The 72,089-nt window shown below is 37.6% G+C and overlaps 1 protein-coding gene and 2 non-coding genes across 6 annotated transcripts; all 3 read right to left on the reverse strand.

Moving 5' to 3' along the window:
- Window positions 1-22,390: 22,390 nt before the first annotated feature.
- Window positions 22,391-50,318, reverse strand: TMPO (thymopoietin). 4 transcript variants are annotated; one of them, XM_021687339.2, is made up of 9 exons: window positions 49,762-50,318; window positions 42,894-43,020; window positions 39,925-40,083; window positions 34,289-34,386; window positions 27,237-27,356; window positions 27,042-27,137; window positions 26,507-26,617; window positions 25,388-25,476; window positions 22,391-24,631 (listed from the first exon to the last, which is right to left on the reverse strand). In XM_021687339.2, the coding sequence occupies exons 1-9, from the start codon at window positions 50,038-50,040 to the stop codon at window positions 24,346-24,348; spliced, it is 1,365 nt and encodes a 454-aa protein (XP_021543014.2). In that variant the 5' UTR covers window positions 50,041-50,318; the 3' UTR covers window positions 22,391-24,345. The 4 variants fall into 4 exon arrangements, with proteins under 4 accessions (XP_021543014.2, XP_044771287.1, XP_044771288.1 ...); XM_044915352.1 differs by lacking the exon at window positions 27,237-27,356; XM_044915353.1 differs by lacking the exons at window positions 26,507-26,617; window positions 27,042-27,137; window positions 27,237-27,356.
- Window positions 50,319-58,370: 8,052 nt separating this feature from the next.
- TRNAW-CCA lies at window positions 58,371-58,442 on the reverse strand. The gene has a single exon. It is a non-coding gene; the product is annotated as a tRNA-Trp (tRNA).
- Window positions 58,443-59,082: 640 nt separating this feature from the next.
- TRNAD-GUC lies at window positions 59,083-59,154 on the reverse strand. Its single transcript has one exon. It is a non-coding gene; the product is annotated as a tRNA-Asp (tRNA).
- Between the last annotated feature and the right edge of the window lie 12,935 nt (window positions 59,155-72,089).

Raw genomic sequence — 72,089 nt, forward strand, 5'->3', positions numbered from 1 at the left:
TATATAATATGCTTATATGTATAGATATAGATTATGAATATGCACATAAATACACATGCATACCTATATGTACATGCAAAGACATATTTTTCCTGAACCAATTGAGAGTTAAGTTAAATACATGATTCCTCATTACTCCTAAATACTTCAGTGTGTATTTCCTAAAAGACAAAGCACAGCCATCAAAATCAGGATATGAGCATTGGTATAATACTACCATCCAACCCATAGGTCCTATTTCCAAATTTCCCAATAATATCATTTATAGCTTATAAAAAAGAAATCAAAACAAACCAAAAATATTTTTTCTTCTAGTCCAGTATCCACTCCAAGAGCACATTCCATGTAATTTCCATGCCTCTTTAAGCTTCTTCCGTCCGGAATAAGCCTTCTACCTTCCTTTGTCATTCATGACCTGGGCATTTTTTAAGAGTACAAGACACTTATTTTGAAGTACAAGACAATTTGGATTTCTCTGGTGTTTTCTAATGATTAGATCTATAGTATGCATTTAGGGCAGGAATATCATGGAAGTGATCCTTTGTTTTTTTCAGAGTATCATACCAGAAGGCACATAATGTTGATTTGTCCTATTACTGGTAAGATGAATTTTTTTTTAATATTTTATTCTGGGGCACCTGGATGGCTGTCAGTTAAGCGTCCAACTCTTGATTTCAGCTCAGGTCATGGTCTTGGGGTTGTGGGATCAAGTCGTGCCTCAGGCTCTGCATTCAGCAGGAAGTCAGCTGGAGATTCTCCCTCCACCCTCTGCCCCTCCCCCCACTCACACTTTCTCTCTCTGTCTCTCAAATAAGTAAATCTTTATTTTTTTTAAATATTTATTTGAGAGAGAGAGAATGAGAGAGAGAGCACAAGAGGGGGTAGTGTCAGAGGGAGAAGCAGACTCCCTGCTGAGCAGAGAGCCCAGCGCAGGACTGGATTCTGGGACTCCGGGATCATGACCTGAGCTGCAGGCAGTTGCTTAACCAATTGAGATGACCAGGTGCCCCAAATAAATTAATCTTTGGGGAAAAAAATATTTTATCCCTTAAGTAATCTCTACACCCAACGTGGGGCTTGAACTCACAACCCTGAGATTAAGAGTTGCATGCTTCACTGACTGAGCCAGTCAGGTGCCCCTGGTGAGATGAATTTTGATCACTTGGTCAAGGTGGTGTTTGTCAAGTTTTTTCATTTTAAAGTTACTATTTTTATCTGTAACTAATAAGTAATTTGCATCTATCATTGATTGTTGCCTGAATTAATTATTATTGGGATAATTGCCAAATGGTGATTTTCTAACTCTATTGGTCCTACATTTATTATTCTACAGTAAGGAGGGGCTTTACTTTCTCTTCATTTATTTAGTTCATTCTTCATTTATTTATATCAGTATGGACTTAATGGATTCCTATTTTATTCAATGAGTTATAATCTAATACAAACATTCTATATTAACACAGATTTGGCCAGTAGAAACCTCTTTAAACTGATCCTGTGTTCTTTTGATAAGTCCCCACCAGTTTTTGAGCACTTTGTTACTTTCTGGTACAGTAAATGTTCCAGACTTATTTATCTATCTATCTATTTATTTACGTATTTATAATTTTTTATTATAAATTACTTTTAAGTTATGTATTTAAATAAATTTGAGTATTTATTTAAACAAATTACTTTTATTTATTACTTTTAAGTTTTTATTTAAATTCCAGTTAGTTGAAATACAGTGTAATATTAGTTTCAGGTGTACAATAGTGATTCAACATTTCCATACAACACCTGGTGCTCATCACAAGCACACACCTTAATCCCCATCACCTATTTCACCCATTCCCCCCACCCAGCTTCCCCCAGACTCATCTACTTTTTCTCCCCTAGCTTTGGAATCAGCCATTTCTCCAAAGAGCTCTAGTTCTCTTTAGGGGAGAATAGCATTTGATCTGCAAGTAAAATGTGCTTATTGCTCCAGCTTATTGCTTCTAGGCTCTACATAGACACACATACACATTTTTCTCTCTCTCCTTTTAAAACCATGAGTTCAACTAATACCTCCAGTTCCAAATTAGAATACCACAGGACTCATTCTAGCTTTTTTTCCTTTCCACATTTGTAACTCCTTTCTCTGACAGAGATAAAATTGGTTTTCATTATCTTCAATATATTGCCCTTTATTTGCTCATCCCCCCTGTATGTAACCAACTTCCCAGTCCTGCTGGCTCCCTACTTGGCATCCACTTTACAGATCCTACTGGCCCTAGCTACGGGAAGTGAAGAAAAGAAACCAATAAACCAGAGAAGAGAAACCAATCAATATTTTTTGTAGAAGAGAAAGAGGAATCGAAAGCAGCTCAGGCTATTTCAATTTAGCAGATTAGCGTCTTATCAGTACAAGTTTGCCCCTTGCTCCTATAAAGTTTAGTGCTGATCAGGTGGTTCTCCAGAGAGTTCTCCCAGGGGTGACTCACGGATCCAGGCTGCTTTCATCTTATGGTTCTACCATCTCAACACATGACCATCTAGGTTTGGCGAAAGGGGAAGAGCTAGAACAGCGGAAGGCACGCCCCCATTCACCTGCCTCAGCGCGAAAGTGACACATCCCTTCTGCTCATGTTCCTTGAGTGAGAATGAATCTCATGACACCACCCAGATGCATAGGACTGAGAAAGGGAGAGGCGCATATGGATATTGAGGGACCAGTGACCGTCTCGTTCTTAACCACTGTAGACACATTTGAATAGATTCTGTTTATATCTAGACGACAGTGTAGCTTCCTGATGAACAGTCTTGGAAGGTAACAAAGAGGTTGACTGGGAAACAATGAGTAAACTATTATGAACAGCCCTTAGACATACACTAGTAAAATGCAGTAGTCATCTATAAAAAATGATTAGGTGTTGGGTTAGTCTATTTAAAGCCACTATTTTCCAGGTGCCTGGGTGGCTCAGTGGGTTAAGCATCTGCCTTCGGCTCAGGTGATGGTCTCAGGGTCCTGGGATTGAGCCCCACATCCAGCTCCCTGCTCAGCGGGGAGTCTGTTTTGCCCCTGCTCATGCTCTCTTGCTGTCTCTCAAATGAATAAATAAAATCTTAAAAAAAAAAAGTAAAGCCACTTTTTTCTAGCAAGAGTTAGTAGTTAGCAGGATCATGTTCCTATAAGAGCCTCTTTAGTCCAAAGGTCAATATATTCTTTCCTAGAGTGGCCCTTGTAAACATCTGGGTTATTAGGAAGTGTTCATTAAAAAAGTGTAGTACAGGGGTGCCTGGGTGGCTTAGTCGGTTAAGTGTCTGCCTTTAACTCAGGTTATGATCCCTCGGTCCTGGGATCGAGTCCCACATGGGGATCCTTGCTTGGCCGGGAGCCTGCATCTCCCTCTGCCTGCCGCTCCCCCTACTTGTGTGCGCTCTCTCTCTCTCAAAGTAAAATAAATAAAATCTTTAAAAAAAATTATGTTGTCAGTGGAGGGTAAATTAACCTAAGCTGATTTAAAAACCTTGATAATCAAGTTATATTATATTGGAAATTTTAAGTCAAAATTAAGGTTGCTTATTTCCTATTTACTGACTTCCTATTACTCTGCCTTTATGACCATTTTAGTGTAATGACGTGAACATAATGATTATAGTCTAATAGCTTTTTTCTTTTTTTTTAAGTAGACTCCATGCCCAGCATGGAGCCCAATTTGGGGCTCGAATTTACAACCCTGAGATCAAGACCTGAGCTGAGATCAAGGGCTGGACACCCAACCAACTGAGCCACCCAGGCACTCCCGGAGTCTAGTAGCTTAAAAAAAAAAAAAATTAAGTAAACTCCATGCCAAATGTGGGGCTTGAACTCACGACCCTAAGATCAAGACTTGCACACTCTACCAACTGAGCCAGCCAGTTATCCTCTAATAGCATTTTTGATCCAGCATACAATAATAGCAACTCAACCTTTTTTTTTTTTTAAGATCTTATTTCTCTATACCCAAAGTGGGGCTCCAAGTTACAACCCAGAAACTAAGAGTTGCGTGCTCTACCAACTTAGCTGGCCAAGAACCCCTAGCGACTCAACATTTTAAGTGTTATTTACAAGTGACAGACTCTACTTAGGAAAGTTATCCAATAGTAAGAAATACAGGTTTTCCCCTCTACCTGAAAGTTTGCTTTAGGCCACTTCACTTATAAAAGTCCTACATTAGTACCTGTTTTTCACTAACCAAAAGAAATCCAAAGAGGATTTTTGTTTTTACAAAATGCTGAGGGCTTCTTCATTTTATGCCATATTGGCTTATGAAAGGTTTCATAGGAATACTCTACTTTTGGATGGGGTGGCTGTCTAGGGGGGTGGGGGGGCGGGGGGCCTATATTACAAACTACGAGTCCTGCAGCGACATCTAGTGTTCCCTTTTTGTAAGGTTGCTTAGACTCTGATATTTCTGAGATAGTATCTTGTGGCCATATGACTAGTCACTATTTTTAAAATCCTTAAGTAAATAGCCTAACCAAAGTCTGCTTATTAATCCTTAGATTACAGTATAAAATGTGGTATTCTTTGGGGTTCTCACGGTACATCTCTATTTAGTATGATAAAAAGATCCAAATAGCTTCAAAATGACTCATTTACAAAAACAAAACAATCCATAAAGTGACTATTTACTGATAATGCCATATAACTTTTTCCTGTTATATTGATTTGGAATGGTCTTAAGAAAAGTGTCAATATTACTATGATACCCTAGAAACAAATACTTTAGTGTTACATCGCCAAGTTAATTTAACTGAACAAACCTCAATTGAAGCCCTTCTGGCCCCTTCACCAAAGAAAAAATTGGATTTACTCTGTTATCTGATTATGATAGCCCTCATTTTATTAATCAGAGCTATCCACCAAATCCTCACTTAACAAAGGAGTTGAGTCTGAATGTTTGGAGTTACTTGGTTGTGCCTGGTTTGACATTCCTTTGTTGCTCTCACAAGTAAAAATATAAACCCTTTGGTCAGCTTTGGGCTCAAAACTTCAGTCTTGGGGCACCTGGGTGGCTCAGTCGTTAAGCATCTGCCTTCGGCTCAGGTCACGATCCCGGGGTTCTGGGATCCAGCCCCGCATCGGGCTCCCTGCTGGGCAGGAAGCCTGCTTCTTCCTCTCCCACTCCCCCTGCTTGTGTTCCTGCTCTCACTGTCTCTCTCTCTCTCAAATAAATAAAAATCTTTTAAAAACAACAACAACAACAAAAAAAAACACTTCAGTCTTGATTAGTAGCTGTGTGGCCTCTTGAAAATTACTTAATCCATTTGCACTTTAGTTTTCTCAGTGGCAAAATGAGGATTTAGTCTGCTTCCTAGAGATGAGCAAGTAGTGATGATAGTAAGCATTCTTATTTAGTTCCTAAAATAACTATTTAGCAACTATTTTTAAATTCCTATTGTTTTGGGCGCCTGGGTGGCTCAGTAGGTTAAGCAACTGCCTTCGGTTCAGGTCATGATCCTGGAGTCCAGGGATCAAGTCCCGCATCGGGCTCCCTGCTCAGCGAGGAGCCTGCTTCTTCCTCTGACCCTCCCCCCTCTCATGTACTCTGTCTCATTCTCGCTCTCTCAAATAAATAAATAAATCTTTAAAAAAAAAAATTCCTATTGTTTTATTGTTAAGTGTAATATATCACTGTAGGTTTTTGATAGTTAACCTTTATCAATTAAGGACCTTCCCTTCTATTGTTAGATTGCAAAGTTTTTGTTTTTATTTTAATAATGAGTGGGCACTGAATCTTTTTAATTTAAATTCAATTAATTAACATATAATGTATTATTGGTGAGTGGGCACTGAATTTTATTGAATGGTTGTCCTGCATCTTTTGAGATGATTACATAGTTGAAATTAGAAGAAGCAACATGTTTAAAAAGACACAGGATTGTGAGTCCATGATTTTTGGACCATAATAAAAATAACTCACAAAACCAGATGAAGCTTGAAAACATAGTATATTATTTGTAATTAAAACAAAAACTGCACGATTAGCACAAAATAACTATGAGAATATTTAAATAACATCCTCTATGTTTGCCCCACTCATTTTACTTAGGACACAATTTCGAAATTCATAGATTCAGACACAACTGACTTAATTTTTTTTTCTAATTCTTAACTGTGGTTAAAAATGAACATGGGGCACCTGGGTGGCTCAGTCGTTAAGCATCTGCCTTCGGCTCAGCTCATGACCCAGGGTCCTGGGATCGAGCCCCGCATTGGGCTTCCTGCTCAGCGGGAATCCTGCTTATGTTCCCTCTCTCACTATGTCCCTCTCTGTCAAATAAATAAATAAAATCTTTAAAAAAATAAAAAATAAATAAAAATGAACATAATATTTGCTGTCTTAACCATTTTTAAGTATACAGTTCATTAGTATTAAGTATATTCACATTGTTGTGCAATACATCTTCAAAACTGTTTTATCTTGCAAAGCTCTATTCCTCATTACCCCCTCCCCCAAACATCCACTGTCTATTTCTATGAATTTGACTACTTCAGATACCTCATATAAGTGGAATCATACAGTATTTGTCTTTTTGTGACAGGCTTACTTCACTTTGCACAATATCCTCAGGTTTCATCCATGTAGCATGTGGATTGGCAACAGGATTTCTGGACTTTTCAAGGCGAAATAATATTCCATTGTGTGAACATTACATTTTGCTTATCTATTCATCTGTCAGTGGACATTTGGGTTGCTTCTTCCTCAAGGCTATTTGTGAATAATGCTGTTATGAACATGGGTGTGCAGATAGATATATTTTCAAGATCCAGCTTTCAATCCTTTTCAATATATACTGAAAGGTGGCTAGATCATACGCTTAATTCTACTTTTAATTTTATGAGGAATATCCATACTGTTCCATAGTGGCTGTACTATTTACATTCCTATCAATAGTATACTAGGCTTCCAACTTCTCCAAATCCTTATTACATACTGTTTTGTTTTAAAATTATTAAGTTCTTGGGGCGCCTGGGTGGCTCAGTCGTTAAGCGTCTGCTTCGGCTCAGGTCATGATCCCAGGGTCCTGGGATCAAGCCCCGCATCGGGGTCCCTACTCCACGGGAGGCCTGCTTCTCCCTCTCCCACTCCCCCTGCTTGTGTTCCCTCTCTCGCTGTCTCTCTCTCTGTCAAATAAATAAATAAAATCTTTAAAAAATAAAAAAATAAAAAACAAAATAAAATAAAATTATTAAGTTCTTAACTTTAATTCCAGTATAGTTAACATACAGTGTTATATTAGTTTCAGGTGTACAATATAGTGATTCAACAGTTCTAAACATTACTCAGTGTTCATCATAAGTGTACTCTTTAATCCCATCCCTGTTCCCACCTCCCCTCCTGTAACCATCAGTTTGTTCTCTATAGGTAAGAGTCTGTTTCTTGGTTTGTCTTTTTCCCGTTTTGTTTCTTAAATTCCACATGAGTGAAATCATATGTTGTCTTTCTCTTACTGATTATTTCACTTAGCATTATACTCTCTAGCTCCATCCATGTTGCTGCAAATGGCAAGATTTCAGTCTTTTTTATGGCTGAATAATATTCCATTATGTATATACACCACATCTTCTTTATCCGTTCATTAATCAATGGACACTTGGGCTGCTTCCATATCTTGGCTATTGTAAATAATACTGCTATAAACATAGTATGTGTGCATGTATCCTTTCAAATTAGTGTTTTTGTATTTTTTTTTTAAAGATTTTATTTATTTATTTGACACAGAGAGAGAAAGCACAAGTAGGCAGAGAGGCAGGCAGAGAGAGAGGGAGAAGCAGGCTCTCCACTGAGCAGGGAGGCGGACATGGGGCTCGATCCCAGGACCCAGGGATCACGACCCGAGCCGAAGGCAGCCGCCCAACCGACTGAGCCACCCAGGCACCCCGTGTTTTTGTATTCTTTAGGTAAATACTCAGTAGTGTCATATGGGATCATACGGTAGTTCTATTTTAAAATTTTGAGGAACCTCCATACTGTCCTCCACAGTGGCTGCACCAGTTTGCATTCCCACCAACAGTGCATGAGGGTTCCTTTTTCTCCACATCTGCCCAACACTTGTTTTGCATAGTGTTTTTTTTTTGATAGTGGTCATTCTGATGGGTATGAGCTATTATCTCATTAGATTTGCATTTCTGTAATGAGTAGTGATATTGAGCATCTTTTCATATGCTTCCTGGCCATTTGTATATCTTCTTTGGAGAACTATCTATTCAAGCCTTTTGCTCATTTTTAAAAAAATTTTATTTATTTCTTTGAGAGAGAGAGAGAGCACAAGTAAGGGGAGCAGGGGCAGAGGGAGATGGAGAAGCAGGCTCCCTGCTAAGCAGGGAGCCCGATGCGGGGCTGGATCCCAGGACCCTGGATCCCGAGATGAAGGCAGGTGCTTAACCAGCTGAGCCACCAAGGCACCCCTGCTCATTTTTTAATTGGGCTACTTGGGGTTTTTTTGTTGCTGTCGAGTTGCAGGAGTTTTAAAAATATATATTTTGGATACCAACTTATGAGATGTATGATTTGCAAGTATTTTCTCCCATTCTCTAGGTTGCATTTTTATTCTGTTGATTGTATCCTTTGATGCGTGGATGTTTTAAAGTTTGGTTTAGTCCCATTTGCATATTTTTGCCTTTGTTGCCTGTGGTTTTGGTGTCATTTCCAAGAAATCATTGCCAAATCCAGTGTCATGAAGGCTTTCTCCTATGTTCTTTTATAGGATTTTTAGTTTAGTTTTTTTTTTTTTTAAGATTTTATTTATTCATTCGAGACACAGAGAGAGAGAGAGAGAGAGCGCATGAGCAGGGGGAGAGGCAGAGGGAGAGGGAAAAGCAGGCTCTCTGCTGAGCCAGGAGCCAGACATGGGGCTCGATCCCAGGACCCTGGGGATCATGACCTGAGCCAAAGGCAGACGCTTAACCATCGGAGTCACCCAGGCGTCCCTAGGACTTTTAGTTTTAAATCTTAAATATTTAAGTCTTTATTTTTTTTTTTAAAGATTTTATTTATTTATTTGACAGAGAGAGAGACACAGCAAGAGATGGAACACAAGCAGGGGGAGTGGGAGAGGGAGAAGGAGGCTTCCCGCGGAGCAGGGAGCCCGATGCGGGGAATCATGGGGGACCTGGAATCATGACCTGAGCCGAAGGCAGACACCCAACGACTGAGCCACCCAGGCGCCCCTAAGTCTTTATTTTGAGTTAATTTTCATATATAGTGTAAGGGAAGGGTCCAACTTCATTCTTTTGCATATGGATATCCAGTTTTCCGAACTCTATTGAAGAGATTTTCACCTTGAGGGGTCTTAGCAACCTTGTTGATGATCATTTAACCATGTGTGAGGATTCATTTCTGGAATCTATCCCGTTCCATTGGTCCATATATCTGTCTTACGTGAGTACCACACTGTTTTAATTATTGTAGTTTTGTAATACATTTTGAAACCAGAAAGTGTGAGACCTCCAACTTTGTTCTTTTCAAGATTTTATTGGCAATTCAGGTTCTGACTTTTGAAAAACAAAAGTATATAACATTTATAATTCCAAAAATCACTTTCTCACATTTATGATCTCAACCACTTTTTGCCGACTTTGGAAACGTTTTTGGATTTAAAAGAATATAAGCCATATCATAAAGAAGGTACATACAATAAATATACAATTTCATGACCATAAAACCACCACCCTGGTCAAGAAATACAACACTACCCTCCACTTATTTCCCTACGCCTGTATTCTTTCTGGATCACAATCCCCTCCTTCCACAGGTTACCAGTATTCAGCCTTTGCTGAAAATTATTTTCCTCTCCTTATAGTTTTAATACTTAAGTATACATCCTTAAACAATGTAATTTTACCTGTTTTGGAACTTTAATTAGTATTATATTATGTATTATTTTAAGTTGCATTTTTTGCTCAACATCATGAAATTCTTTCATGCTGTCTAGCTGTAGTTCATACATTGTAATATTCCATTGTATAAATATACCACAATTTATCCATCTGTTTTACTACTGAAGGACAGCTTATTAAGTTTCTTTTGGTATTACTTTTAGTAATTACTACCAGTACTGTAAATAAACCTTTACATGCATCTTTTTTTAAGTAATCTCTGTGCCTACCGTGGGGCTCGAACTCACAACCCTGAGATCAACAGTTGCATGCTCTACTGACTGAGCCAGCCAGGCACCCTCATATGCATCTTGATGCTCAAGTGTAAGAGTTTATCCAGGGTATATATTTGAGTAGTATTGCTCATTCTTAGGGTACACTTATATTCAACATATATGTCAGCTTGTTTTTCAAAGTTGTAGCAATTTACAGTCTCACCAGTAGCTCATGGATATCCCCATTATACTCCACATGCTTTTTTGATGTTAACACTAATTTTTGGCAGGTGGGTGAATGTGTAATAATATCTGTGGTTTTGCTTTACACGAGCCTACTTACTTACCAATGATGCCAAACACCTTTTTATGTTTATTCACGATGTGTGCACTCCCTGTTAAAGACTTTAGCTCATTTTTAGCAAAAGATTGTCTTCATTTATTTGTAGGAATCTTTATGTTCTGGATTGTCTTTTGTCACCTATATATGTTGTAAATATTTTCTCTCATGTTCTGTGTTTTCTTTTTATGAGGTCTTTTGATGAAATGGTCTTGATTTTAATGTAGTCAGAATTGTCTTCTTGTTTATGCATAAAGTCCACATATATATAGGAAATTTGGGCATATTGCTTTGTGAAATGCCTGTCTTTTGCCCGTTTTTCTACTGGTTGCTTTCATTTTTTTTGTTTTTGAGAGAGAGAGAGAGAGAGAATCTTTTTTTTTTTTTTTTTTTTTTAAAGATTTTATTTATTTATTTGAGACAGAGAGAATGAGAGAGAGAGAGCACATGAGAGGGGGGAGGGTCAGAGGCAGAAGCAGGCTCCCTGCCGAGCAGGGAGTCCGATGCGGGACTCGATCCAGGGACTCCAGGATCATGACCTGAGCCGAAGGCAGTCGCTTAACCAACTGAGCCACCCAGGCGCCCCGAGAGAGAGAGAATCTTAAGCAAGCTCCATGCCCAGCACGGAGTCCGACAGGGGCTCAGTCTCATGACCCTGAGATCATGACCTGAGCCGAAATCTTGAGTCAGCCGCTTAACTCACTGAGTCACCCATGTGCCCCTGGTTGCTTTTTTTTTTAATATAGATTTTTAGAAATTCTTCACATATTCCAAATATGAGCCCTTCGTCAGACACACATATATAGCAAATATCTTTTCCCACTTTTTGACTTCCCTTTGCACTCTCTTTAAATGATGTCTTTTGGTGAACAAAGTTTTTAATTTTACTAGAGTTCAATTTATCAATTAGTTTATGGTTGGTGCTTTTTGTGTCTTACTTAAGAAAGCTTTATCTACTCAGAGTTCATAAAGATATTATTTTCCTGATTTTATTTATTTCCTATATTTAAAAAAATCTTTATTGCTTTATCTTTCCAATTTTAAGGATAATCCATCTGGAATTTTTGTATGATTGTGAAGCAGGGATTAAGTTTAATGCTTTTTTTTTTTTTTAAGATTTTATTTATTTATTTGACAGACACAGTGAGAGAGGGAACACAGCAGGGTGAGGGGCAGAGGGAGAAGCAGGCTTCCCGCCGAGCAGGGAGCCCGATGCGGGGCTCGATCCCAGGACGCTGGGATCATGACCTGAGCCAAAGGCAGTCGCTTAACCGACTGAGCCACCCAGGCGCCCTGTTTAATGCTTTTTTCATATGATATTCTATTGACCCATACTAAGACCATCCTTTCTGCACTACACAGCAAAATAGTCTTTGTCATCTATCAGGTGACTCTATTCAACCTGTGAACTCTCTGTGCTGTTCCAGTGGCTTATTTGCCCATTGTTGGAACAAAACCACAGTGTCTAAATTTCCACAGCTTTAGGGCGCCTGGGTGGCTCATTCATTAAGCGTCTGCCTTCAGCTCAAGTCATGATCCCAGGGTCCTGGGATCGAGTCCCACATTGGGCTCCCTGCTCCGCGGGAAGCCTGCTTCTCCCTCTCCCACTCCCCCTGCTTGTGTTCCCTCTCTCGCTGTGTCTCTCTGTCAAATAAATAAAATCTTAAAAAAAAAAAAAATTCCACAGCTTTATAATAGGTCATGTTATTTAGCAGTATTACTGTTTAGCTTTGTTCTTCTTTAAAATTGCCATAGCTATTTTTAACTCTTTGCATTGCCATCTAAATATTGGAGTCAGCTAAATCAAAATTTTGTGTTAATTTTTGAATCAAAAATCTGGGATTTTGATTGGGATTATACTCAATCTGTTTGTTGGGGGAGAATTAAGATCTTTATGTTAATTAACATGGTATTTACTTGGATTTCCTTTCTCTTAAAATTAGTAGTTTCCAGTGAAAGGTCTTTCACATTGTTAGATTTACTTCCATGTGTTTGATGCTTTTTGTATTATTATAAGTGGCATTTTTTCAAAATTTCATTTTCTATTTTTTTTTTATTGTTGTTGATATACAGCAACACAACTGATCTCAATGCAATAACCCTATATTCGGAGGCCTTGCTAATTAAATAAACCTATTAATTCTAATTCTTTATCTGTAGGTTCTTTTGTTTTTTCTGCATATACAATCATGTCATCTGTGAATAATGATAATTTTATTTATTCCTTTCCGAAAGCTTTTCCTTTTTATTTATTCTGTCTTCTTGTTAAGAACTCCAGTACAATGTTGAGTAAAAATGCTGATGGTGGACATTGTCTTACTCTTGATTTATTTAAAATTTTTTAAAGATTTTATTTATTTATTTGACAGAGAGAGACACAGCGAGAGAGGGAACACAAGCAGGGGGAGTAGGAGAGGGAGAAGCAGGCTTCCCGCCGAGCAGGCAGCCTGATGCGGGGCTGGATCCCAGGACCCTGGGATCATGACCTGAGCCAAAGGCAGACGCTTGATGACTGAGCCACCCAGGCGCCCCAGTCTTTTTTTTTTTTTTTTAAGATTTTATTTATTTATTTGACAGAGAGAGCGAGAGAGCACAAGCAGGGGAACAGTAGAGGGAGAGGGAGAAGCAGGCTCCCTGCCAAGCAGGGAGCCTGACGTGGGGCCCGATCCCAGGACCCCGGGATCATGACCCGAGCCGAAGGCAGACGCCTAACCATCTGAGCCACCCAGGCACCCTGCCCCAGTCTTACTCTTGATTTTAAATGGAAAGCTTTTAGAATTTTACCAAGGTATGATGTTTGCTCTAATCACGGATTATACCTCACGAATTTTCATAGTTGTATCTTTAGTATCATTCAGGTCAAAATATTTTCTAATTTCTATTGTATTCTTCTTTGATTCATGAGTTATTTTTAAGTGTGGTGTTTAATTCCCAATAACAGGTTTTCTTAATATTGTTCTTTATTGATTTCTAGCTCAAATGCACTGTAGTCAGAGAATATGCTATAAAATATTTCAGTCTTTTAATATCTGGAGGTTTTGGGGCGCCTGGGTTGACACACAATGTTACATTAGTTTCAGGTGTCCAACCCAAGTCTACATGTACGCTATGCTAGCTCAAGTGTAGCTACCATCTACCTTCAGCTCTACCTTCAATCTGCCTTCAGCTCAGGTCACAATCTCAGGGTCCTGGGATCAAGCACGTTGGGCTCCTTGCTCAGCAGGGAGTCTGCTTCCCCTCTTCCTCTGCCCCTCTCCACTCCTCATGCTGTCTCAAATAAATAATCTTTTTAAAAAAATATTTGGGGGCGCCTGGGTGGCTCAGTTTGTTAAGCGACTGCCTTTGGCTCAGGTCATGATCCCGGAGTCCTGGGATCGAGTCCCACATCGGGTTCCCGGCTCAGCGGGGAGCCTGCTTCTCCCTCTGACCCTATCCCCTCTCATGCTGTTTCTCTCTCTCTGTCAAATAAATAAAAATAAACAAAATCTTAAAAAAACATTAAAAAAAATATTTGGAGGTCTTGCTTTATGGCCCAACATATGGTCAATTTTGATTAATGTTCCAGTTCCAGTTGAACATGTGGTAGGCAAATTTTGACTACAAACACCTTCCCCTTCCTGGTGTTGATTTGTGCTTATGTTACATTATATGACAAAGGGACTTTGAAGATGTAATTATTAAAATAGGGAGATTATTCTGAATTATCCAAATGGGCCTACTGTCATCACATGAGCCCTTAAAAGCAGAACAAGGCAGAGAGTCAAAACGTGAGGACTCATCAACCTTTGCTGGCTTGAAGATAGAGAGGGGCCAGGTGCAAAGCATAAGAAATTGAATTCTGCCACAATCTTGAAAGCATTTGGATGTGGATTCTTCTCCAGAGCCTCTCCTACTGAATCTTTGGTTTTGGTGTTCTGAGACCCTAAGCAGAGAACTCAGGTGTACCCAGACTACTGACTCATGGAAACTGTGAAATAATAAATGGCTATTTTTTTCAAAGTAATCTCTACATCCAGGGGCGCCTGGGTGGCTTAGTCGGTTAAGCATCTGCCTTCAGCGCAGGTCACGGTCTCAGGGTCCTGGGATCAAGCCCCACATCAAGCTCCCTCCTTGCTCAGTGGGGAGTCTGCTTGTCCCTCTCCTTCTGCCCCCCAGCCTCTCATGCTTTCTCTCAAATTAATAAAATCTTAAAAAAAAAAAGATTTCTATTTTCTTCTAGAAGCTTGATTTAGCTTTCACTTTTAGGTCAATGATCCACCTCAAATTAATTTTTGTGCATACTAGGAGTTAAGGGTTAATTTTTTCCTATGTAGAGATCTTCTTTCTCTGGCACTATTTTTTTTTTTTTAACTTGGCAGTGCTTAGTTTGTTTTTACTGAAAGAGCATAATGGGGGTGTAGGATCAGCCAACTGAAGTTCAGAAACAAAAATACACTGCATATCTGGGTCTGTATTTGTGAATATTTACAACTGCTCTAACAGAAGTGTTAAAAGGTTTTGTGATGTGCTGAACACAATACCATGTGGTTCTATTGATGCTTGGGTGACAAAATTTTTTTCTGTATCTCAAATTCCACTGGGGAACTTTCTTCTAGGGTTTTTTTTTTTTGTAGTTGACACACAATGTTACATTAGTTTCAGGTGTCCAACCCAAGTCTACATGTACGCTATGCTAGCTCAAGTGTAGCTACCATCTGTCATCATACAACACTATTACAATATCACTGACTATATTCTCTATATTTATTTTTTAAAAATCATCCTTTCATGGGCAGAACTGCATGAACAAATTATGAAGTGACTCATATTTCTGCTTCATTTGTTATATTCATATTACAGAATAATTCTGTTACTCAGAATTCTCATGTTACTCTTTCAGTTACCTAGTTAATAACTTTGGTTAATAATTCTTTTTATTTTAAGTAATCTCTATCCCCAACATGGAGCTCAAACTCACAACCCCAAGAACAAGGGTCACATGCTCTACCAAATGAGCCAGCCAGGCACCCGATTATTAATTCTTTAAATTATTTCTGTTCAAATAACTGGTGTCATTTCTGCCTCCTGATTAGAATCTGGTAGACTGACAAAGGGCTAATATCCAGAACATTTAAGAAATACGAATCAATATGAAAGTTGTCACTGGTACATAAGCAGATCCTATAACCCAACAGACAGAAATACATATATGCCCACCAAAAGACACGAAGAAATGTTCATAGCATTTTTTGTTAATAGCCAAAACCTTGGAACAACCAAATGCCCGTTAAAAGTTAAAAGGAGGGGCGCCTGGGTGGCTCAGTCGGTTAAGCATCTGACTTCAGCTCAGGTCATGACCCCAGGGTCGTGGGATCAAGTCCTGCATGGGGCTCCTTACTCAGCAGGGAGTCTGCTTCTTCCTCTCCCTCTACCCCTCCCCCTCCCCCCTGCTCGTGCTCTCTTTCAAATGAATAAAATCTCTCTATAAAAAAACATACACTATACTAAAAATACAACGTAGCAATGACAATAAACAATCTACTACTACGTATAATTATATGGATTAATCTCACAATGTTAAGTGAAAGCCACTCAAAGGAGTATATAATATGTATGACTATTTACGAAGCAACAAAAGAAAAAAAACCATGTGTTGTTAGTGCAGTGGTTACTACAGGTGGGGAGTTGGGGAGGGGTAGAAACTAGAAGGGAGAGGAGTCTGGGGGACTGGTAATATTTTCTTGAACTGTGTGGGGCTGTAAAGTCTCATTTTAGGTACAAACCAAAATGCTTCCTTAACATATTGCCAACTCTCAAACCACTGCCCTATTTTTAGAGCTCTCTGCACTTCTGTCCCTGCCATAACACTGGAATTCTCACCAAAGTCATCTGATGGTAAATTTAGTAGACATAATTTCTCTGCCTACATTTATGCAGCATAACTATGGACCACTCTTCTTAAAATGCTCTCTCCAGGGACACTGCATTCTCCTGGTCTTCCTACATCATCCATTAATCCTTAAATACGGATATTCACCCTTAGCTCTTTCCCACTTCCAAATCTGTGGATGATATTATATATTCCCGTCACTTGAACTATACAGATTTCTTATAGACACCCAACTATTCCCAGTTTCTCTCCTAAGCTTCAGATCCTAACTGCCAACAGATGATCTCCATTTGGATTTATTCACATAAATTCAATGTACTCAAACCCAAAGTCTATCTTCTTTCTCCCATATTTAGTCTTCCTTTAGAATTCTTTCAGTGACTGGCACCACCTTCCAGTAGGCCAACCAAGTAAAAGACTTTTAGGTAATTTTTTAATCATCCCTCTCTGACCATCTGATTAATCAAGTCTGTTGGACTTAACCTCTGAAAGATAAACCTACTTATCTGCCTAGTCTCATTGCTGTTCATTCACATTTAATTTTATAATCCATTTTTGAAATGAACAGATGAAAGCAAGTAAATGTCCATATGAATTCCAAAGCAGTATTATACATTGTTTCCAAGTGGTATAGCATGGCCAAATTAAATATTCATATAACCTGTCAGTTCGAGACAGTTGTGGTAGCCAAACTACACAAGACGAACCCCAATCGTCCCTGACTCTTGGTACCCAAACTTTTGTAGTACCTTCTCCATTTTAAAAGTCATCTGTATTTGTAAGACCAATACAAAGTGATGGTGTGTCATTTCCAAGATTAGGTTATGTAAATGACGTCGTCAATCATGGGTGCACTTTCTCTCTTGGATTGCTCTGGGAGAAGCCAGCTGCCACGTCATAAGGGGACTCAGGTAACCTATGATGTCTCTCCCCAACAGTTGGAGGAACTCAGTAAGGAACCTCAAAGGCCTACCAACTATACTGTGAGCTTGAGTAAGATTCTACCCTAGTCAAGCTTTAGACGATACTGCAGCCCTGGCTGACAGTTCAACTACAAAGTCACGAGACCTTGAATTACAACCACACACACAGCCAAGTCACTCCCTGATTTTTGACCCATAGAAATGGCAATAATTGAGTTGCTGAGTTTTGATTACATACTAACAGGTAACTTATTTCTTCTAATTAAACCATAGCTGTGATAAACTGTAATTTCTGTTACTAAGACAAAACAGGTATACTTTACACTGCCTCACAATTTCAAATTATGCACTATCACGAGATCAATGTGTTAAATTCTCAACTATAAAGTCCATAGTGGTCTAAATTATTAGTGTTTGATTAGAATTGTATTTTCATAATTTATCCCCAACAAGATCTGACAAATTTTTGGTTCTTTGACTTATAAGAGTTAAACATTATTAATTTGTCTCAATAAGGTAAAGAAAATTGGCAACAATATTTAAACTGCTGAAAAACCTGTATTGCTATTAGTTAATGGAACAATTAAAAAAATTTTTTTTTAAATTACTTCTCATAAGAATGGCCAAGATAAGTTCAAAGATATTTCTAAAACTGTATCCTGCACTGCAAAAAATGATACCCAGCACAGACGTATCAAATAAATATTTGTTCAAGTGGGTGGTAAAATTTTACAAGCAATCAATTTCAATACACTGTGAATATAGCATAAACACCATCAAATGTCAGCTAAACTAATGATTCTATACCAGAACACGGTGGAATCAATCTGTTGGAGTCGCCCTGCACTCAAGTCTCGGGGTCTCCTCTACTTCCTTCCCAATCTTTGGTGGGAAGATGCTATCTGAATTCTGAAAAGCAGTCACTGACTGCTAATTCAAGGTGACAGCCTGACCATACAGCCTTTTCCTGTTGAGACTCTATTACTGAAAAGGGAAATGAAAAATGTTTACCACAATGACAGAATGGGAGAGAAGTGAGATGTCAAAGACAATGTATTTCGGGGCACCCGGCTGGCTCAGTCGTTAAGCGTCTGCCTTCAGCTCAGGTCATGATCCCAGGGTCCTGGGATCGAGCCCCGCATCGGGCTCCCTGCTCAGTGGGAAGCCTGCTTCTCCCTCTCCTACTCCCCCTGCTTGTGTTCCTGCTCTCGCTCTTTCTCTCTCTGTCAAATAAATAAATAAAATCTTAAAAAAAAAAATGTATTTCAAAAAACAGTATGAAGATGGAAAACAGATTAAGAAACAAAATCCTCAACAAAAAAGGTAAGCATATGCAATGGGAAAAAGACAGTCTCTTCAACAAATGGTGCTGGGAAAACTGGACAGTAACACAGAAAAGAATAAAAGTGGAACACCTTCTTGCACTATACACAAAATAAACTCAAAATGGATTAAGGACCTAAATGTGAGACCTGAAACCATAAAAATCGTAGAAGAGAGCACAGGCAGTAATTTCTCTGACATTAGCCATAGCAACAATTTTTTCTAGAATTATCTCCTGAGGCAGGGGAAACAAAAGCAAAAATAAACTATTGGGAGTACATTAAAAAAAAAAAAAAAAGCTTCTGCACAGCAAAGGAAACAATCAACAGAAGACAACCTACTGAATGGGAGAAGATATCTGCAAATGACATATCCAATAAAGGGTTAGTATCCAAAATATATAAAGAACTTATGCCAACTATACACCAAAATAAATAAATAGATAAAAAAATAAATAATAAAAATGGGCAGAAGACATGAACAGACATCTCTCCACAGGAGACCCACAGATAGCCAACAGATGCATGAAGATGCTCAACATCACTCATCATCAGGGGAATACAAATCAAAACCACAATGAGGTATCACCCTACACCTGCCAGAATGGCTATAATAAAAAACTCAAGAAGTCAGTATTGGCAAGGATTTGGAGAAAAAGGAACCCTCCTGCACTGTTGGTCGGAATGCAACTAGTATATGCACGGAGAACAGGATGGAAATTCCTCCAAAAATTAAAAATAGAACTACACTATGATCCAGTAATTCCACTACTGGGTATTTACCCAAAGAATATGAAAACACTAATTTGAAAGGATATATGAACCCCTGTGTTTATTTTTTTATTTTATTTTTTTTTTAAAGATTTTTTATTGATTTATTTGACAGAGAGAGACACAGCGAGAGAGGGAACACAAGCAGGGGGAGTGGGAGAGGGAGAAGGAGAAGCAGGCTTCCCACCGAACAGGGAGCCCGATGTGGGGCTCGATCCCAGGACCTTGGGATCATGACCTGAGCCGAAGGCAGACGCTTAACCGACTGAGCCACCCAGGCGCCCCTCCCTGTGTTTATTGAAGCGTTCCTTACAACAGTCAAATTATGGAAACAATCCAAGTGTCTGTCGATAGATGAATGGATAAAAGATGTGGTATATACATATACACAATGGAGTATTATTCAGTTATAGGAAAGAATGAAATCTTGCCATTTGCAACAAAATGGATGGATCTAGAGAGTATAACGCTAGGTGAAATAAGTCAATCAGTGGGGCACCCAAGTGGCTCAGTCAGTTAAGTGTCTGCCTATGGCTTGGGTACTGATCCCAGGGTACTGGGATGGAGCCGCGCACTGGGCTCTCTGCTCAGGAGGGAGCCTGCTCCTCCCACTCCTCTGCCTACTTGTACTCTCTCTGTGTGTCAAATGAATAAATAAAAATCTTAAAAAAAGTCAAAGACAAATACTACATGTGGGTGCCTGGGTGGCTCAGCTGGTTAGATGTCTGACTCTTGATCCTGGCTCAGGTCTGGATCTCATGATTGTGAATTTGAGACCTGCATAGGGCTCCATGCTGGGTGTGGAGCCTATTTAAAAAAAAAAAAAAAAGATAAACACCATATGATTTCATTTATATGTGGAATTTAAGAAAAAGAAACAAGTGAACAAAAAAAACCCAGACTGTTAACTATGGAGAACAGATGGTTCCCAGAGGGGAGGTGGGTGGGGGATGGGTGAAACAGATAAAAGGGATTTACAGTACACTTATCTTAATGAACAATGACTAAAGTATAGAATTGTTGAATCACTATATTGTACACCTGAAACTAATGTAACAGTGTATGTTAACTATACTGGAATTAAAAAAAAAATGAAACTTAAAGAGGAAAAAATAGGATGCGCAAGATATAAATCAGAAAATAACATTTAAGGAAATTAATATAATCACAAGTTATTTTGAAATGTTTCATTTATTTTTTTAAGGTTTATTTATTTATAGTAATCTCTACACCCAATGTGGGGCTCTAATTCACAGCCCCAGTATCAAGAGTCACATGTTCCACCGAGTGAACCAGCAAGGCACCCCTGAAATCATCGTTTTAAATTTAAGGACGGGGCGCCTGGGTGGCTCAGTCGGTTAAGTATCTGCCTTCAGCTCAGGTCATGATCCCAGGATCCTGGGATCGAGTCCTGCATCGAGCTCCTTGCGCAGCAGGGAGCCTGCTTCTCCCTCTCCTGCTCCCCCTGGTTCTGTGCTCTCTCTGACAAATAAATAAAATCTTAAAAAAATTTTTTGTTTAAAAAAATAAATTTAGGGAGAAAAAGTGACAGTATTTATGCATTTAAAGCTGGTATGTAATTCATGATAGGATAGGGTGATACTGATCACTGTATTTTAATGTACTATGATTATGATGCCAAACTAAAAATAACTTCCAGCAAAATTTGGACTTTGAACAGAAATCCCACTATTTATGAAGAATGCTTGGTCTTTAGTGTAAATAACAATATTACATCATAATTATATAATGTGATTAAATCGCTACAACAGCAATCATATCACAATAAATAAATGTATCAAAGTAACATGTACACATTAAATTTATACAATGTATTATGTCAAATTTATTTAAAAAAAGTATTTAAAAATTTATTAAATTTGTCAAATTTATTAAAAAAAAAAGAAACTTAAATGGCTACAGAGAAAGACTAAAACTAGATCTGGATCTTAAAGATCTAAAACTAGAAATGGATCTTAAAGAACCCCTAATGAAATTTGGAACTTAGAGGAACCAAAATTGTGGAAGGAGCAAGGCTGAACAAGAAAATGGGTACAGAGTATATTTGTGGGATGTTGGTCTTTTTTTTTTTTTTAAAGATTTTATTTATTTGACAGAGACATAGTGAGAGAGGGAACACAAGCAGAGGGAGAGGGAGAGGGAGAAGCAGGCTTCCCGCTGAGCAGGGAGCCCGATGCGGGGCTCGATCCCAGGACCCTGGGACCATGACCTGAGCCGAAGGCAGACACTTAATGACTGAGCCACCCAGGCGCCCCATGATGTTGGTCTTTCATGTCCCTTCAGCCATATCATACATATGTAACCAGACCCATCATTTCCCAGCTGTGGGAACAAGTTTCTTAACCCCTCTGAGCATTAATTTCCTCATTTGTAATGAGACAGTAAGAAAATACCTACTTCATAGGATTATCACAAGGATTAAGTAAGTCAATACATGTCAAGGGTATAAAGCAGTATCTAGCACATGGGAAGCATGCAATAAGCATGGTAAGTCTTTGATGCTATATGCTTTCTAATTAATTATAGGATATATATTACTTTAAGAATCACTAATTTAAATAAACTCACCTTTGGGGAACACATGAATGATGGAGAGAGAAAAGCACTTTCATCTTATATGAACACAGCCCCATGATAATATACCTTGGCAACATCTTTGCTTAATATCACAGCAATATCACAGCATTGTTAATTATAACAACGAGTGTCAGAGATAAATACTCAGACAGTACAAATGGGAGAAAAAAAGGAAAGGGAGACTGAAAACAGTATATTATATTGTACTATATTACTGTATTGTAGAGTGGGAGAGGTGCCTTTGAAAGCTTCCCTCTAAGATTGTGAGCATAATGGCCATATACTGCTTATCCATGAACAAATAAGGAGCTGATCATGAAATGATTAGAAGCAAAACATAAAGGAGTAGACTGAAATGAGAACTAAAGCTCAACTATCCATAAAAATCACCTAAGAAACGTTATCAGGTATTTTATAGTTTGTGCTATCTGAAAAGCATTTATTACAATGACAAAACTAGAGGTTAATTACATTTTTATTATTGAATTATATTGTAAAGTCTACATCTACAATTTAATCAGGAAGAAATGCTTTGCATTTACATCAAGGACACATTTATTCTAGTGGAATAAAACAAACACAGACAAAAGACCAAGTACACATTAAAAGAAAAAAAAAAAAACAAAAAAACTACATGTTTTACCTGGTCCTTCTTTTACTATTTTGGACCATACCTTTCTATTAGAAAAACTGATCTTACATACATATAAGTTCAATTTATTTTCCCATATTTTTAAACATTAAATGCAGCTTCTCACAATTTCTAATCAAAAAGAAAAGACTGAAAACTATATAGGAAGCAAAGTTTAGAAACAAGGAAAAAGTAGACTGCTATTACTGTACTGCAGAAAAGAGTAAAATGTGCCCCCTCTGTGGCTCATCTCAAAGAAACACTTTTACTCAGAGAGGCAAGCATTTCTGATCTAGGAGTAAGTTTCCCACTCCCCCATGGGACCAGACCTACAAAAGTTTCTGATCAATTGCAAAGTAAGTGAAAAAAGTCTACAAAATATTTCAAAGCTAAACATCAGAATACAGCTAATGAAATCAAAATTGTGTGCTGGTCTAAATATACATATTAAGCTTTTTGCTTTTTAAAAAGTATCTTTTTATTTCAGATGATATTTAAAATAACTTATATTTTTAGTGTGCTTTATGGTCAATGACTGTAAAGTTGAAATTCAAATGAATAAGTTTAAATTTGTTTTACTTGATTCTACTAAAATTTCAATTACCTACTACTTTACTTAACCAAGTTATACATGAGGTAAGTTTTAGCTAAAAAATAAGATAAATCAACCACAAAGATAAGTTACCCATTTCAAGAGTACAAAAATCATAATGCCCACTCCATATTCAGAGTTTATAAATTTATGTATTAACTACTTTGTATCTAAGAAAAGTTTACTATGTAATTTTAAAGTAAACACTTTTTGTACTTTTAAATCAAATTCTGTTGGAAAATGTAGGGAAAAAAAAAAACCTGGCAAATTTTGTTTTTGGTAACAGAAGACAATGCAAAAATGAATCCAAATGGAACCTCAGACCGGTGTTTAAAGTTTCTAACTTCTAAACAGACACACACTTATTTATCTAAAAAATATTTTGGTAGCAAATTGGATTGACAGAATAAATGTTTTGCTGTAAATAAAAAGTACAAGTTTCCAATTACAGCCTTATAGCTAGCTAAACAGTTTCTAAAAACATGTACAGCCAGCTAACAATTCTCTAAAACATGTATATGCTGCACTAAAGATCCCTGCTAAAATATCAACAGCATTTAAATGGGTCTTACTGAAGCAGGACATTCATGATACTAGAAATCTTTTAAAAAGTGAGTACAATAGGACTACAATAATATTACTATTAATAAAAGTTACAGAAGAGATTATTGCTGTATGTTCCTCCATAAAGACATCAAACCTGTGGCAGTTACAAAAAGTACAACCCAAGTCACCTTTTTCTTACCAAATTTCATGTTTCACATATCTCTAAAGTTTTTATACAGCAGAGAAGAATTCTTAAAATCTTTTCTGTAAGAATTCAAAGTATTTAATGTGTAGCTTCACATTATACTACCATGTTTTGCCCTTCTTGTTTCCCAAATACACAAAAACAATATACATTTTTCTCAAAAGTGAAATAAGATGTCCACATTAAAAAAATAAAGCCTACAAAAAAGTTCCAGAGCTAAAAAAGATTATTCATATGGCACGAAGTGATCTCCTACTAGTCCAAAGTCCAAAACATTTAAATGAAGTCCATTTATATATCCTTTTTGCTTTTCAATGGAATACTACATTTATTGAGGTGAAATCACATTATTTTTAGTTCTCGAGTCAACAAGTGTACACAAATGTTTATACAGTTATTAGAAAAAATAGGAGATCAAACCGAGTGTGCCAAAAGAGATATCATTCAGATGGATTTTTCAGAGTCATTAGAAAAAAATTGAGTGAACGGATTTCCTTGGTTGGTTTCCATAGCTTGATAGACCAAAAACAAAAAAATGGCCACAACAACAAACAGCAAAATTTTTATCCACGTGGGAATAGAGCGTCCCTTTTTTGTCTTTTCTGACTTGACATCTGCCAAGGGAACATACTTAGGAATATATTTAGATGAAAAAGATTCCTCCATCCTGAAATCACTGAGTTCTAATGGCCGGCCTGCAGCCCCTTTGATTGGTCTGCGGCAACTAGCACTGTTGGGAGTGAAAACAGGAAGAAAAAAATAAATTTAGATAAAAGTCATGATTTTGATATATAATATAAAATATAAAATGTCATTACCACTCTTAATTTCAAACACATTCCTTGAGATAATAGTAGAAAATTGTCACATGTAAATAGCCTATTTAAAATCTCTATGCATTTTTTCATTTAAAATGTTGGATGCTCATTCTATTAGAAAATAATATTCAGAACACTGATAAATATTCACTAAACTTGTCTTCTTTTCAGGGCCAGTATATTTAGGAGATAGAAGGAAAAAAATAAGGTAGTTTGGTTGTGATTCTTTCAGTCAGGAAACAATTCAGCTCTTACCTAAACAGTCTTTTCGATTAGAAAAGGGAAACCTTCAGGGAAAACAAGTATTTCCTTCTTACTATGTTTTTGTTTAGAGAAAAGAATTCGATGGTAAGCAAATTATTTATTATACTTCAGTTTATCAAAGTTAACTTTGAATCTGACTCAACTTTTAAGAATATGAACTAGTGACTTAGAAGAATTAAACTGCTCTCAAAAGAACAGTTTAATTCTGAGAACACAGGTACAATAACCGTGTGAAGAATTAAAAATTAAAATTCCTATATATGCATATTAAATAATCATGTTATACATCCTAAATATATACAACTTTTATGTGTCAATTACACCTTAATAAAAGTGAGAATAAGTAAATAAGTAAAAACACACTAGTAGAATACACTAATTCTTGTTTTAATGTATCTGAATACCTAATTCCTGTTGGTGTAGATGCTTCAAAAGGAAACATTTCCTTAAGAATATCCCTTTCTATTCTTCTTTCCTCTGTTTTTTCTCCCACCTAATAAGAAACAAACAACCACAAGTTAACATTTAGTATAAATGTGTAATTAAAACATAATTTATTTGTTTTATTTTTATTTTTTTTTTAAAAAAAGCTTTCAGAGAACAGAGTGCATTCAAGTCTGCCCCAGCTTTTACCACTGCCCTTCCTGAATTCATTACCTAAGTACCCATATACTTCCAAAGCTCTCTTCAAATTTCTTCAATATGGAGATATGTTAATATGGTAATGGGGGATTGCCACACATTCAAGCAAGTTAAAAAAAAAAAAAAAAAAACCCGCAAAACTAAAATTCAGCACAGCTAATATGGCAGCATTAAGTTTCCCCACTGGATTTTCCCATGCTTTTCATTAAGAGTACACTGTTTCTTCTGTTGAGAATTTTGTGGTAAAATAAATGATGAAATGTGGAAGAAATCAAATTAACATGGATCTTTAACACATTTTAGTGTATCTTTTAACTACAGAGTCAATTCAATCTTCCTAACTTAAAAAACCATAAAATGATTTTTTAAACAACCTGATTGTTTTGCTGTTTATTGTTATGCCCAGATCAAAACCATCTTTGGTGAAAATTCATTAAATGTATCATGCAGTTAGTATTTTAAAGCTTAATTATACAGGAGTTAATCAATTCAAGCATCACACAAAGTCCCATTAAAGTCCCATTATTTGACCTTTCGGTGAAAGACAGTATAGCCTTCCCAACAGCCCAGTAACACTTTCAACCCACATCAATAACAAAGAGAACATATTAGAAGCAGCATACAAATGAATACTCCCTTGAAAAGTGGAACTTAAGAGGCACACAGTAGCAAGCAGATAGTATTAGCATATCATACTGTATTACTTTCGATTGTCACTAATAAAAGTATGTCTTTAAAATTATACACACACACACACACACACACAAACACACCCCACCCAGTTAAGAAAGCTCTGCTCCCTCCCACTGCAAAAAACAAATATAAAAAATTTCCTCTTTAAAAGATCAATGATAGCATCGATCTAAATTTTATGCATTTACTTCAGCTCTTGTCAATGGTTTCTTTGGTGTTCTTCTGGGTATGTCTGAGAATTCAGTGATTGGCAGAATAGGAGCTGCATGCTTGAAATTTCCAGTCACCCTATTGACAACCTGCCAAGATTCAAATTATTCAGACTCAGAATTATCCAAACATAGCAAAGACATGTAAAAAGAAAAAAAGATACTCTATTTCTGTAATATTTGAAAACTTCCCTTAATAAAAATTTAGGCAAAAGAACCTAGAAATGAACATATTCAGTACTTCTCATGTGAAGCCTTAGCACTCTAAATATTTTAGCAAAAAAGTTTCCTTACAATACTTAGAGGTAGGATTCTTGTACAAATTTATATATATATATATAACTTGGCTATACTGAAAAATTCTAAAATTCAGAATTATATGGGGAAAATGAGTTTAAAATATAATTGTTTAAAACACAAGTTTGAGATTTGCCAAAATTTACCACCTCCCCAATTCTAATTAAAGGGTAATTTACAAAGAATACCACTTGCATAGTTTATGAAACATATTTACTAAGGTTTCGTTGCTTGAAGCCATTATAGTTTCAGCTATGGGAGTACTCTCTGAAATTATTGCACCATCTATACGAAAATGTTCTGAAGTTTCCACCTGTTAGTTTGAAAACAAAACAAAAACAATAAATATAAAATAATCACTAAAACCCTACCAATCTGAAAACCCAATTCTAAGCAATAAGCCTTGCATCACCCTTTTCCTTGGAGTTCTTCTTGACCCTCTTGTGGATTCCCTAGTTAATGCCTGCAGAGGTCCGCCTTTTGAAGATCCACTTGTCCATTCAGTCTCAGTTACTCCAGCTTGAGAATAGCTCTATTCAAGCATCGACACATTAAAAAAGTCATATTCTAATATCAAACACCTTAATGATGGCCATTAGCTAGCACACTGAGAAGTCATGAAAAATCTCCAAATGCTAGCATTTACAAACAATGCCATGCCCTCAAAGTATTTCTAAATGTATTGACTGAACCAATATGTAGTTATCGGAAAACACTTAAACTATGGTAAAATACACAGGAGCTCACAAATTGTAATAAAAGCAAGAAGAAAAAAAGCACATAATTTATCACCAGCTCCTTCTGTGACTTGCTGTTTGCTATTTGACTCTCGTATCACAACTGCATCTCTTTGGCTTTCTAAACAAAAAGCAGGCTGATCATGACTTATAAGAAAGTCATTTATTATAACAAGGCAGTTTCCTTTAAAAACAAAATAAAATTTTGTAATTGTTAGCACAAATTAAATGTTATCTTTTTCAAGTAGTTAGGATTATTTAAATAGCTTCAGTTTAAATTATAATCTACACGCAGCTATCTGAACTTAAAAGTTCCCAGGTGTCAAACCTTTTCTTAGAAACAGATATTAATATTGAGCAACAAAAACCTGGTGGTCACCTCTTTCACAAACTGGCAAGCCTATAACGTCAATGCCAAACCCAATGCTTACCCACTCCTCACTACAGAAAGATACCAATAGTGATGGGTCACTGGTATCTTCTAGTCTCAGATTTCTATCTCCCTGAAAAGGCAACTGATTTTTCCTCATTTAAAAAATAATTCAGTAGTCCTTACATAATAGTTTGAAAACAACTAGACTAGTACTTCTCAAACCACAATATGCGTATCAATCACCTGGAGCTTTTGTTAAAGTGCAGATTATGATTCAGCAGCTCTGGGGTAGGGCCTGAGATTCTGCATTCCAAGAAGCAAGTTATTCAACTTTGAAGCTACTATTACCAGATAAATTAACCAGAGAACATCCATCAGTGATTAGTATTATACTAGAGTGTGCTTATATTGTCACTTCTGCTTTCAAGCTAATAATTTATCTAAATAACTGTTGTTTTTATATTCAAGTGAGTGCCTATTAATTTTAAAGACCGATGTATTTTACTCTTATCCTGGGACAAGAGCGCTTATCCAGTAAGAATGTTTATTTCACTGGAAACATTACTACAAGAATCCCACAAGGTACAAACATAGTCTCATAACTAATTTCATATCTATCTATATTTGGGATTAACATTATAAGAGTTTCTCTTTAACTCGCAATTGGAAACTCTGGGTTCCTTTTCCTGCTGTCAGTTAGGAAATATTTGCTGAATGCAAATTTAAGGTCTGTCAAATCTGTTAAGTTACATACAAATATGATAAATGCTCATTAATAGTTAAATTCCTGATTATTTGAATAGAAAGGAACAATAGTTTTAACCTGAGGTTCTCAATCCTGGCAGCACAATATCAACTGGGGTGCTTCCGAGAAGTATCAAATGCTCCCAACCCTACCTTGGTCCAATTAAGTCAGACTCTCTTCTAGAAGGGCCTTGGGCATAGTTAATTTTTACAACTCCTGAGGGGATTCTAATGTGCAGCCAGCGTTGAGAACACATGGTTTAAGATATTGTAACTGAACTGTGATGCATCTCAAAGTCAAGTATTTTCTTATAATTACTTTCAATTCTGCTTCCTTTTTCATAGTCAATTGTTGCTCAGTGCCAGTAAATTAGAAGCAGTATTTTAAAAATATTCTGGTTTGACAGTCTATCTGGTATTATCAGTGTATACTAAGTATTTTAAAACTCTTCGAAGAATTAAAAACTTCATTTCTTTTTTTAAAAAAGATTTTATTTGAAAAAAAAAAAAAAAGATTTTATTTGAGAGAGAGAAAGTGTGCGCGGGCGTGCTTGCCCAAGTGGGGGGGAGGGGCAGAGGGAGAGGTAGATGCAGACTCCCCGCTGAGGAAGACCCTGGTATCATGACCTGAGCTGAAGACAGACACCCAACCAACTGAGCCACCCAGGTGCCCCTAAAACACTACATCTTTTTTTTTTTTTTAAGATTTTATTTGAGAGAACGACAACAAGAGATAGAGCACAAGTAGGGGGAGTGGCAGAGGGAGAGGAAGGGGGGAAGCAGGCTCCCCACTAAGCAGGGAGCCCAATGAGGGGCTTGATCCCAGGACCCTGGGATCATGACCTGACCTGAAGGCAGATGCTTAACTGCCTGAGCCACCTAGGCACCCCTATATTTCTTAAAAGGGCTAATAAAACTGATAAAATATAAAGACCAGATATTTTATCTTTGTCCATGAAGGTGGGGGTGAGGGGAAATATCGCTCTTCCTTATCTACCAAATTCCAGGATTTTCCATGTTATATTTTGAACTGAAATAATCTCATCAAAAATTTTACCAACATCTACTGAAACTATTATAGTTAATAAAAAAAAAAAACATGTTTACATTTCTTTTAGTCATTGTTGACATTAAGGTCAAGTTCCATTTAAAGATTCTTTTATTTTTTTCTATGGAAGGAAACACAAGAAACACATTGGTTGCCTGTGAGAACAGCTGGGAAGGGGCGGGAAAGAAACTTTTCACTATAAATCATTTATACTTCCTTTTGTCCAGGTTTATTAAATTCTTTGGTTGAGGACTGTCAACTAGTTTTATTAGTTCTTTCACTATTATTATCTAATTCAGAATTAATCACCTTCACAGAAAATTGACAACTCTTCACACACCAGAAAAGATATTCTGTAGTTTTTCTTTTTTTCTTTTTAAAGATTTTATTTATTTATTTGACAGAGAGAGAGAGAGCGAGAGCAGGAACACAAGCAGGGGGAGTGGGAGAGGGAGAAGCAGGCTTCCCACAGAGCAGGGAGCCCGATGTGGGACTCGATCCCAGGACCCTGGGATCATGACCTGAGCCGAAGGCAGACGCTTAACGACTGAGCCACCCAGGCGCCCTATTCTGTAGTTTTTCTACCAGAGTCCACTATAAACAAGTGAAAATTACTGATTGAAAAGAAATTCATTGCTATGTAAAATTAGTAGTTAATGTGATTGCTATATACTCTGTGTCCAAATACTAATTGCAGCGTCATCTACTTTCAACAAAGATGTTCTGCAACAACTCCTCTTAATTTATCAGGAAGCCAACAGGAGAAAGAAACAGAAACCTTCTCACATTGCCTTTCAATAAGCTATCAGGCAAAAAAGACAGTAGGCAGTTGAGGCACAAGAGAATGCAGGAGCTGGGCTATTAAAGGAGGCTATAGATCTCTCAGTAAAAATACAAGCTCTAAACAAAAAGTTTACATAAAACTAAGTTATAAAAAGAAATAGTATAATTAAAAGCCACTTTACTCCGAAGAACTATCAATTTAGTAATCTGGTTAACTCATATTAACTTTTTCAAAACAGTGTCCTATCTCATACATTGCTGGTGGGAATGCAAAATGCTTCAGCTCTTATGCAGGGGATTTGATAACATCTAGCAAAATTACCCAGTAATTTCAATTCTTGATTTCCCCAAGATAAATTGGCTAAAATATGAAATGATACATGTAAAAGGCTGTTCATCAGCTCATCTTTGCATTACCTAAACAGTATAACTGAAAATAATCCAAATATCCACCAAAGGAAAGTGGCTGAATAAAATACAGTATATCCATAAAATGCAATGACATGCAGTGGTACAGAGCAATGAGGAAGATGGCTATACTGTATTCTGATACGGAGTGACCTCCATGTTTAGATTACCAGAAACGTAGAAATGTGCAAGTTCACTGCCTTGTATGTAAAGGAAGGGAGCAAAAATAAGTGTATAAATCTATGTATTTACTTACTGTTTTCAAAAAGAAAATATTAACCCAAACTTAATAGAAACAGTTACCTATAAATGGAAGGAACAAAGATAAAAGCCAGATTTCAGACTCCATCTTATTTTGCCTAAACAAAACTATATACATATTCTCAATAATTAAAAAATAGTTAGGAAAGAAAAAAAATTCATTCAAGTAATTTTATGCACAGTATTTTGATTTTATGCTCAAAAGACAAGAAAAACTGCAAAAAAACCCCCAAAACTGCCATTTAGCAGCATTATGATCAGGAGTACTGTCATTATTTAGAAACATCTATATAGTGATAACTACATGTCACATTTTAAGAACCAAGATACTCAGCATAAAAGAGATATAGGTAGAACACCCAGAAGTTAGATAGTTTGCATTCATAATTTTGATGAACTCATGATTTATTTTCTCTTTCTAAAAAATAAGTACTCCTAGCTCTACCTAGTAAAAAGGCCTAGAAGCAATGACAACCCAGCAGAAATGAACAACCTAACACCCCAAATATTTTCAATGGAAAGGATTAGGGTTCTATAGAAAAATGGCTGATTTGGTAAAAGGCAGGCAATATACATGAGCCTGGGACATCTTACTGTGGCAGAAAACAAGAAACTATCAAAGACAAACAGGGTCAATAAAATGACACAGGAACCTGGCTAAAGATGGCACAATTTGAACAAGGAAAAAGAATGATGAGTGTAACTGATCATAAATGAAATGTATAAAAACCATTACCAGTTAAAAAAAATTTTATTGATCACCTTTCAAAACGACTAGGCTTTAATTTGAAAGCTGGCAAATTATGCTGGCTCTCCTGTGTGAATTTTATTTGAAGATAACTATGCAGATCATGAGGGAAAAGTTATTTAAAAAGAATTCCGGTTATAGATGTAATGGAGTAAGAGAATGAGAAAAATCACTACCTTACAACCGCAAACAAAATAGTGGATCTAGGCAATAATCATAAATGGCAGTCGTAACCATTAAATGAAAAGGGTGATGTGGAATTAGCATCATTTGCCTCCTGAGATGCAATATGAAAACCAGAACACCATTTATGAAGTATTCGTGTCAAAGAAACTGAACCTGAATCTAACCAATCCTCTAAATCTATGCTGTTCAATATGGTAACTATTAGCCACATGTGGCTATTTAAATTTAACATTAAAATTTTAGTTTCTCTACCACACAAACCACATTCCAAGTATTCAATAGCCACATGTGGCTAATGGCTATCACAATGGACAGGAGATATAAAAAACATTTCCATCATCACAGAAAGGTCTACTACCCAGTTCTACCACAGGTCTAACTCCAGTCTACAGAAAGCACAGAGTTACAGAATAAGATTAAATGACACTTGAAGAAGCAATGTGCCAAATCCAGAGTTTGGGAAATTCTGGAGAGCACTGACCTGGCTTCTTCACCAAATTAATGGAGGGGAAACTTACAGTGGAGATAGCTATAGGCTTATGAGATAAAAACAAAACAAAAAAAATACCAAACGGTATGTGTAGCTTGTTTGGATCCTGATTTGAGTAATTTCATCATAAAAGAGGTATTTCTGAAACTGGAGAAATTTAAACAGATTAGACATGAAAGAATTATTAATTTTATTAGGTGTGATAGTAGCACTGTTATTATGTACGTATATATGAAATAGCTCCTATCTTTTAGAGATATATACTGAAATACTGACACTTTAATGTGTGAAATGATGTCAGAGATTCGCTTTAAAATATTCCAGCAAAAAGCAAAATAACAAAACCAAAAGGAATTTAAAAAGCTGGAGGGTAGAGGTGAAGATGAAACAAAACTAGTAAAATGTTTAAAACTTGTGAGGCCCTGTGACTAAAGGGTCATCAAACTCTTCCCTCCGATTTTCTTGATGTTTTAAATTTTGTATAAGGCCATTGTCATCTCCTAAATCTACTATTTACCCTGTCCCTCAGTTTGGATTCCCCAACTCAATTAAACCATCTTTATTTAATACCATCCTTCATCCTGGCTCTTAACCCATTATCTGACCAGTCCAGCATTCCTGATGGCACTATACCATCCTGCCGTCATACTGTAGACTAAAATTCTCTCTACTTGTCTATTTCATTGTCCTTCACCAGATTTTCCTAGTTTCTCTTGCTCTATTATTTCCTTATTCTTCAGCATGACCCTGTAGTTCTCCCCTAGTAAGAGAGATAAAAGGGCAATAATATCTTTATTCCAGTATTTGGTTCTATATTAAACAAAATCTTTCACTGAGTGCTCTATACATTCTCCATAATCACCAAGTTCATTTCTAACAAATAATTCTGAAATTCAACTTATCAAGTACATCAAACCAAGGCAGACATGGCTTAAGAAATCAAGAACTTCTCTCAGGATGTGTGACTTTAAAATGACAAAGAGAAGATGGAAAAGATAAATAACCAACTAGACAAATCTTTCCAGCTAGACAAAATAAGGGTAAGGAAAATGACTCCAGGGATAGCTATCTTGTAAAGGTCAGCCAAATCAATGCTAGATTAGTCAATTATTTGTTCTCTGTAAATTAGTTCATTTATACCTGTGCTTATTAGTTCTCCCTTAGTTTCCTACATTTTCCTTTTGAAAAATTGTATACTGCCTCATCCACAATGAAAAAGATAAATTTTCACCTCAGATAAGTAAAGTGTGGTCTTAGGAACAGACTAACTTCGGAGTTGAGGGAAAAGTCACAGAAGACAAGCAAAAGTAAAAGCAAAGTTAGAAATCTAGACAAAGTTAATAAGTATAAAATCCTTCCCGTCCTTTAAAAAAAATTATGCTTAGGTAGGCATTTATTTCCATCTTTAAAAATATTTCCCTTAAAAGGCAGTATGACTGACTTTGAACCATGCTCTGCACAGAATCAAACACAAATGAGACATTTATTAAACACTTGCTTTTGCAGTAAGCACAGGCTACACTACTGACAAAAAACATGAAGTTTAGATTTCTAATGCCATTTAATGAACAATGGAATGAACACTTCATCGAGTACACTGGAATTTAACCAAAGGCTAGGACACAAGCAAATTAGTGTTGTCAGATTACTTACACCTGAACACAGTGATCATAGAACTAAAGATACCTGATTGTGTTCAACTCTTCTTTGCTTGAGTGTTACTGGAGTCTTTGCTCTGCCCTTTAGTGGTTCTCTCTTCTCAAGCTTGAGCTCTATTTTAGAGTCTGGAAATAACATTGGAGAAACATTACTCTCTGAAATACATAATGAACTATAATGTCATCCTAACATTACTCTGGAACCTTGGTTTTAGGCACATTCTTATGTAAAACAAGTTTGCCTATTGGTTATTACCTCAACAGACCATGACTGTTCAACTGCAATTTCTGTCTTTAAAAACTTTACTTTCCCATTCTTATTTTATTCCATTTTTGTTTATCTCCCCAACTCCTTCATCTGATCACCGCTTCTTCCTATTTATTCTTTCCTTTTTCTGGAACTAATAGCCTAAAACATAAAGTGAATTCAAACTGCCCATGGAGGCTTTTCACAAAAAACTACTTGGATGTGGGGAAAGGATATTAAAACACATAGTTGTTAATATTCTTTTGTCCATACAGTGCATTACTACTATATAAACAAAGGTCAGTCATTAAAATTTGAAATATGGAAGAAAGCTATAAGGAATTTTAAGACTGAAAACACCTGTATGGTATCAAGCCTCTAATAACAAGTGCAGTGATGTTACTACTTTAGTACAATTTAAAAGTCCTCACTTCTGGAAAAAAAAAATAAATAAAAGTCCTCACTTCTGTTTTAATGTGATTATAAAAAAACCTGGGTACAACTGAGGAGTTAAGGAAGAATCCTGTTCACAGAAAGTAACACTCACAGGTCACTTCTTGAGTTCCTGCTCTCCATAATAAAAATAACATTTCTTTAAAGAGAAGCTAGTTCATATATATTAATTAGCATATCACCATGATGTCAAACAACTCAAATGTATCTTTTTATAGTCTTCAATATTCCATTCTCCTGGTCTTGATTTTTATCACCATTTGAAGAGCCAGTTTTTTTAAATCTCTACACCCAACATGGGGCTTGAACTCATGACCCCAAGAGTCACATGCTCTACCGTCTGAGCCAGGCAGGTACCCCTGAAGAGCTAGATTTTTAAAGACTTATAAAAGTTTTAGTTAACTCCCACATTTTGTGGCCATTAATCATAGGATAGCAAAATTAATGTCTGTTGTGACTACTAAAACTTATTTATTACCACAAATTTAAGTTAGATTACCTTCCTACCAGAGATAGAAATGGAGTCAATTCTTAAAAAGCTTAGTTTTTCATGAACTTGATGCACTGGTGCTAAAAAGTAGTCAGGACAGTTAGGTTTTGCTAACTATCTAATCTAGTACTAGTCAGTCCAGAGTCTACTTGCAATTTTCCCCCAGTGATTTTTACCATGTTAGTTCAAATAGTTCAATTTTACTTAGGATTAAAGTATTAACTCCACCCCCACCTCCCCAAATGTCTATTAATGGATGGATATTGATATATATTAAGGGACAACCCTTAGCATTATAAACCTTATGTTTTATTAACTCAAAATCTAAGAATGAGAAATCACAAAGTAAAGAACCCAGTAGTAATTGAGCAGAAATTGATTAAACAGAGTATCTGGTTATAGATTAATTCCTCTCAAATTTAAATTCCAACAGCTAAAAACCTAGTCTTTAATAGAAGAAAAACCACACAACGATAAATAGAATATTTTCAACTATACCATTGGAATCTCAAGCAAGTTTCACTGAAGAAATGGAAAAGGGATGTTCATGCACAAATACCTAACTTGTTGCAACTCCAAGAATAAAACACACATACAACAGGTTTCTGGAGACCACACAAACTGTTCAAATTACAACTTTATTGAATTTGCAGAAGCATTCTACAGTAATACATTTTTAAAAAGTCACATAGCACTTAGTAGGTACATGTATACATGTACATTCCAGAAGACAAATAACAAATAAAATTACTCCCAGGAAGCTGCAAAGATGGACATGTATACGAAGAATATAATAATGGCCTGGAGGACCAAAGGGACTGTATTTTGCTGATACTTAATACTACTGTTTTCCATAAAAATACAAAGAAATTTGATTATTAAATGCCTCTACAGTTAGACTCATCTTACAATCATAGAAATGAAAACACAGAATAATATACTGCTTTATACAAAGGAATATAGTATGATTTCTTATGAATTTTTAAAAAACTAATAAATTTGCTTTTTAGAATTTAGGTTAAACCTAATCATCCATGAAGCACAACATAACTTCAAAGTATTAAAAAAAAAAAAGCCCCACTTTTCCAGTGTCTAGTTCATCTGACAAACTACAGTGATAATGAGAATGCGCTATTCCAGAATTATATGGTTTAGAGAAGTATTTTGTAAGGTGTGGTCCATGAACTGTTTGCTACCAGTCCTTGAAGAAATTAGACACTTGTATCAGAATGTAAACTGGCACATTGTTTTATCAATAAAATTTTGCCACAAAAATAAACACCGTCATTGATCTAAAAAGTGTCTTTAGATCCAAATTCTGGTGCATACTTATCCGTGGATCAGTAACTGTCTGTAGACTGGCACTTTGAATTTCATTGACCTAGAATATTACGAAGGAATACAGAAGTAAAAAACAAACAAAAGAAGAAAAAAAAATGTAGACAAGTTCCAGAAAGTGAAAAGATATTTAGTAATACTTAAATCAGTGAAGATTCCACTTACATTCTAGTTATTAGCATTTTCTTAGTTTTGGAGAATTGTAAAATCTTAATAGGAGAGAACGAACTGTATGAGGCAAAAATGTGACCTAGAAATCTTTAAATTGTATCAGGCTTTTTCTATCTGTGCAACTGAAAAAATAAAAAAAGGTAGTTCTATGTAAGCAAATACTTTCATATTGTAATTTGATAGGTAGAAGCTTGACTTTGAAAACAGTCCAACCTGAAGACTAAATAAAAAGATCTTCAAAGAAAATTTTGGCATAAAAGCACTTGAAATTCTTAGGGAAGCTGCTAAGTTCCCCATATCAAAGATCAAATAGGTATCTTTATTCTTAACTTTATTAGCGTTTATTTCCACGCTTTTTAGTTACTTTGTATACTTCTCCTCCAAATAATGTTCCACCTTTAAAGGGAGTAACCACCAGCTTATTCTTTGAAGCTGGATTAATTTTACAATCCTTCAGCCAGAGATAGCGGCGACCTAAAGTGGAAGATCCCATGCTATGCGCAGCCATCTTTACTTCATCAAATGCAGCTTCACAAAGAAATGAGGCTGCATCGTACGTTTTGCTCAGAATCCCAAGTGCCTGGTGCATATGACTAGGATCTGAGCTAAGAATTTGTGCAGCCTGACTAATGTCTGCCTGCAGAGCCCTAACTACAAAGGCAGTATGAGTTGCAATCTGCAATGCTGATGCTGCAGCTTCGTATGTTCTACAAAGTACTAAGTCTAACTGTTTATCACAGGACTCCGTGGAAGCTGCCTGAATACCTACTGGTGGAGTGGCTTCAGAAATAAAGCCCAGTATTTCATCATCTACTTTTGGAACTGATAATATCTGCGTTGCCTCTCTGGAGGAAAGTGGATACTTGTATGCCAATGAAGGCAGTTGCCTGTCAATTTGCTGCCACTCCTCTTCAATTAACTTTAAAATAGATTCATGGAAGGGAAAAGATAGTTCTGGGACATCTATTTTCTCATGTTGTGATGGGTTAGACATTTCTATGCCTAAGGTAGTGAGTGAGTGAGAGACAACAGTTTTGGCAAAAGATGACATCCGTTCAGATCCAGGTGTATTTTGAAATGTCACAAAGGAACCTGAATCCTTTTCCTCTACTGACTTTTCACTGAGCCTAGGGAATTTTCGTGGAGGAGACAGGGATTCAGTGTCTTGATAATCAGATCGATCAATTCTCTTCCATCTGTTTTCTACATCCAGTGGGGGTGTAGAGTTTGAAGTCCCAGGCAAACTACCTACCCCACCCTGGACCAACAAAGAATTGACATAATCTCTGATTGCCTGAGCAAGTGGTGGAGAAATTACTTGTGATCTCTCAGACTCTTCTAGTGCTTTCCTTTCACTGGAGAGAACTGACTGATCTGAAACACGGGACCTCTCAGTACACAATGGTTGAATTCCACTTTTCTCTCCACGATAAATATTTTCTACTATATCTTTATAGCAAGTAGTGGTGGTTTCTTTAATCAGTGAAGGAGAAGCTGCAGCAGAGACCAACATGGCAGCGAGTTCATGCTGAGAAGATGCCGAAGAACTTTTCTCTACACATCTATCATGGCTAGACTTGGAGGAAGTAAACAAATTCCCTCCAGAGGCTAACTTCTGCAACTGTTCCCTGCCAGGCAAGGTTGTGGCAATAAGAGGTTCCCTAGGTGGGTCTCCCTTAGAAGTATGAACTTTCTTAGCTGCCTGTAGTTCAGTCCTGCCCAAAGGAGGACGGGTGGAGATTTCAGGAAAAGAAATACCCTGAAAAAATCCACCAGAGGGAGTAGTTGGAAGTTCAGAAAAAGGAACAAAATCCCTAGTGGACTTCACTTTCTTGTGTTCTTTCTTCTTTCCTGTAGAGGCAAAAGAGGCAGGAAGTTTAAGCATTACTTGTGTTTAAGTTGATTTTATTCTTTGCCTCCTTGCTAACATAGTGCTGTTGAAGGAAAAGACTATATTTCATATTCTGAACAACCAATTCGACACACTGTGCCCTGGCAGGCAGTGCTTATGAAGATATAAGCAATCTGGGTCAAATTAAATAATCATGAAACTGACAAACAAGTCATATGAATTAAAACTTTATAAATATCAAGTTGTTCTTATTATAGAAAGGTCATTAATTTCATGTACTAGTTTCAAAAACTACTTAAATATTATGGTCAAATTTTCTTAAAATAGTCTACTAAAAATATGTCAAAATATTTGCTTCATAGCTGCCTTGAAATCACATTACCTAGCAAAAACTATAAATTTAAATAGCAATAGAAAACAGAGAATATATGCCATATTATAAATACTACCACTACATATTAATTATAATAAACTGGACACATGTAATCTATCAGTAGGATAAGGTCTCAAAAGGATAACAGAATAAAGAAAAGCAAGTGATAAGATTTGGCATGATATTTATACAGTTTTTTTAAAGTTCAAAATAATGTTATGTTTTAGATGCATATGAAAAAGTATTTAGAGGCGCCTGGGTGGCTCAGTCAGTTAAGTGTCCGACTCTTTATCTCAGCTCAGGTGTTGATCTCAGGGTCATGAATTCAAGCCCACAAAAAAAAAAAGTATTTAAAAAGGATTGGAAAGATCAGCACCAAATTAAGGATGGTGGTTGCTTCTGTGTTAATAATACTTGGAAAGGGTAAGTGGGGAAACTTCATGTTTATTTTTAATACTTTATTCTTTTAGAAAAATGAAATTTGAAGCAAAAAAGATAAAGGTACCTGGCAATTTTAGGTGACAAAAAAAAAAAAAAATCAGACACTTGTACATTTCTGTTTCTTAGAATTCTCAAGAAAAGGTATTTAAATCAAATTACTTGGAGGATTACTGATGATATGAACAAAAATTACATATAACTTGGTAATACTTAAAGTTTTATCTTCTTCATGGTTACTGTATCTTATGAGTCTGAAAAAAAAATTACATATATTTGACTAACATCATTTGAAATTTTACCTTCTTCGTTGTCACTGTATCTGTCAGAGTCATTACTTCCATTCTGTCTTGTATTTTCTGCTGATGAAGAAATTGTTGGCAGAGGAGTAGATGATCTTGATTCTGTTCCCTGTTCCCTCAGTTTCAACAGTTTTTTCTCATACAGCTTCCTGGTTGTTCCTGTATTAAGGCAGAACTTGCTTTAGCATTTGTATTGTCTTATTTAAGATCCTGCTCATTGTCTTTAGCAACATTAAAATGTTACTCTTTCCTCTTCTACATTTAAGTGCTTTAAAAACTATATAAAAGATTCTTTTCTAAAACAGGTGTTTTTCTGAGATTTAAATACATGATTACAACAATGTTTCTTTTAGTAACCTGGAATACATAGATTGATATGAATCTTACTACAGATCAAGCTACTAAAGAGCCATGTATGACCAAGTATTTTTGACTGAAAAGTCTTGGACTTTGTATATTTTTTCCCAGTACTATGTAATAGTATTTCCCTTGTAGAAAAAGTCATTTTTATAAACAGACTGTATTCCTCTGAATACTATGATTAAAACCCCACAACTCTCAGAGTTTAATATGCCTAAAAAGAGCCACTCAGTTATGGGAAAAGGAAAGTCATATAAATCATTTTTTCAGTTGATTTTCATATAACATTGTATAAATTTTGGGGGCACCTGGGTGGCTCAGTGGGTTAGATGTCTGCCTCTGGCTTGGGTCATGATCCTGGGGTCCTGGGGTTGAGCCCCACATCAGGCTCCCTGCTCAGTGGAGAGCCTGCTTCTCCCTCTCCCTGTACTACCCGCTCGTGCTCTCTCTCAAATAAATAAATACAGTCTTAAAAAAGAAAATCTGTATAAATTTAAGGTGTTAAATCACATTTAGATAAAACTACTTTGTGATTAAAATGACCTTTTATGGAAAATGTGTGCCACAAGCAGAAATTACATACCAATTAGATAACAAAGTAAAATGGATTATAAACACATTTTTAACACATTTCAGCATGAATGACAATTTAAAGCCAAAAGTAGCTTTTATTTTCGGGGTGGCTGGGTGGCTCAGCTGGTTAAGTGTCTGCCTTCGGCTCAGGTCATGATCCCAGGGTCCTGGGATCGAGCCCCATATCAGGCTCTCTGCTCGGCGGGAGGCCTGCTTCTCCCTCTCCCACTCCCCCTGCTTGTGTTCCCTCTGTCACTCGCTCTGTGTCAAACAAATAAATACATTCTTAAAAAAAAAAACAAAACCCAGGGGCGCCTGGGTGGCTCAGTCGTTAAGCGTCTGCCTTCGGCTCGGGTCATGATCCCAGGGTCCTGGGATCGAGCCCCACTTCTGGCTCCCTGCTCTGCAGGAAGCCTGCTTCTCCCTCTCCCACTCCCCCTGCTTGTGTTCCCTCTCTCGCTGTGTCTCTCTGTCAAATAAATAAATAAAATCTTAAAAAAAAAAAAACAAAACCCAAAAACCCCACCAAAAATAGCTTTTATTTTCTATTTTAGACTAGCTGTATATCTCCCTGGTTTCTATAAGATGAATAAAATGATAATAAATATACATTTTTTAGAAACAACACATCTCAAAATGTTATATAAGTAGTTGTAAGATGAACAGCTAGGGAGGGGGAAATGGAAGATGTTGCTCAAAGGGTACAAAATTTCTGTAAGATGAGTAAGTTCTGGAAATCTAACATATATAATGGCCTATAGTTAATATACTTGAAATCTGCAAAAGTAGACCTTAAGTGCTCTCTCATCACACATTCATACACAAAATAAAACTGTGAAGTGATGGATATATTAATTGGCTTGATCACGGTGATCATGTCACAATATATAATACAAAAATATCAAGTTATACACACTAAATATATATAACTTGTCAATTATACCTCAAAAAAGCTGGGAAAAAATGAACCGCTGGTATGCTAACATGTAACTTGATATATATTGATATATAATATACATTTTTGCAGCATCTCCCTTTTGGAATTTTAAATGAAAAATTAAAAAGGGTATCAAATGTGTGTTGGTAATTATATTCATAGGCTTATTACCAGCTATTTGGAAGTAGTGTGCTAAATAAAATGAAAGACAACATTCTAAATTTTTGTTTGCAACTTCACCTATAGGAAAAAAAGAAATCCCAAATCTCCAGGGTTCAAATTTTTAAAAATTTTATTTTATTTAAATTCAATCAATTAACATATAGTGTATTATTAGTTTCAGAGGTAGAGTTAACAGTGATTCATCAGTTGCGTATAACACCCAGTGCTCATTATATTACGTGCCCTCCTTAATGCCCCTCACCCAGTTACCCCATCCCCCCACCCCCCTCTCTTCCAGCAACCCTCAGTTTGTTTCCTATGGTTAAGTCTCTTATGATTTGCCCAGTGTTCAAAATTTTACATAACTTAGAAGACCAAAACAGACGTTTCTCATCTTGAGGTTACTTGTCAAGACCCTCCAAAATTAAGGCAAAAATCACCGACAGTAACCAAATGATGGAAATCCAGTGTATTTAGTACCAAGTTTTCTTCTTTTAGTTTATTAAGGGATCATTCTTGATTTCCAATCAAAACAAGACTTTAAAAACAGTACTTTTACTGATAACTAAAAATGGGTACTATGCTATGAACTGATTAACTTGAGTTATATTAATAAGTCTGTCACCAATTTACTGACTTGGATGAATTTGGCCAACTATGTCACCTCAGATTTTCCTCAATTGTCATGTAAGATCCCTATGTCTCACCAGGTAGTTGTGACATGAGCACCATATGAAACAATTTCAACAACAGAGATAATCTTGGAGATTATCTAAATTCATTTCTCTCATTTTCCTCATTTATAGTTAAGGAAACTGTGTCCGGGTCATATAAATAATTAATGATACACTGTTCCTTAGAACCCAAACTCTAACTGCTAGACAAGACAAGAAAACAATGTGGGGCACTCACAGAAAAGGAAATTTTACCAACTTACCCACAATAGGACCAGGATTCACTCCGTATTTCACAAGCTGATCCAGAAGATCTTCATTAGTGAGCTCTGTTACATCTAGATCATCTTTATCTTCTAGTCTGGGTTTATCAGTTTTCTTTGTGGCTTTCTGTTAACAAAGTCCAGTTATTATTTCCAGTTAAAAAATGTTGACCTACTATATAACACTGTATACAATAAACATGCAAACTCACCCTCCGTCGATTTACAGCTTTATTAGGCCTTAGCAATTTAATTAAAAGCAACTCATTATTTGAAGATATTATAACAAGTAACTCATATTTTAAAGATATTACCATTAAAATGGTCAGTTTTGGCTAGCCTATCTCAAGAAGAGGTGATGGCATAAAAAACTCAAGAGAAAACAGAGTGGGATTAAACATTTTCACCCAGACATTCGGGTGAAATACGATTTACTACTGACCTCTTTTAAAAATCCTTAAAAGTTTATTCTATGAAAGTTTAAGACTATACCATAAAGATATTAGTTATATTTAAAAATGACTTCCTTAAACAAGCATATCAGAATTTAAGAAGCCCAAATGAATACAGTGACTTTAGTGGCCAGTTTTTGACCCATGAAAGAAGTCAAACTTTATGGCTATCACCTCTTGACACAGCTTTGTCACCACACTTAGTTCTATGTGGCCGTTTTCTTAGGAAAAGTGAAAGAACATGGCACAAGCTTTGAGAGAAATTTCAAAGGAATTTTTTAAAAAATAACTTAAGCAATGGCAGTATTTACTTGAAAAACTATCTAAACTATATAAACTTCCAAGGCTAAGCAAGAGAAGAGAGCAGAAGTATGGGTACTTTCTAGGGATGTGGCAGATAGCCTTACAAAATGCCTCTGTAACCCCAGAAAGCATCAGAGAACTGAACAAAAAAATGGCTGTTTAAATAATGGCCACAAATATCAAAGTCAATTTAGGCCCAAATTACTATTTAAGACAAGTGAGTCAATACTGAATCCTAGAAATATCTTATGCAAAATGGTGAAAACCATAATTGTATGGACTGCTTACTTTCAATGATTCTGAGGGGGGGAAAAGAAATATCAGACATGATTTGGCCATGTGTTAGAATTTCTATTTTTTAGCCAAATAAAAATTTGAAATATTTTATATAAAGCAAGATTATGAGAAATTGTTTTTTAAAGATAACTGCTAATAAGAACAATGACATCAATTCAAGAGAAATCTTTAATATAACTAAAAAATGGAAATGGAAGTTAGTGAGGGTACTTTCAGAAGGCTTTGATACACATATTGCACTGAAAAAGGATCAGGCTCAAATCTTTAAGCAACTTACACAGTAATGTCAAAATAGTTACCAAGAGTCTAAGAGTTCTATATAGCATAGCCTTGAATTCTTTAGAGAAAAAACTTCTTTTTTCATCAAACAGACCAAATCCTGTGTTAATGACCTAATTGAATTTTCCAAAAGGTTGGGAAGAAAAACTCCCCTGTGTAACATAAATACTTTAAATAAAAGAAAATCAATCAAGTACAGATTACTGGTAGATAATCCCTCCCACCCTAAGAATTTTCAAATCTTATTATCAAGAAAACATCCAATTTTAATTTCTTACAACAGCCTGAGGTTTTCAAGAAATCTCTTTCTTTGGCACTCACCACATTCCACCTATTTGTAAACATACTTTTTCTTCTCCAGATGGTGAATTCCTTGAGCAACCGTCCCTAAGTCTGGTTATCAGAACTTCAAAACTTTTGGAAAAGTTAACCCCTATTTTAAAAAGTCTTACCCCAGTCTGAGTCCTAATCTTGGGCCTGAGAATCTGTATTTTTTTTTTTTTAAGATTTTATTTATTTACTTGAGAGAGAGAGTGAGAGAGAGAGAGAGAGCACAAGAGGGGGGAGTGGGAGAGGGAGAACCAGACTCCCTGCCGAGCAGGGAGCCCGATGCGGGACTCGATCCCGGGACTCCAGGATCATGACCTGAGCCGAAGGCAGTCGCTTAACCAACTGAGCCACCCAGGCGCCCGAGAATCTGTATTTTAACGTGTATCTCAGGTGTTTTGGATGCAGCATTTAAGATAGTAGCAGAAAGAGGCACTGTCATATTCATATTGTATCCCAAGCATCTAAAATTTAAAAAAGACTGCCTGACACAAGAGTAGGTATCTGACAGATGTTTTGTTGAGTGGATGAATGAAAGTGCCATCTAGGGAGGAAGAAATAAGTCATTAATTTTTAAAAACCCATTTCTTATTAAGAAATAACAAAAGGCTTGGGGTGCCTGGGTGGCTCAGTGGGTTAAGCGTCTGTCTGACTCTTGATTTCGGCTCAGGTCATGATCTCAAGGGTTATGGGATGGAGCCCAGCATCAGCTCCATGTTCAGTAGATTGTCTGCTTCAGATGCTCTCCCTCTGCCCATCCCTGCTCTCTCTCTCAAATAAATAAATAATAATATTAAAAAAAAGAAATAACAAAGGCTTATCAAATCAAAGAGGAACCCAACAGTCTTATATTTTCTTAAAACTTAATGAAAGATTACAGCTGTACAGAGAAATCTAAGAGGCCAATAAACTAGCTTAAGTCAAATAAAGCAGAAATTCATAACAAGTTACCTGATTTTTATCTTTAATTTGCAGGGAGAAAAGTTCCAGAAATGTAATGCTATTTTTATGAAATATTAAATTTAACAGGAATATTAAGTGGGAGACAGATAGTGTCTTACCATAATTATCAAGCCAGCAGTTTCAATCAGGAAGAAGGAACCATTACTTGTACTGATTTCTGCATCCAGAGTTTCATTCCTCTGAGTAAATCAAAGGATCTTAGTTTCATTCGGTCAAAAAATACCAGGTACCTACTATGTGCCAGGCACTGTTCGCTCTCCAGTTTCTTCCCAACTACCAGATGATCTCTAATGTCTTTTTCAACTTTAAAATCCAACAGTTCTTTGATAATATCACCTAAGCTACTATTATTTATTTTATTACTTTTTAAAACTTTAAGTAGGTTCCACGACCAATGACCAACGTAGGGCTTAAACTCACAACCCTGAGATTTGAGTTGCATGCTCTACTGACTGAGCCAGCCAGGCGCCCCAGCTACTCTTATTTTTAAATTTCCACCACTAGTAGCAAGATGAAGTACAACAATAATTAATATAAAATAGATTCTACTGAGCACTTAGTATATATCAAGTTGTGTTCTGGATAACTTCCTACATGTATTAACCAAGAGAATCCTAAAAATCCTATGAGAGAGATACTAACAACCCTATTTTAGGAGAGGAAACTGAAGACCAAAGTTGCACAGCTAACTCCAGCAATACAGTAACATTTGAACAGACTTTATGCCTGTATCACTTTCAAAACTTACCTCATCCAATTCTGAAAAAAATATTATGGTAACATTGTATTGCTCTGGAGCTAAATAAACAAAAAAAAAATTCAGAAATCACATGTTGTAATAGGTATCAACTGCTGAGCACTAGACACCTTAACAAATGCAACCTTTAATAATCCTCAATTAAGTAGTTACTAGATTATTCTTATTTTCCAGATGAAAACTGAGCATCTGACAGACAATGTTCATTGTTCAAAGTCATCCGAATAAACGAATAAGCGGCAGGTTTGGAATTTTAATCCCTACTGTAGAACACTCTGATTCAAAAGTCTCTACACTTAACACCTTACTGTAGAGTATGGCAGTCAATTTATGATTTAATTAACTCACCATCGCTAACACACTTTTTACTGTTCTGTTCCATGTCTTTAAATATTTGCTGTTAAAAATTCATGATCCACTCGATCAGACCATTCAAGAATGGTATGCTCCATTGGATTCCAAATAGCTGTACCTGCGCTTTGTACCTTGGAATGATTAGGCAGATTGCCAACTTTGTGATTGTTTATTTTTGTGTCAACAATCTAGGTAATTTCAACACCTAAAACACTGGTGTTATCAAGATGCATTAAATAAAAGCTTAGAAACAAGAAAACTGAAAACCAAAACCAAATTTTGAACATGCAAGTATTTTTGTCATATCACACCAAAAGAATCTAAGAGACCGTGGCCATGGCTAAATGGAAAGTTTCTCCTTTAATTAAAAATACTCCTCATAGGGCGCCTGGGTGGCTCAGTTGGTTAGGCAACTGCCTTCGGCTGGGGTCATGATCCTGGAGTCCTGGGATCGAGTCCTGCATCGGGCTCCCTGCTCAGCGAGGAGCCTGCTTCTCCCTCTGACCCTCCCCCCTCTCATGTACTCTCTCTCATTCTCGCTCTCTCAAATAAATAAATAAATCTTAAAAAAAAAAAATACTCCTCATAAACTCATGTTTAAATAGAAGGTATATGCTCTGTCCTTGGCCAATCCACAGTAATGTTTGTTTTAAAATGCTAAAAACACAAACTTAAAAAAATCTGCCTTATCTACAACTCTCAAACATAATTTGACTTTCTGCTAGATTATATTCTTTAAGAAATGTGACATTATTTTACATATGGTGCTAACAATGGCCACAATATAAAATACTGTACACATAAGAGTAATGTGCCATGGAGAATAATTTTATCGATTATTATAAATGCCCTAAGGCTCTTTTCCTGTAAATTCAAGATTATTTTTCCTATGCCTGACAAATCTATCATATTCCTAAATTCAATTATAAGTCACTTTTACTTAATGTGCTTTAAAACAGAAAATGATGCTACCGTGCCCAACTACCACTATTAATTTTTTCAAATTGTTGACACCATTGAGCCTGGCATTTGAGTTTTAAAAATTCAAGGCAGGTAAGACTTGAATCTATGGCTATCAAATAGTTTTTCTTAATATGGACTAAAACATTAAATGAGATATAAAGGGCTTAACATGCCACTAGACATTGTAGATTCTCTTAAAATATTAATTCCTTTCACCCAAACTTATTTGCGTGGTGCTGATCAACTTTGATAACATGGGAAATTTGATATGAAATGTGTAATAAACACGGTCAATTAACATACAAAAAAATCCAACAAATTATATAATTATGGTATTGGACAGGGTCTGCAGAAATCAATCTCCAGTAGTTACCAGCACTTGGTAGAATTCAAAAATGTTGGATAACTGAACTGAAATTTTTACACCTCCAAGAACACAGAGTAGATTGTGACATACTTTTTTTTTTAAATTGAAGTATAGTTAACATACAATGTTATATTAGTTGGGACATAGTCTTTAAAAAATTTCCTGAAGGAAAAACATCAAAACCAAGGTGGATGTTTCTGTTGAAAACGAATCATAAAAATAAGTAAGAATGACCAATCCTATTATAAACACAACCAAGTAGTTCCATGGCTCAAGAATAATACATTTACACAGAAGACAATACAGGGTTCTACAGAAGACTCTCTTTTTTTAAGTGTGCTGATTTAAATGGAAAAGATTTCATTCCCACCAAAAATCTTTACTAAAATAGTTTGAGTATTTTTTCCATAGGGGTTGGGAAAAAGCAGATAACGGATGCTTTACTTTCTCTTTAAGAAATCTCTTAAACTTCTCTTTATTATGGAGAAGTAAATTGGCTTTCTTCAAATCCACAAAGACATCAGAAGCAATAAAGTGCAGTTGGTATTTAACACACAAATATTTGACACTCCTATTTGCCAAGCACTGACTTAAGACATTAAGATTCTGAATTTCTCTAAAGCTCAGGCTAAGATTTTCAGTTAAATCTACATTACATCTTTCTTTCATTTCCACCTGGTAGTCTAGAAAAACACATCAGATAGATTTCTTAAAAACTGACAACACAACTTTGAAAGACGCAGTACTTTTGAGTTACCAAAACTCAACAACTCTAAACTCCATGAAGTCTTACAAAGCAACGTATATTACATCCAATCACTAGTTTTAACTACAGTCTGTCATGATTTGAAATCTGAGTAGGCAGTTCACGCCAACAAAACAGCATATAAAAACCCACAGAACAAAAACTATTCTCAAACAGAATACGCATCTGGTAGAACCAATCTGAGATTTAACTAGGATTAGATATTCCAAATTGCAATCATTGATACGTCAGAATGTCAAGAAATGAGTTCCGAAATCTTTCCTTTTCTTATGCAAAATTTACCAAAAAGGAAAAAAAAAAAATACAAAAACCCAAGCCCTCAGTAACTACAATTTCCAAACATTTGAGCGTATAGGATAACCGCTTAAAGATGTTATTTTTAAGGGCTCACTTTAAATTAGAACACTGCCCCGCCAAAAGATGGCTTGTTGCTGGAAAACTTAAACAAGAAAAACAAACGGTTCAAAAAGCCCTCCATATGCAAAACCATAAAAAGGCGGGAACTTCTTTATTTCAAATTTTGGTTAGAAATTAGTATGTCACAAATTGCCCTCCAGGGAGCGCTCTGAGACTCGATTACTAGTCATTTCAGTTAATAAAGCGGGAAAACGCTCAAACGTAACCTACTGCAGTTTCAGGCTGACCCTCCTCAAAAGGCTTTCCGAATCGGGCACGGAAGTCCCCGTCGAAATACCCACTCCCGACGGTCAAGGAACACCGAGCTATCCGCGAGCCACAGAGGAGCAAACGCCAACTTCACACCTTCCAGACACACAACCGCTAGTCCGCGGCCCTAACTTCGCGACTCTCCCCTCCAGCGGCCTCCCTTTCCGGAGCCTGCAAGCCCCGCGGCGAAGGAGCCGAATCCTGCGTCCGCAGACCCACAGGCCAGCCTCCCGGTCCCGCGCGGGGACAGCCCGGCTGCCGAGGAGGCCCGAGGGGGCGCCAAGGAGGAAGGGCTGCGAGCGCGCGCGGGGCGGGGGAGTAGGGGCGACAACCGCCAACCGCCCGCCTTTGTGGTCCCGGCCGGGCGTCCTTACCCTGCCGACTGCGGCCCGGCTGCGGCCTGAGACGGCGGCCCCGGAGCCGAGGACCGGGGTGGGCTCGCGCTCCTCGTCGCTGGAGAAGTCCGGGGGCCCCTTGCTGTTGGCGCCGGCGGCGAGCGGCGGCCGGTTGCGAGCCGTGAGGTGCTGCAGGTAGAGCTGCACGTATACGTCTTTGCGCTGCTCCCCGATCGGGAGCGTCACATTGTTGGCGACCAACTCACTCTTCAACTTCTCCTTCGTCAGGACCGAGGGGTCTTCCAGGAACTCCGGCATCTCCGCGGCGAATCCCCTTCCCCGCAGACCTCACACCCGCAGCTCACGCCGGCGCGCTCGCTCTTTGCCCGGGGGGTGGGGGGGCTACCGCGCTGCCGCCTTCGAGCCTCACGGCTCCCGTCCGGGAGGAATGCCGCGGAGCAAAGCAAAAACTCGCACACACAAAGCAAAGCAAAAGCCGGACACAAAAGCCCCCCCAAGCACAAGTGCAGACCAAGTGCGGCCAAAATAGGAGCCTCCACCAACCCCAGCCCACACACTACACAAGCAAGGAGAGAACAGCCTGTTTCGCCCATGCCCCAAGAACGCGCGCCGCCATTGGTCCGCGGTGGGAGGAAGCCGGGCGGTGATTGGTAGGAGCCCTCGCGCGGGTTCCATTAGCCGCTGCACCGTGCGAGAGGTTGTAGAAACGCAGTTTAAAAGCCGCTCGGGCGGGATCCTGGGCGACTGGTCCGTTTCTGTTTCCCTTTTCTCCACCCTTCCCATAAGACGCTGATAAGGGACAAATCATACTACTTGTGTGTGCGGTTTCTTTTCCCCCGCGCCCTGCTTGAGAAGAAGCTTTCTTTTCTGGGGTCGATCGCCTTCGAACGGGTCGAATTTCACGCCTGCTGCGAGGACCCTGGTCTGGGCCTTTCTAAATCGTAGGACACTGATTTACCGAAGAATGACCACAGCCTTTCCTTCCCCAAACGCTCACCATGAAGGGAAAGAAAAGGAGCAAGGCGTGCCTGTCGGCGCTCATCTTCCTTGATTTGGTTTACCTGGGGGGTGGAAAGGGGGAGAGCAAGCAGTTAAATCCCTCTCTCCTTGTGAACGCTTCTTTTGTTCCTGAAATTCAGGAAAAGCCAGACCTCGACTACTGGGCACTTTAAAATGCCCCTGAATTTGTGACAAAATTGTATCGTCAGATATTCCATTCGTTTCTTACCCTACAGGTTGGAACGTTTCTGAATTATTTCATTTTGAACATTGGGGCACAACTGCATTTTCGTTGAGAGCATCTCTGGGTTAGTCTTACATAAGTATCTTACCATAACTTAATCAAATCTAATGTTTAGTAATACAACAGGATGAAGCAAAACGTTTAGTAATGCCTTAATGGGCAACTTAAGATAACTGAGATGGTGCATACCTACATTTCAATCAGAATAGACTGGTGACCTATAATCAGGCTGGGAACCCTAATCAAACCTATATTACTGATCCAAATTAAAAAGTCTCAGAAATGTAATAAGATTAAAACGTCTTCCTGAAAACAACACTGATGACAAATATTTGTGTTTCTTAACGAATATATATATATATATATATATATATATATATATATATGTTCCAAGAAGCTTTCCTCCAAGAAAGAAAAGAAACTGACCTTGCATTTAGGGTACTTTAATCATTTCCCCAAAATTCTGACCTCCAAACTTTTATAAGCTGCTTAAATTTTTTTAAAAATGTTTATCTGATTTCTGCATGGTTGTTTAAGTTTGAGGAAATTTTTAAAAAATGCCTTCACTAAAAATGTTCCCTATGAGTTAAGTCATTTTATTTTGTTCAAATTGAGGAGACACTATTTAATGATGGATTCTTTTCCTAGGGGCAATTTTATATTTAAATTATTTTCTAAAACTCTCAGTATTACATATATTTAACCAATAGTAATAAGCTAGTAATGCAAATTAAAAATTGTACTTTAAGTAGCAAATTGTTTTGTACATTTTTAGGATGCCTTGTGAAAGTTACCTCATTTTTCTCCCCACAGCTTCCCTGGGCGCATAGGCAATTGCTTTTATCTTCATAGGGGTAACTGAGCTGAGAGGCAAAGGACCATGATTTTGCACCACAAATGTAATTAATGCATGTGGGATAGTCCCAGTCTGCATAATCTTGGCAAGAACACAGTTGATAGGTCTATGCTACCCTATTTGAATTAGCAAGTTGAAGAATTTGGCTCCGGCCTGATTGTACTAACAGTTTTTAAGAGGTAGGTTTTGCTGCTGTATCTGAAAAGGGTCAGAGTTACCAGGACTATATATGATCTGACCAGGTTGGGTACATAGAAGGGTCTCCGGGCTCTGACAGCTGCCCTATGGTCTGAGGTAACCTGAGCAGCCTGGTCCCTGAAATGGATCCTTAAAGAAGGAGGCATCACTGATACCTGAGGATAATATTCTACCTAAATTTGATGTGAGTAGAATACAATGATGAAGTCACAGAATCACCCAAGGATAGTGCAATGACTTTTGAAAGGGCCCTTGCACCAGATATTTCTCCATTTTCCAGGCCGTTTAATTTTTAAAGGCAATACTTCATCCTACTTTTTAACCACACGCTAAAAAAAAATCACCTGTTGAGTTTGCAAGGTGTTTGCTTGTTTTTGCAAGTTGTTTTAAATAGACACAGTATGGGGCACCTGTGTGGCTCAGTTGGTTAAGCGTCCAACTTCTGATTTCAGCTCAGGTCACGATCTCAGGGTCGTGAGATTGAGCCCCATGTGGGGCTCTGAGCTCAGCATGGAGTCTGCTTGTCCCTCTCCCTCTGCTTCTCCCCATCCCCGCTCTCCCTTTCTCAAATAAATAAATAAAATCTTTAAAATAAATAGACAAGTACTATGCCCTACAGGCCAACAGTAAAGATAATATAATTCACAAAGAACTGCATTCTAGATCCTTGAAATGAATACTCCTTGAGCAAAAACATTTTCATTCCCTTTCATTAATTGTCTCTCCTTTTCCTATCCTTAGACACTATCAACTGGAGGTTACTTGCAGATTCTACATTTCTCAGGAGACATGGTTCATGTCATAAGCTATCAGACAGTGAGATCGCCTTTCTGCATCATCCACAAAGTCATGACTTACCCAATTCAGACTTGGAATTGTCCTAGATGCATCCAGCTATATCCCCAGCACTATTAATTTTTAGTGATGAAGGTAATTTTTGCTTTTAACTCTGCTGTAGAGCTCCTAAGTAGGAGTTATTTTTTCCCTCATACTCTGTACCTTAAGTCCTAGAGGTTGGGCTACAGAGTTTGGGTGGCTTCTTTGTTCCTGATTAATACTTCAAAACATTTGCCCTCTTTCCTCCTTCAGAAACATTTGAAGTTCATATCATCTAGGTAAATCACCCTTTATCATCTTTATCATTTATCAACTTTCTGGCCACTCTCCCTCAGATATTATAGGTTGTTTTTCCTTGCTCTAGGTTTCCCCACCATTCCTGTCTATAGTCTCTGTGAATTTAACATTCTTATAGATGGCCCATGCAACACCATCATTTTATTTTTTTAAATTTTTATTTTTTTAAAGTTTATTTATTTGGGGCGCCTGGGTGGCTCAGTCGTTAAGCGTCTGCCTTCGGCTCAGGTCATGATCCCAGAGTCCTGGGATTGAGCCCTGCATGGGGCTCCCCACTCTGCGGGAAGCCTGCTTCTCCCTCTCCCACTCCCCCTGCTTGTGTTCCCTCTCTCGCTGTATCTCTCTCTGTCAAATAAATAAATAAAATCTTTTTAAAAAAAAAGTTTATTTATTTAAGTAATCTCTACACCCAACATGGGGCTCAAACTCATGAACCCTGAGATCAAAAGGCACATGTTCTTCCGACTGAGCCAGCCAGGCACCCTCAGCACTTGGCCTTTTAGATTTTTAACCTCTTCATCTCCAACAACTTGTTCCTCTATTCCATATCATCCATCCACTCCAAGTGGTGAGACTTTGAACCTTGTCATCAATAACTGTTTTGCCTTCTAAATCTCAATTTCAAGCATCCCAATTGTCAATCACTAGCCTTTTTCCTCAGCTCATTTATTATACTCTCACTGAACTATTAACACCTCCAATCCATTAGGCCCAACACTTAAAAAAAAACTATTAATATGATTCTACATCATAAACACTTCCAACTCATCCAACTTAGATTCCTCAATTAATCCTTGTAATTGCTCTTTTGCAGACATTTTCAATTCTCTTACCCCAATGTCTCTATCTTTCTTACTTGGAGGAACCTCCAGGTAGAACCTTAGTCTTGTTTGGACTGAACCCTACTGCAACAAACTTTTCCATTCAATTGCTGGTATCCAAGTAGCAAAGATTGCTATAGAAAAATCATATGACAGGGCTGACTGGTTTTAATTCATGACCTCAGACCTCATGGGAGCACTTCATACTGGCTGGCAAAACTATTCGTTCACTGGATTGACCATTCACACCTTAGCTTCTCTACTCAAATCTTTTACATCCTTTTCCCCCCACCTGTCCCCATTTTCAGCTGGTGAACTTGCATCATACTTGAGAAACTGGAAACCATCTGCAGGGAATGCCTCAACTTAAGAAGGTCATTTCTGTGCTCATTTGCTCTTGCATCTTTTTTGTTTCAATGGAAAACAGAGAACTCCTATCAGAAAGAACTCCACCCCTTGTACTCTGGATTTCATCCTTCTCTCCTGCTCAAGGATTTTTTGAGTCATCATCTGTGAAATTTCTTAAATCTTTTTTTTTTTAGTTTTAAGTAGGTTCCATGCCCAGCATAGTGCTCAAACTCATGACCCTAAAATCAAGAGTCACATGCTCTACTGCCCTGTGAAATTTCTTAATTGAAAAAGAAAGACTGGGCATTTTATTTTGTTATATTCATAAAAATAAAAATTTTAAAGATTACCTTTTATGTTGAAACAGGTATTAGGTTTTATTTATTTATTTATTTATGTTTTAGGTTTTTTTTAAAAAAATTTAGAATGTTTCAGCATTGATACCAAAAACCTTGGGAAACAGTGAAAAGATATTCCTATGTGAAGGCACAGCTTAAAAAAATAAATCAGTGGAATGACTTTGTCAGAAAACTGTTCTGAAACTTCTTTTTTTCCATATCACTTGGATAACTGCCTTCATTTTCCTTTTTGAAGTTTTTAATGTTATTAATATATAGCTGACTTGTTTTTCATTATTCCGTTTTGCATAGAGCTTGGTTGTGAATTTAAAGGTGTCACCTCAAACAAAGCAGATGACCAAATACTACATGATGGTCATAAAAGTCATGTTCTTGACATTTTTCTTAAGAATATGAAAGGATTTTCACAATAAAGCATTAAGTAAAAATAAGTAGAAAAAAATAGAGAACCATATTAGAGTAAGATCTCAGTTCTGTAAAGAACAGTGTGTATGAATATGTGTTTATTTAAAATATATACAAAGAAAAAAGACTAAAAATGTTTGTAGTAATTTTGTTTAGGTGGTGGGGAACAAGTAATTTTTATTTTCTTATTTTTTCTGTACTTATCAAGATTTCTACAATGAACACATGCTTTTATAAATATAACTACCTTTCTTTTGGAATTAGTGTGAGAAATTGGGAAATCACTTGGCTTATCAGAATTCAGTCTTTCAGTTTTATATTTCCAAAGGCTCCATTTTATCAGCTCATCAGTCTTAGGTAACTGATTAAAAATAATCTCAAAAGAGAAACCTAGGTTATTAAACAGGTGAAATAAATGCTCAGAGCATTTGATAGTAGTGGATAAATCCACTTGGAAGAATAAATGCCTGGAAAGTTTTTAGAGGAAAAGTACAAAATCACAGATCTATTAGGTGGGAATTCAAATATGGATCTGTATTTCAGAGCCTCTTTTCTGACATCATTCCTATATAATGGTTGTAGAAGTTAAAGTTAAAATGAAGTATTGGATTTCAAATTGTTTCAAAGTTATAGCAAGCCAGCAAATGGGCTATTCTAGGAAAGTACAGATGTCCAAACTTGGAAAGAAGCTGGAACCTGTGAAGTAACAGTTTTAGAGCTGCAGCAGTATAAATAATGACATGTATATATATACTATATATATATACTGCTTTACAACATTTTTATGTATATCTCATTTGATTCTTTTTAAAAAAAATTTTTTTGAGTATAGTTGACACACAATGTTACATGAGTTTCAGGTGTACAACACAGTGACTCAACTTCTCTTATATGTTATGCTATGTCACCACAAGTGTAGCTACCATCTGTCACCATACAACGCTGTTATAGTATCATTGACAATATTCCCTATGCTGTGCCTTGTTTGATTCTCTTAACAACGCTGTCAGGTTAAGTGGGACCTCCAGTGGTTCTCAAACTTTAGCTGGCCATCAGAAGCACTTGGAAGGCCTGGTTAAAACTCTGATTGTTAGGCCCCATCCCCAGACTTTTCTGAGTCTGTAGGTATGGGGTGGGACCTGAACATTTGCATTTCTAACTTGTTCATAGGGTACTGGTCTGGAAACAACAGCTCAAGGCCATTTTATTTATTTATTTTTTACATTCTTTGTAAAGCCAGAGCTGACCTTGTCATAGTCTTGAATAATAGCTTTGCTTTGCCCTCAGAATAAAATCCAAATTAGGAGGTCCTGACTGATCTGACTCCTGTTTTACCTCAATAGCTTTCTCTCTTCCTCTCCAGCAGTGCTGGAGAACTAGCAGTTCTCCGAAGAAGCTGTATTAGTTTGCTAGGGCTGCTATCACAAAATGATTAACAAGGTAACATTACCTGCTCTGCCTCACAAGAGTATGATTTTGTACAAATGAGATAACATGCTTGGTCCAAGCTAAGATCAAGTGAGTATTTTTACAGATATATGCTATACATGCAAAGGTTGCCAGGGGAGAAGGAACATTAACTTATGTTATGGGTGGAATTGTGGCCCCTCACAATTCATGTTGAAGCCCTAACCCCCAGTACTTCAAAATGTGACTATATTTGGAGATAAGGACTTTTAGGAGGTAATTAAGTTAAAATGAAGCCATTGGAGTGGGCCTTAATCTAAACTGACCGGTTTCCTTATAAAAGGAAACTTGGACAACAGCAGAGATGTGCACATACAGAGGAATGACCATGTGAGGATACAGTAAGAAGGTGGCCACCTATAAGCCAAGGACAGGTCTCAGGAGAAACAAACCCTGCTGTCACTTGGATCTTGAATGTCTAGGCTCCCCAACTATGAGAAAATAAGTTTCTTGTTTAAGCCTCCCAGCCTGTCATCTTTTGCTATGGCAGCCCTAGCAAACGAATATAAACCACTACTTTTATAATTGAAGAAGTCAGACCCAGGGATATTAAGTGAAAGTGCTTGACTCATGGAAGGCATTCATATATGTCTACTGGATAAATAAACGCCTTAGAGCAACATAGTAAACTTTTATTTTTGAAAATTCTCCTTTATGAGGCCCTCTTGAGCTACCCAAGGCAGAGTTAATGTCCTATTTTAGCATCTACATACCACTCTGTTCATGTTACTTTCATGGCACTTAGCCCAACATATTATGGTATTTGTTTGCTCAGTGTATCCCTCAGTGCTGAGCACAGTATTAGGCTCATCATAGTTGGTGGTTCATACCTGTTGAAATGGATGGTCTAATCTCAATCCATCCAAGTAGGAGAAAGAACAAACTACACAAAGTGAAAATATAATGTCCAGCTATACTCCTGTATTAGGTTAAATCATATGAAATTAGTACTTGGTATTTTCAAAACAGCAGAAAAATTCAAGGACTTTTATGGAACATAGCCAATAAAGATCTAAAAATATTTCTCATCATCGTGCTATTCATTTTTTGTACAACAAATGTTTGACACATGCCTGTCAGGCCCTATTCAGTACTAAGAGTCCTGGAGCTCAAAAAGGTGACTAAGCTTTGCTCCCTATTAAAGAGATTGAAAGTAGTATCTGACTTGTCCCCATTCACATGAATTGATGAAAATATAAAGGGGGCATTGATATATCACTTAGGTCCAATGGCTTCTAACACGTTCTTTCAACAAATTTCCCACCTTTTTAGTAAAACATTTGGTAAAGACAAGGATATGTAGTAAGTTACTTTGTTTGGAAACTTGGGTGACCCTTAGGGACTGTAAAAGTGGGATACTAATCACACATTCTAAGATCGTTTATTGGCACACAGGCTAGGACGTGTAAACTGCAACAATATTCAAAGTTAGAAATTTTACTGTTGTCCTTGCTTTCAAAAGGGTCTAACCATTTTTGGGAAAACAGCTTGTACATTTCTTGTTAAGGACGGTTGGACTGATATGCCCACTAGTGTACAGTAGTAATAGTCACTTTAATAGTAATATGCACTTTTTACTTTAATTGACAGAAAACTCACTTTACAAAGCCAAACAGTACAAAACGATCAACGTTAAGACTACGATATAAAGTCAGCCTTGACTTTTTGCACACTAAGGATCACTAGGATTACATTTGAAGAAGAAAGATTTAATCCTAAAAGGCATTTTCAAAAAAGGCGGGAATACTCCTAGATCTCTAGAAGCGAGTGTTTTAAAAAAAGTCTACAAAAGCCCATGACCCCGACGTGATTCGAACACGCAGCCTTCTGATCTGGAGTCAGACGCGCTACCGTTGCGCCACGAGGTCCTGCTGGGCTGTGCCTCGCGCAGTTTCTTAGGACTCAAGTAACATGGCGTTTCTTCCGGCATCTTTTTTTCAATTCTCTCCTTGCCCCTCCACCCGGTACACGTTGAAGATGAAGACTGATCACTTTAGCGCCCACATTCTCCTGATCGCTAACCCTCCACCTAACTTGGGACCGGACCAGTGGAGGTGGCAGAACTGAGTTTCCCTTTCAGTCGGTTCCCCAGGGTCAAGGGAAACTGCTCCTTCCTCTTCTACAGCAAGCAATTTCCGTTCTTACCCGCCCCTTTAGGGGCGGAAACTCCGCCTTCTCTCTCCCCTCCCCCCTTCGGGTTCCGCGCCCAGTTCATGACCTCAAGTTGGAATTTGGCGGGCGTCGCTGCGCAGGCGCACACCTGTGCCAGCCAGCAGCTGGTAGCTAACGCGGAGTCCTGTCTGGTTCTCTTTCTCTTCCACCAACGATAAAAAGCTTTTACTGTCGGGGTAGGCTTTTATTTCAAGGTGAGCATTAAGCTTAAAAGTCACTCGTTTTAAAAAAGGCACACTCACAAAAGATATTTGGATATTGTATTTGTCAGCAGGTTTGGTATCTCGTAGTTGAATTATACGGAAAAGAGCAGTTGGATTAATAAAATTTACTATCCTCCCCGTCGGGGAATTGAACCCCGGTCTCCCGCGTGACAGGCGGGGATACTAACCACTATACTAACGAGGAGCTGCTACTAAAAGTTCCTTCAAATATCTCTTCAAAAGTAAGAAAGATTCCCTCCCCAGGCTCGTTTCCTTTCTGCTTACCACCGGGAAGTGTGAAAATAGGAACATTTGGACCGCTCCTCCTCTCACTATCCCCTCTGGGCACCTTGGACTCGTGGTTGGTGGAAAGAGTAAATTATTTAGAATAAGTGAAACAAAATGCGCTTCCAGTTTGAGTAGTGATGAACTGATGAAAATTGTTTTCCGGAGCTCTTTATGCTTCCCAGATGATTTAGGTTTCTGGCGGGAGGTTTTTAATTTGATAGTGACCAAGAGGATGTGACTTGAAGCAGAACTTTACCTTTACAAATTTATATTTTCGTTCTGAAGTCGAAGTTCAAGGCTATCCTATGGTTGCCAGATGTCCAGGGCAGTCAGGGTTGTCCGACAGTACAGTGCCTCTTCAAACAATTTGTAAGCTTTTGTGACACAAAGGGACTCATGCATTGGACCAGCTGTGGTCAAAGGAAATTCTGTTAGCTGATTTTTTTCTTCTTCTGTATTTCGGTCTCTTTCTTGAGGCGTCTACAGTTTGCTTGAAAATGATAAACACGTTAAGTGGCAAAATAATAACACATTTAAGTAATTCAAAACAAGGATGTGCCGTTAATTAAACATAGGGTTAGGAAGGTGTGCTAATAGAATAATTTGTACCGTCCTTAGCTTTTTCATAAACAGGATCAAACCTGTTCCAAGGAGGACCTCCCACATTAACTTTTGACATTATCTCTATGTAAGCAAATTCGTAGTCACAAACTGACATGATTGAAAGTTTTCATTGTAGAACCTGAATTTATGGAATCCATTCCTTGTAGTGTAATGAATTAACACATTTTTGGGGGAATCATAGGTTACATGGTGTTTTCCATCTGATGAAAGGGATTATTTAGTGCAGACTTAAAAAAAACAGCAATTTTTGAGGCCTGTTTTGGCATATTTTTTTCACTCTTAAATACACCAAAAGCCTCAAACTCCATGTCCTGTGGCCTCCTTCTACTTCTCTCTAGTAACTCTTATGAATTCCAAAGGGCATTGTGATAACTATGATGATTTCTTTTTCCTTGTAAGATTGAAAGAATTTGTCCCAGGTCTCTCTGTTGGCAAAACTGCAGGGCAGTAGGAACCCAGATTAATTGAACAGCCTGTCTTCACTCCTCCCCCACTCCCGCTAGACGAAGCTTAATCCTTGTCCCTTCAGAAGAGACATCATCCTCTCCACCTAAGCTGTGGTAAAGCTATTCCAGTGTTCATATATGTGTTTTTACTTTTTTTTTCCTCCCTAGGGAAATGAAGAAGCAGCCTGAGTCAGCAGAGATCATGGAGCAGGAAACAGCACCTGCTGCCTATTTTCCTAAAATGGAAAGGAAAAGAGGATAATTAACCTGAACAGGGTAAGGGAACTCAGAGATTCCTCACTGTCAGCACTGGGTGAAAGTAAAGGTTAAAATCTGATTGGCAGTAGAGAGGGCACAGAACTCTCTTTGGAGGTGAATAGCATGATGACAATCAATGTTATTGAAAGTTTCAAACCTTTCTCTACCTAAATAATTGGTTGTCTAGCTTATTATAGCTTGCAGAACCATTCACATTCATTTCATCTTCTCCACAGTCCTGTGAGGTCAATAGGATGGGTGTTTTATCCCTATTTTACAAGTGGGGAAAGGGAATCTTGTAGAGTCACACAGATAGGAAGTCGTGAGAGGCCAGGAATCACCCAAGCTTTGACTGCAAATCTTGTACAAAATCCACCATGCTGTATAGTTCCACATTCTTGTATATTAACAAATCATGCGTTATGGAGAGAAAATCTTTATCACTAGTATCAACATAATGTGTCACACTCGTTCCTGTATTAATATTTACTAGTCTCTAATTGCTTAGGCACTGTAGTTATTCATTCACTGTTGAACCTACAACGTGCCAGACATTTTGTTGGCAACAAAATTGGATACATTTTGTTTTTGTGGAGCTTATATTCTAATAGAAGGAAGGTAGACAATAAAGAAGAATATAATACATGAATATGCTAGATGATGACAAGAGTGGAAATAGAAAAAAATAGCATTATAAGGGGGTTTAGAGAGTGGCAAATTAGATACAATGGTCAAATAGGCCTCATTTTAATAAGGTAGCATTTGAACAGACTTGAAGTAAGGGGTGTGGTCATATAGGTATCTAGAAGATGTGGGGCCTTAGAGGTTATTGTAAAGACTTTGACTTTTATTCTGAGGGGAGATGAACTGCTGTAGGGTTTTGAACAGAGAAGTGACCTGGTCTAATTTATGTTTTAGAGTTTTTGTCTACTGGGTTGAGAATAGACAGTAGGGGGCCAACAGCAGAAGCAGGGAGACCAATGAGATCTGTTGTAATTACCCACATAGGAGATGAGGTGGTTCAGATTAGCTTGGGAGTTATGGAGAACGTGAGAGGTGCTGACAAATTTTGAAGGTAGAGCCTTCCTGACAGAATGCCCTGACATCATGAATGTGAGGTGTAAGAGTAAAAGAGGAATCAAAGATGCTTCCAAATTTTTTGGCTTGAGCAACCAGAAGGATAGAATTGCTATCAGCCGAAGTGGAGAAGAGTAGTGCACAACTTCAGAGGGCACCATCGATACTGATAGTCTACGTGAAGGGAGCAAGAATTCCTGTCCCCTTTAAGGCCCTTCTAGCTAGACTAAGAATCAAATTGACACAAGATTTCAGGGTTGTGAGATGGATACGTTGGGCTCTGTGCTGGGCATGGAGCCTGCTTAAGATTCTCTCTCTCCCTCTGCTCCTCCCTGACCTTCTTAAAAAAAACAACAACAAATTGACATGAGACATATTAATAGGAAGAAAATAAAATTTAATAGCATACATACAGGGAATCCATACAGACATGGAAATCCCAAAGACAGGCAAAATGAGGCATATATGTCATTAGGAACTAAGGAGAAGGGGGTAGGGGTCTTGGTATTCAAAGGGAAGGAATGCTTTCTTTCTGAAGAATGAAAAAGAGTAAATACTTGGTAAACAAGTGTGTGCTGGGCCACTCAGAAACAATGGGATGAAGAGAGAACTTCAGTCAAAGAGGCCTTGCTAAATTCCTCCCTGTCTACCGTACTTAGTTCATATTGTAATGTAGTTACTTGTATCTTAATTATTTTAGGCGGTTGTGGGTTAGCTCAAGAGCTTTTTCTGAATCAGCTGGGTTTGGATTGCTTTTTAACTCAAAATAACATTAATGCCAAAGTGGCCCATTTTGGGGCAGCCTGCCCTTGGCCCCCAACAAGAGCACACTGGGGAGGAGGCAGGGCACCATTCACATAGATGCTCTGTGGTTGGCACTCCTTAGAAGGGTAGAACGTGGCAGCTCTGTATATGGAGCAGTATTTGGAGGGATAATCAGCATTTCAGTTTGGGATGTGTTAAGGTTGAGACATTGAGTAGGTAGTTGAACATCATGGTTGAGTACTCATTGTATAAGCCAAGCATTGTGTGTGGTGCTGGAGGTGCCACGATGAACAAAGATCCTGATCTCAAGGAACTTTCATTTGAGCGAAGGAGACACATATCATTAATCAAAGAATAATAACAACAAAAAAGTAAAATTACAATTGTGACAGTTACTAAGAAGAAGATGCAGAAGGAAGAGCTTTCTTGGTAGATAGAATTGTATGTGCAAAGGTTATAGGAACTGAGTAAGTGTGGTGAGTAGAGGGGTTGAAAGGCTGGAAGTGGGTAGGGATCCTGAGGAGGACCATGGGAGAGATGAGGGTGAAAGGCCCATGGCAGTAGGGTGGGTGATGCAGGATCTCTCAAGCTGTGTTAACCTTTTCTTGGCCTCTTATTCACTTTTAAAATAAATGTGTTTGTTTATTTACTATTTTTAGAGTTTATTGAGGTATAATTTATATCCAGTAAAATTCATTCTTTCTTAGGTGTACTGTTCTATCAGTTTTGACCACAATCAACTTATAGACTATTTCCATCACTCCTATATCACTTCCATCACAAACTTCCCTTAAACCCTTTGGCAGTCAATCCCTTCCTTCCAGCCCCAGGCACCGCTGATATGATTTCCATGTCCAGAATGTCATATTAATGGAAAGGTACAGTTTGTAGTCTTTCGAATATGGCATCTTTCAGTGAGCACGATGTTTTTCAGAGTCATCCACATTGTTTCCTGTATCAGTGAGATTTTTTTTTCCCATTGCTGATTAGTGTACCATTGTATGGATGTTTATCCACTCACTAGTTGAGGGACATTTGAGATGTTTCCAGTTTTTGACTATTATAAATACAGCTATTATAAACATTAGTGTTGTTAAAAAGAAACAACAGACCAAAGTGGAGTCACTTTTGCTACACCCCACCAAGACTACCTATTTGTAGTTTCAGCTTCTCCCAGGAGTGAAATTTTAAACCAGTGGGTCTGGAATTTCCTGATCAGCACTTGTGAGGTAATCTGCATGATAAGACTACCCATTCTGCCCCTTAAAGGGAAGGTGAATTTGCCTGAAACAATCCTTTCTTTTCTTTTGCTAGCAACCTTCCTGTTTCTGCCTATAAAATTCTATTCTGTACAGTTCCTTGCAGCTCCTTTCTACTTGGTAGATAGGATGCTGCCCAATTTATGAATCATTGAATAAAGTCAAGTAAATCTTCAAATTTACTCAGTTGAATTTTGTTTTTTAACAGTACACAGGTTTTTGTCTCCTCATTTCTCTTGGGTCAATACCTAGGAGTGGATAGCTGGGTCTTGGGATGAGTGTGTTTGCATTTATACGAAACTACCAAACTAACTGGAATATTTGGCATTTCCACTGACAATACATGGGCATTTTTGTTGTTCCACATCTTTGCTAGCACTTGATATTGTAAGTAGTTTTTGTTTGAGCCCTTCTAATAGGTGTGTAGTAGGATCTCTGTGTGGTTAATATGTCTTTCCCTAATGATTAATGATGTTGAGCATATTTTCATGGGTTTATTTAAGCACCTTAATATTTTGCCTATTTTTCAATTGGGTTGTTTTCTTATTGAATTTTGAAAGTTTTTTTATATATTCTGATTGCTTGTTTTTTGAAATCTGATATATATCTTGGGATATGTCAACACATATATAATATATCTTGGGAGATACATTTTCTCTCAAGCTGTGTCTTGTTTTTTTCACTCTCTTTTTTTAAAAAATTTTAACTTGTATAGCCTTATTTTTTTTTAATTTAAATTCAATTAGCCAACATATAGTACATCATTAGTTTCAGATGTAGACTTCAATAATTCATCAGTTGCATGTAACACCCAGTGCTCTTCACATCACGTGCCCTCCTTAATGCCCATCACCCTGTTACCCCATTCCCCTATCCACTTCCCCTCCAGCAACCCTCAGTTTGTTTCCTATAGTCAAGAGTAAAGAATTTTTTATTTTATCAGAGCATACATGACCTGGTTTCTTGTGTTTCTTCCCTTTGTTCTCTATTATTTTCACTTCCTCAACTTAGCCTTTGAACAACAGTGTAAACAAGAGCTTGGGCCAGCTCACTACGCAACATTCTCTTTTCCCCTTCCTCCTCCTCCATAAAAAAGAGTCTAAATTGCTCCTGGGTAGTTTTTGGATTCTATAATCATTCATTCACAGAAACATGATTTACATTTATTAAAAATGCAACACTTCCTATGCAAATATGAAACTAACCCTCCATAAACATTAAAATTCAAATTCAAAGGTGAATGTTTATGATTTGGGCCTGGAAGACAGATCTAGCTGGGTATAAGTTTAGATTATTAAAGGAAAAAAGTTTCTATTGAGGATGCTCATACTTCACCATTTCCCAGTCTAATTTATCTAAATAATCCAGAGTTAAAACTGAGAGGCAAACATCTTTTCCCCTCCAGTGCAATCAACACTTTAGTCTGTTCCTTCTCATTAAAAAAACCAACAAACAACGTACAACAACAAAAAAACCAACTTTGTTGATCTTTTCTTTGTGCCAGGTGTGGAGACAGACACTGGGGACAAAGATATGAATAATATTCCCTTCCTGCCCTCGAAGAACTCAGTTTTCACAGGGGAGGAGGACCCTCTTATTGAAGTGCTATGGTGGCTGCATTGTCCATGCTTACGGAGAGCCTACTGCGAATAGGCTCTGTTTTAAGTGTTTTACGTAAGAAAACTATTTAATGTTTGTTACAATCCTGTACATTTGGTACAGTAATTCTTCCCCTTTTACAGATGATGAAACTGAGGCACAAGAAGGTTAAGGTCACAAAGAAAGTTACACATAGTAGTGTAAACCACTATGGGATTATAGAAAAAGAAGGACTGGGTCTGCCGGTGGTGGAGGGCCAGGGTTTCAAAGAAAACCACTTTCAGCTGGGCCTTCAAAAGATGATGATGAGGTCTGAAAGAGAAGGGAAAAGATTTTCCAGCACTTCTGGAAGAGGGAAGCACTAATGCACTTGGCGTAGAGGGCCTGCTGCTGGTGGGATAGGATTGCAGGAGGCAGGAAATGTCTTCACTGTTCATTATAATGCACAGTTGGGGATAGTTAAAAATCACAGACTTTAAGGAGCCAGCAGGAACCTTACAGATCTTTTCAACCCTTTCATTTATATAGGTAAGGAAACTGAGGCCCAGAGAGCTCCAGTGACTTCCCTAATTCTCAGGGCTGAGAACATCACCACTTCTCCCTGTATTTGTTGCGGTGATGTGAGGGGATCCAGGGCATCAGATCTTGGCACCATCTTCCCTGTGGCTAACTCTTCCTGGGCTGGTCTCAGCTTCTTTTCCTTTGAGGAAAGCACCTGCTGGCATTGGCCACGAGCCTCAAGGTCATTGACCTTCCTGTTCCTGACTTTTTCCTGCCTTGCAGACCACCTGCTTGCTGGCTTGCTGGTGTTAGTAATTGTGCTCATTGACCTGTCTGGCCGTAGGGCAAGCACTGGCCCCACTGGGAGGATCACTGGGTCCTGTTGACCCACACTCTCCCCTAGCCCTTTGGGGTTGGTTCGCAGGCAGCCCGAAGGACAAATTCATTCTGCTTATTTGGGGTGGGATGAAATAGTGTCTACTTCTTTACTTTGTCTTTACCTGTTTCCTCTTCTAAATGCAAAGCAACAGAAAAATTCCTGCTTTAAATACTCAGGTATTGGGGCGCCTGGGTGGCTCAGTCGGTTAAGCGACTGCCTTCAGCTCAGGTCATGATCCCGGAGTCCCGGGATCGAGTCCCGCATCGGGCTCCCTGCTCGGCGGGGAGTCTGCTTCTCCCTCTGACCCTCCCCCCTCTCATGCTGTCTCCCATTCTCTCTCTCAGGTAAATAAATAAAATCTTAAAAAAAGAAAAATACTTGTTTTAGGGTGCCTGGGTGGCTCAGTCGGTTAAGCGGCTGCCTTCGGCTCAGGTCATGATCCCGGAGTCCCGGGATCGAGTCCCGCATCGGGCTCCCTGCTCGGCAGGGAGTCTCCTTCTCCCTCTGACCCTCCTCCCTCTCATGCTCTCTGTCTTTCATTCTCTCTCTCTCAAATAAATAAATAAAATCTTAAAAAAAAAAAAAAAAACTCAGGTATTGAAGTTGCCATCTTAGGAAAAAAGCTGCCTGTAACACTTTTGAAATTTCTTGTTTGTGAGTCACTCATGTGACTAGCAAGGTTATCAGAATTTATTGATAAAAATGAAGTTGATAATACAGTAAATGAGAACAAAACTAGCACAAAATAGTATGAGGAGTACTATTTTTCTATGCATTTATAAATATTTTTAAATCTTTTTTAAAAGTTTATTTATTTAAGTAATCCTTACACCCAAGGTGGAGCTCAAACTCATGACAACACCCTCCCACCCCAAGATCAAGAGCCTCCTGCTCAGTGGACTGAGACAGCCAGGCACCCCTGCATTTATAAATATTGAAAGAAGTCTGGAAAGAAATATGTGAAAATATTAAAAGTAGTTATAGCTGGCTGAGAGCATGTCGATGATCCCTGTTCTTCTTGCTTTTCTCCATTTCTCGAATTTTCTACCATATGCATATATTATTCTTGAACTCAGAAAAACAGTAACTTTTTTAAAAAAAGTTACTAATACCAAGCAAAGCAAATAGCTTAAATGCACACCTGTGATAGTCTTCCCTAGAACTATAGTGACTATTCTACTCTGATTTTCCTTGTTAGTTGAAGATTTGCAGTTTAAATTGTCTTACTTCCTTAAGGTAGGGAGGTGAAGGGATGAGGAAGCAAACTTCAACGTCAGTAAAACTGGGTGTGCAGCCTTTTTTCCTTGTCCCTTTGTCTTCCGGCCCCTGCGTTCCCAGTCTTTTGTTGTTCTCGACAAGGATTTCGATTACGGTTGAAAGGAAAACAAGTGCCGGTCCTCCGCGCGCCCTCTGGTGTCGCAGTGAGGTATAACTAGACATAACCCACAAAGATCCCAGCCATTTTCACAGGACACTCGCCCCACAAGACGATGCCTTTTAGAGGAAGTAATCACACGCCAAAATGCTTGGCAGGTTTAGTCTTTGAAACTATAGGTGTGGTTGTTGATTTAAAAAAAAAACACTTAAAATCAACATCTGCATATTTAAAAGAGATCTAATAAGTCAATTCTGAAGGCTGTCAGCATAGGTTTCCGGCTTCTGAACCTAAGAAAGCCACATTTTGTTCTATAATTATAGCAGGTCAGTACTTTGGAGTAATTGCCAACACATTAGGTGAAAGAGGTCTGGATACTTAGACTTCAGCTTGACTCCTGATAATGATTTCTTCCACTTAGAGATTTATCACTATACTACAAGAGTTAAAGTTCTTTTTTTAAGTTTGTTTATGTATGTATGTATGTATGTATGTATGCATGCATGTAGGTAAGTAATCTCTGCACCCCATATGGGGCTCAAACTCACAATGCTCAGATCAAGAGTCACATGCTCTTCTGACTGAGCGCACCAGGCACCCCTGAAAGTCTTTTTGCGCTGTAATTGATTCGTATTGCATTTTTCATCAAACTATGTTTTTAAAAATTACATTTCCACTGAAAAAACAAAATAATAACAAAAACCTCCCAAAGCAAACCAATGTAGACAAATAATATTTTTGGTTTAAATATTTATGAATTGACAAGATCCCATTAAGTTTTATATGAATGGGTGTTGGGAAGGCAAAACTTTACCTCTGTTCTCTTAAGGATCTCCACTGGGTCTGAGAATTAAACTAACATAAAGCAGATTAACAGGAAAAAAACATACAGCTTTTACATGTGCGTGGGGGCCCCCCCATAGGAAAACGAAGGCTCAAGGAAGTGGCAAAACCTAAATGCTTATATACCAGTTTAAGCAAAGAGAGCCAATTTTGGACAAGGAACCAAAATATATGGGGAGGCTAGAGGAAGATAAGAGTTATTTTAATAAGATCTGTTTGTACAGAATTCTCTCAGCCTTGACACCCCATCTCTGGTGATAAGCATATTTCTTTCCTTTTGGTGTAAGAAGGATATCTTTCACGTGGGAGTTTTATCTCCTGCTTTTAGGAAGGAAAACCTGCTGTTTTCCAACTTATTTTTCCAAAATAATTCTTATGCCAAAGTGGCATATTTTGGGGTGGCATATTCTGCTATCTTTCATAGGTGATTCATGCACAAAATATGGAATTCAGTAAGTACCAAAGTGTATACAAAAGAAAGTCTCTCTTCCATCCCAAGTGATGTGAGGATTGGTTCAGTAGCTCACCGAGGTCATCAAGATCTCTGGGTTCTTCTTTTTCCTCAGATGTTTTTTCCTCTGCAGTCCTACACAAATTGACTTTTCTTTTCATGACTGTCACTTCATGGTTACAAGGTAGCTGCTGCAGCTCCAGACGTCATGGCCACTTTTGAGGTTGGAGCATGAGGTAGGAGGCCGTTTGAGCAAATGCTCCTTTTGAATTTGTCCCTTTTAACAGGAAGAAAACCATCCCGGAAGCCCTCTGGAGATTGTTTTCCTGTTTCTTTAGCCACTGTTGGATCGCAAGATTGGGAAAGTGACTATCTGGCAGAAGGAAATGAGTAGTGATTACAATATCAGTTTTCAGTATTCTAGTCTTCTGTGCTATTTTTAAGAACTGAAATTTGTTAGCATAACACTGTTTTTCCTTAATTTAACAATAATGTTTTAATCACTTTTATGTCTGGAGATATGCCCAGAAAATTATATAATTGCATTAACATTTAAATCAAAGGCACATGTTTTGAAAGTATTCTGATCATATTCTTTCTCTTTTTGAAATCATTCCAAGGCTTCTTACTGTTGATTTAATTCCATTTTTTCCTCATTATTAAAGAGGTTGAGTATCTTTTCATATTTATCTGTCATTTGTACTTTCTCTAAAGATAGTTTTGGGTCCTAATTTTCTTCCAGAGTGGACTGGAGGACTCCAGGTGGAGTCATGTTAGAATGGAAGGGCATTGTTTAGAACAGCAACTGAGACAGTGGTGGTATCACCTTTATTTCAGGATTACTAGAGATGACCATGTTTCCCAGTTTGCCTGGAAGAATCCCAGTTAGCACTTGTTGTCCCAGTGTATTTTTATTAATAGCACTCCATTCACTCTCAAAAGTGTCTTAGTTTGGATGAAAATTATATAGTCATCTCTTATTTGAAATATACATCAAAATACTACAGTTGGCTTTTTACTCTGGAATCTCAATTAGTTGGTGCAGGATTATCATGAAGAGTAGGTTTTGGTCTGCTTCCTTCACTGTTGTATCCCCAGAGCCTAGAACAGTGCGCAGTACACAGAAAATGCTTAAATATGAATGAATCAATAAATAAACTCATTACTTGGAGCCTGGCACATTGCCACCTGAGCAACTGGATTCTGTTAGCAAGGAATATGGACGAACGATTTTGGGGTCTGCAACTAATGGTGCCTGCCAAAATATGCATTTCAGATTTTGATAGATATTGTCAAATTGTTCTCCGCAGAGGTTGAGCCAGTTTATACTCCCACCAGCAATATGCGAGAGCATCTGTTTTTCTAACCTTCATCTACATGGTGTTATCAAAATTTTAATCTGACAATCTGGTAGTTTTAATTTGCATTTCCCTTATTATGGAGAAGATTGAGTATATTTTCATATGTTTAAAAGCCATTTGAAATTTCTGGGAACTTTTTGTTCATTTCCTTTGCCCATTTTCAATTAAGTTATTGGTCTTTTTCTTATTGATTTGTAGGAATGTAAATTGATGTTCCTAGTTTTTTATGTCTTTTGAGTTTGTTTATGGTGTTTTTTTTCTAAGTAGGATTTAAAAAATGTATTTATATTTAGCTTCTTTCCTGTTATAGCTTCTATGTTTTGTATTATGCTCACAAAGACTTTCCCTACTACCAGATTATAAAATAATTCTTCCATATTTTATGCCTGTACTTTCAGGGTTTTAATTTTTCGCATATAAATCTTGATCCATCTGGAATTTATTTCCACATAACTTTTGAGGTATGAATTCAATCTATTATTGTTTATCAAAGATCCCACCTTTTTCCTACTAATGGAAACTCTAAAAAGGTTCCTGATTTTTGGGAGCTCCGTTTTCTTTTTTTAAGATTTTATTTTTTTTTAAGTAATCTCTACATCCAATGTAGGGCTTGAACTCCCAACCCTGAGATCAAGAGTTGCATGCTCTACTGACTGAGCCAGCCAGATGTCCCCAGGGATCCCATTTTTTATGACTAGTACTTTTAATACTCTATTAAATTCTTTTTTTTTTTTAAAGATTTTATTTATTTATTTGACAGAGAGAGAGATAGCGAGAGCAGGAACACAAGCAGGGGGAGTGGGAGAGGGAGAAGCAGGCTTCCTGCCGAGCAGAGAGCCCGATGTGGGACTCGATCCCAGGACCCTGGGATCATGACCTGAGCCGAAGGCAGACGCTTAACGACTGAGCCACCCAGGCACCCAATACTCTATTAAATTCTAAGGAAAGGAATTCAAGGGCAGAGGAGTCAGGAAGAAAATTTAATCTTTAGTTTCGTCTTACACTTCTCCATTTTACAATTAACACTACCTTTTGCTAAGCACTTATGTGAGCTTAATACACACAGAAGACTGCATGAAACATGTAGAATATAAAGAATAATGGTAAAATGACACTCATGTACATGTTACCTAGGTTCACAAGTGAAACATGGCCAGTAACCTGAAATTCCGTCCTGTGTTCTACTTTAATCATATTCTCTGCTCTCCTCCTCAAGAGGTAACCGCTATCCTGATTTTTTGGTAATTATTCCTTGCTTTGTTTTATGCTTTTACCACCTATATGTATCCTTAGATAATACATTGTTTGCCCCTGAAACCAATATTATACTCTATGTTAACGAACTAGAATTTAAATAAAAATTTGAAAAAAAAATACATTGTTCGGATTCTTGACAACTGAGTGGCAAGCACAACCATAGCCGCAGGCTCTCAAAAGACAGGCTGAACGGAGCTCCGAGACACGTTTAGTCCCCGTGTTCTTCAGAGAATCCACAAGCTCCTTCTGGGAGGTCAGGGATCAGGATCAAGAGTGAGTTCTGGGAAACACAGGTGATACCACAGTTGGGACACCTGGTAGAGGTGTAGTTTGTATCAGGTAATGTCCATCTGCAGAAATATACTTGGGGTGAGCAGCTCTCTAGCTGTTGCTTTGTAGCTCTCTGTGGCCTCTCCCCTGTTCTCAAGAGGAAATCAAAGATGACCCCTTCTGTGGGGTGAAGTAAAGTTCCTCAGCTCACCCAGACAGCAGGCAGTGGTGGGTATGTTTTTTGTTGCCGAGTAACAAATGTAGAGGCTTAAAAGGACACCCACTTATTATGCCATAGTTTCCACAGGCTAGGAGTCCAGTACATTTTAGCTGGCTCCTCTGTCCAGGATATCGCAAGGCTGAAATCAGGGTGTCGATTGGTTGTGT

Source organism: Neomonachus schauinslandi, chromosome 5, assembly GCF_002201575.2.
Source record: "Neomonachus schauinslandi chromosome 5, ASM220157v2, whole genome shotgun sequence".
NCBI lineage: Eukaryota > Metazoa > Chordata > Mammalia > Carnivora > Phocidae > Neomonachus > Neomonachus schauinslandi.

Excerpts from the sequence above, each read along its gene's own strand:
- TMPO (XM_021687340.2), bottom strand. The coding sequence starts at position 50,040 with ATGCCGGAGTTCCTGGAAGACCCCTCGGTCCTGACGAAGGAGAAGTTG. Across the intron at positions 40,084-42,893 it reads GAATCCTGGTCCTATTGTGG|GAACAACCAGGAAGCTGTAT; the intron begins GTAAGTTGGTAA and ends GCCTTAATACAG. Across the intron at positions 38,811-39,924 it reads ATACAGTGACAACGAAGAAG|GAAAGAAGAAAGAACACAAG; the intron begins GTAAAATTTCAA and ends TTGCCTCTACAG.